Here is a 72,089-nt window from a genome sequence, read left to right on the forward strand (position 1 = left end):
TTTTGGTAGATAGGGATCCCGTAAAAACTTCTTTCGAGGAATAGGTCAGACCGGGTCATTTCCCAAGAACAATGGCTAAGGGACCTGATACTACCACTTGAATCTGGAACTTACACGCTGATGCCCACGATTTTGATAGCCATACCAGTGATTTGGAGGAGATCTCTCGCAAAGTATTTAGCACCCATTTCGGTTAACTCTTCATCATCTTTCTTTGGCTGAGTGGTATGTATTTCCATGGTGCTCGTTTTTCCAATTATGAAGCATGGCTAAGTGATCTTACTCACATTGGACCTAATGCCCAGGTGGTTTGGCCAATAGTGGGTCAAGAAATATTGAATGGTGATGTCGGTGGGGGTTTTTGAGGACTACAAATAACCTCTGGGTTTTTTCAGATTTGGCGAGCATATGGAATAACTAGTGAATTACAACTCTATTGTACTGCAATTGGTGGATTGGTCTTTGCTGCCTTAATGCTTTTTGCAGGTTGGTTCCATTATCACAAAGCTGCTCCGAATTTGGCTTGGTTCCAAGATGTAGAATTTATGTTGAATCACCATTTAGCAGGGCTACTAGGCCTTGGTTCTCTTTCTTGGGCAGGACATCAAGTACACACATCTTTACCAATTAATCAATTTCTAAACACTGGAGTAGATCCTAATGAATTTATCTTGAATCGGGATCTTTTGGCTCAACTTTATCCCAGTTTTGCTGAGGGAGCAACCCCATTTTTCACCTTGAATTGGTCAAAATATGCGGAATTTCTTACCTTTCGTGGAGGATTATATCCAGTAACTGGAGGTCTATGGCTGACCGATATTGCACACCATCATTTAGCTATTGCAATTCTATTCCTCGTAGCGGATCACATATATAGAACCAACTGGGGCATTGGTCATGGTATAAAAGATATTTTAGAGGCTCATAATAACACCAATCGACAGCATGCACCAAGATAATATCACGCAATTTACATAATAGGTCTCCAGCCTTACAATCAACCCTAATATAGGCAATCTCAGAGCAGTCTAAAGAATTTCAGTTTACAAACGAAAATAAAGTTCAACAGAAGATAAACGATTACAAGTTTATCCTACATAAGCTCAGGCTCGAAGTTCACAACTTGATACGGCCGTTTGAGTTCAAGACGCTCTACTACCTAGGGGGCGCAAAACAGAAAAGTGTGAGTGGACAAAAACAAAGTTTAATTCACATTTGAAAACAACATAATATAACCCCACCGTTTAGAAAACGATGCTAAAATGATATGCATTCAAACCGATGTAGCTATGCATATGTATATAGTTTAGACAAAACCATAGAGAAATCTGAAATCTCATAATAGTATACCATCACTAATCCCATCCCAAAACGTTTCCTAACTACTCTCACAAAACGCGTGCCCGTTGGCACAACAAGGACAAGAAGGAATATATAAATATATATATATATATATATTATGACACTACAAAGTTTGTACCAGGGAAACAATCCAACCGGGCGATTGTTTGACTAGTCCACATGAAAGAATCATCAATTGACCAAGTGGCTAGGAAATGAGCCATCCAACTGGGGACTGGGCTCACCAGCATGTACAACAAAATCATCAATACTCGTACGCCTATGACAAGTCCTACGAAACACCCCGTCAAGGGTGCCTAGGTTCCGACACATCCAAGTATCACCAAATTCTGAGTATCCAATTTTAGTATTCCAAATCCGGGGAGGTACATAGGGTAGTGCTAATAGCACTCAAAACTAACTTAAACCACAACCCAATCCACATTTCAAAAATCTTTCTAACAACCCCATATACCCAACACATATCCAAGAATAAATATTCGTTCTAAAAAATAGCCCATATCCATTCCAAAATAATTACAATCCGCAAGTATTCAAATATACTTCATTTACTTTCATAAAAATGTTGCATTCACCATTTAAATAAATAATAACTCAATAATCAAGAAATCATTATGCATATTTTTCCCATTCTTGAAAATAATGATTATAGTTTAAAAACAAAGTCCACTCACAAATAGTCTCATGATGCTTGACCCTGAGAGGATCCCGCCTCTGCGTATGCTGGGTCGGAGAACCTATTTCAGAATACGAGGGCTAGATTAAAATAAAGTGCTTCGAACGAGAACTTTAAAATAAATTCTTAATTTTTCGGGAGTTAAGTGTGTGTACGACATACGAGAAGTTTCTAAGGTCCAACTACATGTTCTGGATGATGAAATAGCCTTGGAAGACGCTCGGTCAACAGAGTGGTCAAACTTCCCAAATTTGGTCAATTGGGCCCACGGGACACACGACCTCCGATTTCCGATCCGAAAGTTCCTATGGGTTCAACAAGATTTATTATACATGTCCTGCAAGTGTGGTCCGAATCGAATGGTCAGATCCCTCGCGATTGCACGATCGGAAGGTTACTATTTAACCTAGTCTTTGAATCATTGAATCGAAGAATTCGGGACTCCAATTCAAGATTTTCGAATTCCTACACGATTCTAGAGGTATCTAGATCAACATATTTTGAAATGGAGTCGATCCAACAGTCTGAACATATCAATCCCGGATAACGCCTAATATGCGTAAATCCAATCGACAGTCAAACGGTAACCAAATTCAAATATAAGTATATTGTCGTGTTCGGGACCACATGGGGATCATTTTAAGACCAAATTGGTCATCCAAACAGTGCCCACGCGCCGCCACATACGTCGACGACGCATGGATGTCTTGAGAAATTCAGACAACCGAAAAATTCTTGAAACACCTATCAATACCTACACCTACGTTATCAGGACAACGAGTGGAGCAACTTTGTTCTTGGACCATGCCAAAAAGTGACCAGAACTTGCTGAAAACACGAGTCGAAAATCGGCCAAACTTTGAGTTACAAATCGAGTTTCAAAACTCAAAAATCGATTTTAATCAACCCAACCATCAGCTAGAACACGTTGAGAGGATGAGAAAGCATACCTAGATCGACGAAAATGGTGGCCGAAATCGTCGGAACGAGTGATGTAAATTTTTTGTCAAAACCAGTAGGTTTTTAGCAAATTTCGGCGGCTAGAGTGGCGGATCGCGGCGGGGGAGGGAGAGAGGAGGTGGAGATGGTTCTTTTGGTATTGGCCTTGTGGTCGGAGGTTGATGGTGGCAGCGGCAGTGGCCAAAAATCCGATCGGCTGAACATTTGGGGGGGAGGGGGGAGGGGGGAGGGGGGGTTGTCGCACGTAGAGGAAAATATCACTAAAAGGTCAATAGCCTATAATTCTATAACAAGGATTATACCCGCTAGGAATCTTCTATTGTAGTGGTATTGTCCTATACTTACATACATTTACAACTAATAATTCCTAAACTCATTCAAAAAAAAACTAACAATGATATAAGGGCACTTTTTCGATCAACCTTGGGCATTGAGTTCAATCTATCTAATCCACCATCATGTCTACCTATAGCCCAACTTTGTTCCTTTTCCAATCTTTGCTGGAGAAAATTATGACTTATGGAGCATTATGTCTCAAGATTTATGGAGCATAGTTGATAGTTGATTCTCTATCCCGAAAAATCTCATTGTGGAGCAAGTGATGCAATTAGATAAGGATGAACAAAAAGATGCAAAGGTTCTCTATGTTTTGCAACAAGCCTTGGATGCTACAATATTTCCATTGATCATGGAAGCTACAACAAGAAAGAAAGCATGGGATATTTTGATGGAGAAATTTGGAATTTGAAGGAAATTCAGAGGTATGTTCTGTCAAACTACAAACTTTGAGAAGAGATGTAGAAAATATCAAGATGAAAGACTTTGAAAGTTCAGAAATATATATATATATATATATGAAATATGCAACCTCATAACTTTAGAACCTTAGAAATTTTAAAGTTCCTATAAAATCAGAAATCTGGAAGAAGGAATTAAGACAATTTAAGAAGAGAAAAAAAAATAAAAGTGGGAGATCGTAGATCACCTACAAGATAAAGAAATCATAGGGGTTAAAAAGGTTTATATGATCAAATTTAAACATGATGGTTCAATACGAAAAAAAAAAAAACCCCATATGGCAAGGCTAGTAGCTAATAGGTAGTCACATCAGCAAGACATAGCCTTGATCACACTACATTCATGTTTGCATGACAGAATATATATAAGATTATGTACATATATGTAGTATGTGCTTGGTTCTTGATTGGGCTTGCTCGAAGCATGTTCTAGCTACTTATTGATTTAATTTAGGGATGGCAGAAATCTCTGCGGTGGCGGGTCTCTGTCTAGTCCTTGATCCTAACAGGGGGAGATTTAGGAGCAAAACAGGTATCAGGTATGGGGATTCTCGAACTTGAAATATTCCTGACGGGTATGGGAAAAGGATGGTATTGGCATCCCTGTCCCAAACCGGACCCGAAAATATATATGTTTATATTTAAATAATAAAAAAATTACAATGTTTATATTTAATTCTAAGTTAACCTCCCTCCCTTAATTCTTCCTAATCTTCTCTAGTCTCCAAGCGCACCTCTCTCTCTCTCTCTCTTCTCTCTCTCTCTCGACGACAGGACCAAATTGATGTGTGAGGTGTAACTCAGAGACTATTTGTGATAAAAACCCTATATAGAATGCATGCATGCCATTAGCCGAGGGTGGTTCAATTAGATGGAGATATATAGCATATATAGTTACTATTTTTTGAAAACTTGACCCAAAAAAAAGAAAGAAAGAAAGAAAACAGTAGTTCAAAATTGAACGAAAAAGAATTGCTCTCGTCAATTCTGGATTGCAGTGTTTGGCAGAGGATCAACATGAGCTCCTACTAATTTGAGACCAACAATGTAAATATAAATGGCAATGTCTTTCTCCATAATATCTCTCCCATACATTTCTTTATCTGACTCCTACGTACTCAAGTACTAGCTAGATCCATTTGTTTTGAAGAAAAAGAGACCATGTCCAAGGCATTTGCTTTCTGCATTGTTGCTCTCTTGGTGTTTTCGCTTTGCGTTGCAACAACGAATGCCAATCAAATCGGTTATGGCGTCATGCGGCGCGACCAACCAGTTCGTTGTTGGGGGTCACGTTGCATGCCTCCGCCAAGCAACTCTTATGACAGAGGTTGTAAGAAGGAGGCCAAGTGCAGGGATGGTCATCGAGGACAAAAGTAAGTCCCAATTTCCCAAAGAATGGACCTTTATTAAAAAAAGACGATGAATTCAAACCATTGCTAGGTTTCCACCGTGTAACTAAAGATCAGGGATGTCCATTCTTCTTATATCTATTCGTTCTGACCATATTTTGTACATGATTTTTTTAGTCAAAACTCTGTACATAATTATGCTTGAATTATACTTTGGGTATTTCAAAATGTATTAGTTTTTGGTGTCCTACGTTATCTTCATTTTTCTAGTGCCCTTTGTAATTCAAATTCATATAACATTCTTATTATCATCTTTATTGCATTTGTGTGACCCTAGAATTTTCTGGAATTTAATAAGAATTAAATGATTTTGATGGATTATTTGAGAAATTTTGTGAAAATTATTAGTTAGCTACCATTGGTGAATGTTAGAAATTTCTGGGGAATTATTTGGATTTTTCCCGATATTATTTATTATTTTATAACTAAATTACTTGGGAGAACTATTTAAATTTTTCTTGAGGTTATAGAATGATAGTACGTGGTACAAAGAGTTCGTAACATTTTTAGTATCCGGAGTTATTTTAGTGAGTTTTTAAAATTGGACAATTAAAAAAATGATACATGGCAATTGTTGGTCGAACACCTTGGGCTCACCCGAGGCCCTAGGATCACGAGACGGTAGGTGTGACAACTCAACGACACTTGTTAAGCATGTAAAATACGAGTCACCTTATTCCTCTGTTGTATTTAAATGATGCCAAATATATTAATGGATTGCACTTGAGAAAGGGCGTGTTTACTTTTCAATGGTTGTCTAACACAAACGAGCACTTATGAAATGGAAAATATTAGGGCCCGATTGATAACCATTTAAATTTTAGTTTTTATTTTATTTTATTTTATTTTTTTTGGTGCTAGAGTATACAGGAAAAATAGGGAGAATGAAAGTGAGAATGAGAGTGGAGATGAGAGGGGAGGATGATAGAGGAGTAACAAAAGTGAAAACAAAAACTAAAAACTGAAATCTATTTGAAATTGTTTTCACTTTCAAATTTTTGTTTTTACTTTTGTTACTCATCCCTCCCATCCTCCCCTCACCCTCTCTCTCAATCTCATCCTCACTCACATTTTCCTCTACACTCTAGCACAAAAATGAAAAACTAAAAATAAAGATTTAAATGGTTATCAAACGAACCCTTAATGTATAAATATCCTATCGTGACAATATCTTAGACGAATTACATGCAAATATATATGGAACAAATTTAAAATTTCCAAATTTGTTATCCACTTTAACCTAACAACGAAGACATTTTAGTAATTAGGACCACTCCTATACCAATTCCATATGATTATTATTTTTTTTTTCATAAAAAAACTCCTATTTTGGTGCCTAGAATGGATTGGATTGGATAAGTCATTAAATCTAAAGTATATTGAAGGAGGAAATAAAGGTAGAGGTATTGAAGGAGGAAATAAAGGTAGAGGTGAATGACTTTCAATGTTGGGGAATTAGGAGGGATTAGTAATAAGGTATTGTAATCCTACCATTTTGTGATGATTAGATGGGATAAGTTTTAAAAAAAATTCATTTCTTCCTTAAACATGTTTAAAATATAGGGAGTATCGTATACTAGTCACCAAACTTGGCCAAACTGTCTAGTCCTACAGATGGGCTATTGCAAGCATCTTCAGGGAATTTTCATTTCATTATCAAAGTTACTAATTTGGAGGTTTCGGTCAGATTATCTTATTGACCTAAACCACGTTAGCATGAGAAAGATGACATTATATCACAGTCCAATTCCTTTCATGTCTAACATCGGGAGGGAAATCATGAACTTGATTTTAATGACTGAAATCTTTATAATATAAAAGCAGAATCAATACATTTACAGAGATTGTCTTTCAACATTAGAAGCAATTCCTAATAGAAACACAGGTTTTTTGGTAAAACAAAATGAAACAGAAGGATAGGTACCAAAAAGATGGTTACAGAAGAAAAAGACCAAGCTTTTCTCAAATAAGACAGCCAAAGTAAATTGAATTGATTGCATTACCGCTTCTAGGTTGTGCCTTCTTCACTTATGGAATTGCATGAAAGAGAACCTTTGTATTGTCATGGTTCTTCCAAGACTTTTCAACCGTCCTATGGCAAAGAATCCTTGGATCAGCCATCCGTCCAAGAACTTTTAGTAGGTAGAATCATGACCAGGACTATCTGCATGCATGTCCATCGAGGTGTCATTGGAACTTGGAGGATTAGCATCCCGGTTCGGGTGGAGAAAGCTAGGTTCATTGTTTCGGGCTCCATTTCCAGATGGCAGACCTGCACCTGGGTAATATCCATCTTGAGAAATGTGATAGTGCTGAAGACTCTGGCGAACAGGGCTTGACAAAGCATTTGAGAAGACTGAATTTTTAGATTGGTGATCACATTGCTCAGAACGAATTCCCTGCCCAGTATTTGTTGGGCCAGATGAGCCAGAAGAAACTGGGAAACCTGAGTTTGTGAAATGCACAGTGGGCTGAAGATGCTGATGTTGAAGTGGCACCCTGGGGGACATTGACGGCTGCTCCTCTCCACAATAGTCCAACTCATTCTGCATGAAGGCAAGAAGAAATTTGTAAGCTGCAAAAATGAGTGAAGTCCTTACTGAATACATATACACATATGGATGAACTATTGTCATCCCTAGGCAAAGTAACTAAAATAAGTAACCAATCTTGAACAATTAGATTCAAGAGTTAAAACATTCCAATTTTTAAACATTTTAATCCTAATCCTCAATTGTCAATCTTTGATCTCATTCACAACTACTACTTTACTATTACTAAACCCTATTATTATCTTTTTTAATACCTGAAATCCCTCAAACCCACATCCTGGACTCAGCTCCAAAACTAGGGCCTCTGCCAATCCCTACAATCTTTTGAAGACAGGAAACTCTAGCAATAGCTAAATATGTACCTTTAGGAATGTAGCACTACACTAATAAGATTAACAATAATATTATTATTGTTGTTGTTGTTGTTGTTGTCAGAGTCATTGTTATTACTATTATTGTTGTTCTTAGGATTTTATTATTAGGGGTTACTCTAGCATATTCGTCTGACAATAAGGTATTTGAGTTTACAACACTCGCCTCACTTTTTCCCTTCAACCTCTATTCTCCCCTCCTATTATTGTACATCAATTGGTATCACAACAATCCTTGTTCTATAAATTCAAATCGAGAGATCAACTAGCTAAAACAGTGCCATAAAATCCAACTGAAAATATCTATTTCCAAAAGGCACATCTTTTCATCGGTAACCTGTTTTTGGCCACTAATAATGACTTGATAGCCCTAATGCAACAACTAAATCTCTCCATTTGAACTCAAAGGGAGAGGATCAAATCAATGTTGAAAATGTTTGCAAAAGCACTTCATCAGTGAACTAATTCATGACTCCTGAACATGCAGAATCTGTAAAATCATGTTAACGCAACATATTGTATTACATCAAGTGATGATACATTTCATCTGCATTGGTTAAGCTCATAAGACTATAATCTAAGTTTATTTAATCTTATAGAAATGTACATTCATTGCATACTTTTTTTTTTTGGTTCTATCTCATTCAGCACGTATCCATGTATAGTTCAACATCTTAATCATAACAGAGAAGAATCTCCGGAATGAAGCACAAGAAGTGAATTTAAATTAGTACAAATCGGAGGAAAGGAAACATTCCAGTGTAGGTGTGACAAGAACCTTAAGCACTGATTCTTATTTGCTGGATATTAAAGGGTAGAAAAGTATTCCCATGCAAACCTCATGAAAGAGCAAGTGAAAATTGAAAAGTGAGAAGCATATAGCTCTGCAATGACTAAAGTTTCAAATGGATTTAACAATTAAATTATGACTTCTGGACAAATTCCACAGCATCTACAAACCATGGATTTCATTCCCTTCTTTTGGGCGAAAAAAGACCCATGGAATTCTTCAACTGGGGAACAATGGAAGCAATCCCTCACAAAAGTTCAACATAACCACAACAGGGGTGAAATCTGAATGTGACAATAGGTCACACTCAAAACTAACCACATCCAAGTCTATGCTACCTAGAAGGCAATGGATACAGTAACCTTATATATTCTAGTATAAATTCTACACTAATCCAAAACATACATGCATGTGCATCCAGTCTTAACAAAGAGAAAATTTCAAAGTAATTAACATGAAATTTGAGTAATGTAACAGAAATATGAGGGATGGAATATACGGAAGACAGAAAGTGACATGATCCAAATAAGCTGCAATAATTAGTATATTTGATGGCTCATAGAAGTTCAGATGTTTGATGCAAAGGGTGTGTACTAAATAGATGCTACAAGAAAATTAACCCTGTCGTTGATAGTCTCTGGAACAAAGGCGCATTTAACTTTGGTATGACCCATTATTGTTTTACACAAATTTTTCATGTCAAACAAGTGGGGGTATGCGCGGACATGCATATTTTCTGTCCATTTGGGATAGTTTATCATATTATGAAACAAACAATCAAAGAAAGAATCATAAATCGCTATAAAACTCAAAAATAATAATAAACAACAAACCTGAAGATAACTGACTATATCCATTGTTGTAACTCTTGAGCCTCCTTCTTGTTGTCTACTGATCCACTGATAAATTTTATCCTGAAAAAACATATTTAACCAAGGTTCCATCAATAAAATGTAAAAATGTAGTCCAGTTTGAAAGAAATTTTACACATTAACAGGACAAGTATGTATGTACAAGATTTTAAACAAGGATATAAGGCATTTGCAGAAACTTTGTAGACCCATTGCCTAATTGGCTACAAGCTACAGAAAGTGAATGAAATTTTGAACAGGGAAGCATAAAGAAGCATGAGAAACCCCGCACCCTCAATGAACTAATGGAAAATAACATATTTAACAAAAATTTTAAATTCAGAAAAAGCCACACACAAGCCTGGGCTGGTTTCAGCCAGTTCACGAGAGACCTTTCCAGAAATATGCAAGGGGGAAGAAAATATTAAAGGCAAATCCATGTATCAAAAAGATAACTGTCAGAGAAAGGATGAAGGTTCAACATACACAAAAATAGTGGAGTCCAACTTACTAGAGAGTAGAGACATACCCCATCTTTTAAAAGAAAAAGGCCAAATCAATCAGTTGGAGAAAAGAATGGAACAAATCCTTGAGTAGTGAAGACCGAATACAAACCCGTAAAGATATCAAAGTTTAGAAATATTTCCCGCTTGAAGTTCTATGCCAAACAGCATCAGAATAGCAGCAAGAATGAAGAAAATTTAGTGACTTTAAATCCAACTAACTTTGTTCGGAGAGGAAGGAAATATCTTTTGTTTACATGGATAAGAATCAATCATGTTATCTAATATTTAGGGTTTTTAAAGATATAAACATCCAATTTCATCATAAACTAAAACAATGCATGAATAATTGGAACTCCCCAATAATTATCTAAGCACTTTGCACAAGTTGAATATTGATATTCATTACATAACCGACAGATACTAATGAAAAATTTGGGCATTTCTTATCCAACCAACTTCATATGACATGCTCACTCAAACTAATATTCACCCAATTCATAACCAAACAAAACACACACCAACTCATGAACCACAAAATATACGAATCCCCAAATTTCTAACAATTTGGAAAAAAAAAAAAAAAAAAAAGGACCAACTTTAATTTGATCTCGATTAAGAATCAAGAACTGAATGAGGGAATCTGCGATTAGATTAACAACTATCAATTAAGAAGATGATAAAGGAGAGAAAGAGAGACGTACGAGGGCGTGGCGTTCACCGGCTTGAAAGGAGAGCTTTTGGTGGTTCATGGCCTGAGTGTAGAGCTGAGAGAGAGAATTAGCGGCGCTGCAGAAGGAGGTGTACATGCTTCGATCCACCTCGTCGAGGCTGGTGGCTATGGACTTTCTCTTCTTCCCCATGGCTAAGGCTCTGAGAATCTTCTGATGATACCAGAAGAAGAAGAAACCAGCAAAAGGGTTTGTTGTCTCCCTCTTTGTGTGTGAGGGATTTCTGGTCTGATCGATTGATAAGAGGAAGAGAGTGAATTTATATCCCAAAAGGAGAAGAAGAGGGGTTATTGCGTTCGGAATTTGGGAATTTAGGAATTTGGGCTTTTTGTTTTGCTACATACACACGTATATAATTTATCAGAGGGCAGCACCAAGGTTTTCAGAAGAGGGAAGGACACATGGTTACTATCGTGGCAATTCGTCCCACGTGAACATTGCTTCCATATCCAAGACTGTTACACTCCTTTTTTTTTCTTTTTTTTTCCCAAAAGTAACAAAAAAAGATTACAAGAGGTTTCTTGAGGTTTAGTCGAATTAGAAGGTAATCCTTCTATTTTTGGAAATTACATTAAGAATTAGTACATTATATAAAAAATTTAAAAATCATCAAACAAGGACTTATTATCAATGCCGGTTCGGCCCAGAATACGTAGGGCATAAGAACAAAGCCCAACAATCTAAACGGCACAAAAAATTTTGAATCTGTCCATATATATAGGAAATTTTAAAATATATATATATATATATCTCCAAAGGTGTGATTAGGGCTGGGCATGGGTTGAGTTGGGTCGGTTTTGGTTACAACACATAACCTAATCCGTACATAGCAGTTTATGATTTTTTGGACTCAAGATAATTTGATTATTAAGCCAACCCAACACTCTAATGATCCAATTAGACGGTTTGATTGGCTTAACCTGAAATTGTGCACACCCCTAGATGTGATAGCATCAATCATTGTCAAGTTGACGACTGAGTTCTCTTTGGTTTTTATTTTGTAAACAAATGTAACTTAGTTAATTTAAATAACTACTATTTTACAATAATTATACGCTCTTTATCGCATCTCGACTCCATTTTGACGCGCATCTGCCTTTATTCTCTCAACTCCTCCTCCCTCATCACCGCCACTCCATTCCATCTTTTTCTGTCCCTTAATAGTTAAATTCATCTTCATATTTTTTTTCCCCCATTAAAATTAGGGAGAGTAGGTCACACCTTCTAATCTCCTCCACCTTCGTCTTCTTTTTTGTCGGTCATTATTTTTAATATGGGTTCTTCATATTTTGATGGTTAAAATGATGTGTATGAACAAAAATAGAGATATTGAGTATGAAATTTTGGGATTATTCAAAGTTTCTTTGGTTGAAAATTTTGATGATTGTAATTGATGTCTATTAAAATTAAAATAAATATTTTGAATCTGATTTTTTTGGGGTTGTCTATATTTTCTTTGATTGCAAATTTTGAAGGTTGTAATAAATGTGTATAAAAAGAGAAAAGAAAAAAAAAAGCAGATTTTGGATCTGATTTTTGCGAACATGTATAAACAAAAGTTTAACCTTTTCAATTTGAAAAAAAAAAAAAAGAATAAATATAACATATAGAAAAATATTAGTTGACGGGAAAAACCAACATATTTTATTTGAGTCTCTAGTTATTAAATATATAGAACTGAATGCGTTATAGTCTAGTTTTGAGGGATTAAGATAGGAAGCCAGAGGATTGTGGTTACTATTTAGACCTTCGTTCTGGGTTTTAGAACACACTTCTATAGTTCGACAACAACAATTAAGGTCATCACAAGAGGACTTCGTGTCCTTAGCATAACCTCTCCAATAACAAATCAAGCATCCAAAACGAGTCATAGACCCTCAAACCAAAATAAACATCAAATTTTAGTCACCCTGGGCATAACGGGCATATGAGAGCATAATCTAGTATACATCCAAACTAAAAAATTTTAATGAGGAAAATTTAAAGGCTCTAATCCTACAAATCAACTGATTATTGGTGGATAAGGAAGTCTCGACGTGTCATTTATGTGACCTTAGTCATCTATGGCTTGATGCGAAAAATAGAGAAACAAACTATGAAATAAATTTCATTAGTGAACTTAAATAAGGTCTAAAAATACTTATGTTGAACATACTAACTCCCAACTTTCACAAACTCTTGTAACAAAAACGCCCAAAAATATTTTTAAAACTAAAGTAATAGAATTATTTCAAAACTCAATAAATTGATAATAATTTCGAGGTGTAGTTTATATAGTTAAGAAACTACTATAAATTTTTAGACGAGCTTATAAAACTGAACGGCTACCACATCTAGCTAAAGCTATAAAATTTTAGAAGTGTAATCTAATGCAAATTCATACATGCACATACCATTATACTAAAAATACTTGCAAAAAAAAATATCACACTAGTACCTAGGGGAAAAGTTGGTCATAACCTTGTGTTGAGCTCATCGCACAGAGATGCAAGATATGATGGCCATACATACATGCAAAATATTCTTGATACATGTATGTTAGAGTAATCTCAATGCACGTGTAAACAAAAATAATACGGTCATATACGAGCATAGACTTCCCCCAAAGGACTAGGCATTTTGACAAGACCCAAAGCTCCTATGTCTGTCGTCCCATATGCCTAACTGATATTTACTAAGTCATTATTGGGGTGGGTATTCACTTGGTGGTATGAAAACACTTTCTTTTCGTATACATGTATAAATTATTTATCTTAATTTATCTCACAAAGCATTTCATAGAACTTATTCTTAAAATTACTTTGTCATTTCATTCACCATGATGCATAAAGACTATGTCAAAACGTTTGAAACAAACAAAATATGTCAAAACCTTGTAAACCCTTTCTCCCTTTGCATAACAAGATTAGAACATCAGCTTACAAATCAATCAAGTTTATGTATTTGCAAAATGGTAAATATGCATCAATCCTAAATCATGTAGATTTGTGAGGATTAAGCATTATGTCAACTAAATGAAAACACTTAGAGAATTGTTTTTTATTTTTTTTAAAGTCCAACTCACAATGCTATTATGCTAAAATGGATACTTAGTTGGATCTCTTTGGAATTGCTCAAAACCATATCACCCAAACGATAAGAAACATTTGATTAAACTAACCCCTAAAGCTGTAAAGGAATATATGGGTTAAAAACACTCAAACAAGTCCTTCGAAACTGAAACCTTCAAGAGATAAAGAGATTGAGCACTTACCTTACTCAGGGATGGTTGAAATTAGCCAAATGGACAAAAAGCTACAGGAATACGTCAAACATTAGGAACCTAAACTTTATGCACAATTAAATTCAGCATGTGAGCCTTGTACCAAAAGAAAAAGGATGTTAAGATGAGTTGGTAACCTCTGGCCTTATATGATTTATCCACAAAGTTATGGCCAATCAACATTCCAACCATTTGAGAGAGAGAGAGAGAGAAAGAGAGAGAAAGAGAGAAAGTAGACAAATGGGGTGGAGGAGAGAGAAAAAGACAGTTTTTAGGAGAGAGAAATGGCCTTTTTTTGTTTAAATTTCACCTATTTAAATTACTATAGTACCCCTCAACTTCAAAAGGTCATAACTTTCCTATTTTAACTTTTTTTACAAACAGTTTGCATTTGCGCGTCATAGGCTCGAGTGCTACCTAATCATGCTAATAAGAAATCTAAAAGGCTTATTTTATATTATTTTACTAGGATTTCCCCAAAATTTGAGAGCAAATTATTTGAAAGTTCAAACTTCAAGAATAATTTCATGTCGGGTGTTATAGTAAGCCTTTATTGCCAACAATTTTGATGAGAAAGTTGATGTGGCATTTAAAATTCCACATGACTTCCAAATTGGCAAGTTTGGGGATTATCGGGAATTCGAATATCATGTTCCTAGTGGGGAAGTAAATAGATTTAGAAAATGTTGAGAATTTAATCCCATCATCACGATAATGTTAACAATGATAAAAAAATAATAATAAATAACTCAAATTGAAAAACACAAGATAACTTGTACAAATAATGCTGAACAGTTTATCCAAAACTCACCATTGTATCTATATGATATACCCCTTTTACACCCTCTCTTAAACACTAGAAAAATACTCATCACCTTCTATATTCTCTCTCAACCAACTCCCTTTGATTTCTCCCTGAGAAATAACTTTTAGTTGATTCAAAATGAGGCATAAGCTTCATGTGTTCATAGTCACAAGGATGAATATTATTAGTTAACCTACAACTAATGCATCCATGCACATCGTCTATTGCAATGAATGTGATGCACACATTCATTGTCATTTAGATACCTCTACATAAGGAAGGACAACAGATCCAACCAAAAATTGGTAGGCGATACACAATAAGAATTGTATATTGGCTTTCTAAACTTTGCCAATTTGTAGTTTCTTGTGAAGTTACTTCACTTAAAGATGATTAATCAATGCACTAATAAATTAAGTACAACATTGCTACAATTTTTGAAAGAGTAGTAAGTTCTTGATGGTAACACGTTCCAAAATCTTTATTATGGCACCAAAAAGATTATTCGAGAGTTGGGTCATGGTTATGAGAAGATGCATGTGTTTAAAATGATTGTGTATTCTTAAATTAAGAGCTCTTGGGAATGATATTAATGTATTTCTACAACCTTTAATCACATAATTGATAGAATTATGGGAAGTTGGTTTGAATTTATACAAAACCTTTATTTATATGTAGCATTAATATGGACAACTAGTGATGATGCTATACATATTAAGGTATTATTGGACCTTAAACAAGTAAATTTGTTCTTTATTCTTGTATAACAAGGGTTTACAACATTAAGGTTTCATGTTATAATGTTTAGGACATGAGAGTTCCATAACATTATAAAGTTTATCCATAATCTTGTAAAAACAAGGTTTTACAACATTAAGGACTTATGTTATAGTGTTTGGGACACGAGAGTTTTATAACATTATCAAGTGTCCCTAATAAGTAAGTTCTAGCATTCCTTTGAACTCAATACTAACCTTGATCCAACATAGCTGCAATGGTGGAATAGAAGTATTCTTCACCTATGCAGTCCTTCACATAGCTTCTAGATGAGATAAGGTGTTGTATGAGTGATTCGACTGCCAGGGAAGGGACTCTATTTATATGCATTAACTAGAGTAATCGAAATTATATTAGAATAAACTGTTTTAATCCATATATAATTAAGAATCCTCAAGGCTCTTGTATTTCAATTTAAATATATTTCTAACGAGAGCTGTAGATGTGTTTAAGTTGTACTTCTTGATTAACACAACCTTCTTAAATCCTTATATGATTAGAAGACCATAAAATTATGGTTAAGACAAGATATGGTCTTCCAGTCTCCCACTTAGTCAATAATCACAAAAGATAGCTGCATTGTTCACTTTAAGGCCTTGTGAAGTATAACTGAACAAAATTTCTACTAAACAATTGTCAGTGAAGAAAAACAATAAGGAACTATCGAGGCTATTTGAATATGTAATCATCAAAGCCTTTATAACCACACTTAAAGTTTTCCAACACCACATGAAGCTTCGATCAAAACTAAAATCTCATAATATTATGACTACACTTGAAGTGCTTAAATAGATCAGGAATATTCCATTGTCCCTGCAAGTGACTACCAAGGTCTATCTTTGAATAAGCAAAAATACAAACTGTTATTAACACATCTCAAACACAACTACCTTTAATGCTAGCAATGTTGTTTATATACATGTGTTCAAGTCATAACCATTCATATAAGTTGTTTGACTCTTCTGTTTAGTTAATAGCATGGGTGGTACTCTTTCCTACCCCGAAATTTTATTTCTCTGGGAAGGTTTTAACTAGGCTGCCGTTAACATACTACTTCTTACCATCTAATGTTCCTTTCGGTTTAATGAAATACCATTTTTCTCAACCAAAAAAAAGAAGTTATAACCATTCATAACAATTAATAAAGTTAAACTGTATATAATGAGCTGTATTAATCCTCAAGATTGAAAACAAACACTACTACTTAAGCAAAATAAAAATCAAAAAACTAGTTAAAATATTGTACGTTAAAGAATACTAACTTAAAATATTTTAAGCATATTGATTCAGCTTATCCAAACTAACTGGCAGATCTAAGCCAATGACATGCCTACTAAAACATCACTTGGCAATCTCTTGGTTAATGAATTTGTAATCATAAGATTTGTCCCAATGTTCTCCAACATATGTATGTATCTTCCTAATCCTTTCTCTAATCAATGAATACTTCAATTCAAGTGATCTAGAATCAGTTGACCTTTTGTTACCTAATGCCAAATAAAGTACAATACTTTTATCATTCCACAACTACATAGGTTTTTGAATTAAGACTAATGTTCTCAAATTTGTTGTGAAATTCATATGTTACATAGTATATAAAGTATAGCCTCCCTAAACCTGTCAAGACTAAAGATTTAAACTCTTGTAATGTCCAATCGAAACAAACAAAAAAAAACTTCTCCCATGGATCCTAGGCATCAAAATATCTAGCAAATTCATGCTAGTGACATGTCTTTAAAATAATTACTTGGCAGCTTCTTTAGTCAATAGTTGTGTAGTCATAAAATTTATTCCAATCGTGTATGTCTCCATTCACTCTGTTCTTGGAACTCCATATTGTAGCCTAGAACCAGTCGACCCTTTTTACCTTGAAACAAATAAGTTATACCGATGTTCTCATTTCATAATCGCATAGATCTTTGAATTTAAGAAAAATTAGGTATTAGACATAATTAACTTTACTAATTAGCATTTGAGACATTGGGTATTTTGGTTTGAGTTTTAATACTTAGGAAAGAATTGTTATTTTAGATTAGGCCAAAGAGGAGGCCCAGATTCATTGGGCCTGTCCAAATTATAGAGATAAAATATAATTTTACCCTTTTTTCAAGAGCCTTGGCCAAAATCAGATCTATCTCAAGAGTACATGGGACTCCATTCTCTCTCTCTCTCTCTCTCTCTCTCTCTCTCTCTCTCTCTCTCTCTCTCTCTCTCTCTCTCTCTCTCTCTCTCTTGTCCAAGGGTTGTGGCAAAGTGGCTGTGACTTCGTACGGCGCATCGTTGGCAGTGGCAAGATCCAGAGAGGAGGGCTAAGACCGAAGAAGATCCAGCGGAGGAGGACTAAGATCGGAGAGCCGGAGCCTATCGCCCCTAATGTTCATGCCTCTGAGCTCTTCCAGGAGCTTTTCTCCGACCGGTATAGTGAGGAAATCCAGATCTTTATGCGCATCATTTATTTCATGACATTTTTGTTCCTGTCAAGATTATAACATACAAAATTTTTCTAGAAACTATAGTGTACTTGAAAGTCTTTTTTGCATCTGTATGCAGTACTTGTTTCCTTTGGCTATAATTTTGTTATGTTCATCTTTAGAGTGTTTTAATATTTTGATCAATTCCGAATTATATTTCCTTAGATGGTTTACATTTTACTAGTTTCATTTTCTAAGATTGCTATATAAAATAAAATAAAAACAATAGATTTTAGTTTCTTTGTCGAATGTGTTATGGTCTGATGGGTATTTTGGATATTGCAGGAGGTTATTGATTGGGCAGGGAGATGGAAAGGCCATTAGATGTGCTATTCAAACAGACGCTAGTAACATTTTCAATTTGCATAATCTTCTAGCCTTTTCAATTTTGCTCTTTCCTTGGCCTTCAACCTCATCAATTTAAATAGTAGAGGCTACCTAGATGAGGAATTGAGTGGGCAAGAGAAGAGTATAACTACCCAAGAGCACAAAGGTTTTTACAACTGACTGATGTCAACCTCTTTTGTCATGACTTTCATGCATATTACTAGAATAAGCATTAGAGTTTTCTAATCTCTATTGTGACTGACGTTAACATTTCTTTTCCTAATTACTTCTACTAAGACATTAACACTGATGAGTTCCTTAATATGAGGTTTTTCCTCTCTGTTATCATATCATATGTTCATACCATATTTGACCAAGCAACTAGAAGCAATTCTAAGCAAGGCCAAGAGTCCCACATTGGAATATTACAAGAAGTGAAGACTCCCCCTCACCTATAAAAGGAGACCACTCTCCACTTAGGAGGGGATCCTTGGGCTGGGCTTGATCTTTAGTCAAGGGCTTCTCCCTTCTTACCTTTATATCTGGGTCCAATCCCATGTACAAATGTAAATAGACATTGTTATAATAATGAGAATATACTTCTCCGTGGACGTAGCTCATTCATTAAGGGTGAACCACGTACATCTTGCCTTCTATTTAATTATTGCTTGCCCAAATTTTCACACACTTGGTGAAGGTCTTCACCTTCACCCATCATCCATCAAACCTCATCACTAAGTTGGTCTGTGGGAAATATACGCAAAAGGCTTCTGTCGTTCTCCCTTTCTTCAGTGCCTTTCGGCACCCTTACAATCAGCATCACCTAAGTTGCCGTTCGGCAATCCCATGCTGGAGCAACCATGAATGCTAAGGCAACAAATTGCAGAAGATGATATTTTAAGGAAAAGCCAATCAGAATGTGGCTATCATTTTGCATGGCTTGCATGACCAAACCACCATCTCAATTCAAAGTGTCGTTCAGCACCTCCTTTGAAGAGAAAGTTTGGGAGCCCTCATATATTCTACATGGCCCTGCCATTCGGCATTACTTGGCAGCATATTAGGTACCTAATGCATATGAAGATGGACATGCCAATCCAAGTGCAGGCTACATGGTTCACTTATATTCAATTGCTATTTGGCAATTCAACAAAATATCCATCTTGCATGGCAAAAAGAGGTAGATCACCACCCATTGTGCACCATTTCCAAATAGCCCACTCTCAGCTCCAAGTGCTGTAACCAACGGCACCAGCCTCCGTTTGACTTTGAAGCCAATTGCCATACTGCACTTTCAAGATTTTCAAACAAAAATCTGAGATGAAAAGTCAAAATACCGATCGGCAGACTCATCTGGGAGCCACCTTCTCAAACTGCACAAATCATCCTACCTTTCGATACGACATGATTGAGCCAAGTGATATGCTTAAACCTCCAATTGATTTGCAATTTATTAATCAGCAGCTCCACCGATCACCGATCAATGCCTCACATCGGATGAATGCCCATATTCATGGTCTCGAAATCTCCAAGCATGACTCAACTCGGAAGCTACACTCTCAACAGCACAGGACCAGCTTACCAAATAGTACCCCAAATGTTGAGGCCAACAAGAGCTTCACATAACATCTTACTGGTAAGTCTTGACCACCGCAAGACAAGAAGGAAGCAGCTACACTAGTCCTCCCTTCAGCTCACTCTGTCGGAGCCTCTCACCATTCGGTACCTCTAGCAGAGAATTTTATCAATACAGCCATGCCTTCTTGCAAGTGCTAAACAACAGGTTGACTGATCGGTGGTTCACGTGCTAGCTAGAGCTGACACATCTTCAGCCCATCACTAGCTTAAATTGCCATGTCTCTTTGCCCAGCATAAATTGCAGAACTGTAATCGAAATCCAAGCGGCTACAAGAATGCTAAATCGCAGATCATGAGTGTCGAGATCAAGCTTTCAATTTTAGAAATATTCTGAGGTTAGCAAATGGCATCCCATGTGGCTCCATGTACAAACCAACTCCCCATGGATCTCTAAAGTCAATTGCAAAACGGTAATTTTCAAAATTTCCAAACCCATAAACCAATTTTCATGGGCCCACCACAAGCTGAATTCTGAACTAGGTGGTGGCAACTAAATTTTGCAAGACATACCTCATTGTTTCCTTCTCTAAAGCACCAAGAGTACAACATGCCGTTCGGCACCATTTACCTTGTCTTTTGGCAGCTAGTACTAACATGCCTATTCGGCATTTCGCATCATTTGCCTTCAACACCCTACTGTTCAGTAGAATGTTTCAATCATTAACAAAGTGACCAAGTGGTAAACTCATACCACGTTGCCCTTTGGCACATATGATCATCAATATTTACATCAAAGAAAACCCAAGATGATCATCAATATTTACATCAAAGAAAACCCAAGACTATTAGCCATCGTCAATAGCCATTGGTAATGATCATCGGCATATACGCTAAAAGCAAAAACCCAAGACTATTAGCCATCGGCAATAGCCATTGGAAAGGATCATTGGCTTACACGCCAAATGGAAAAATTCAAACCTATTAGCCATCGGCAATAGCTATTGGTAATGATCTTCCACATTGAGCTCAAAGAAAAGCACAAGTCTATTAAAACGTTGGCATCATATGCAAGCTTTATGCCTTCGACAATCGCCACGGGATAATGTGTCATTCGGCACCCTTTGGTAGAATAAAGGTATAGGGACTCAAGCTTGTTATACAGGCCTTAGTTGTTCGGGCGCAAGAGATGCCTTCGGTACCCCACCACCATTTGGCGCCAACGATGCCTTCGGTACCCCACCACCGTTTTGACACAAGGGATGCCTTCGGCACCCCGTCATCATTCAACACGAGCGATGCCTTCGGCACCCCGCCACCATTTTGACATGAGGATGCCTTCGGCACCCCGTCATCATTCGGCGCGAGCGATGCCTTTGGCACCCCGCCACCATTTTGACATGAGGATGCCTTCGGCACCCCGTCGCCATTTTGACATGAGTGATGCCTTCGGCACCCCGTCATCATTTAGCGCGAGCGATGCCTTAGGCACCCTGCCACTGTTTTGACACAAGGGATGCCTTCGGCACCCCGTCATCATTCGACTCGAGCGATGCCTTCAGCACCCTGCCATTTAGCGCATTATCGTGGGAGAAGCCACAGTTCAACCCAAAAGGATATCCACTTGCGTCATTTCCAAAGATAAAGATTCTTTCTCTCGCATCATATTATTTCAAAGCATGCATGCAATCTTTATTACAAATTCTATTTAACATGGCTCAAACCCAAGCCATGTCAATGTGAATGAGGAAATGGACATGCATATAAATCCAATTGGGGCCCAGCATGCCAACATGGGCAAGCTATCATGTCAGCCCAGAAGGATACCTACGTGCTCATTTTCAAAAGCTCATATGAAGTTCAAATCAAGGGCACCTAACAGCTTGCAGACCACCAATAGGTAGCGTCCACCTTAGTGTCTTCATCAAACTTTGTTTAGCAAAAACGCTCAAGAGTGGCACATTACCATTTGGCACCCCATGCAAATAAGCATATAAGGACGCTCCTCCAGCACTGGACCAACAAGATCCTAACCAGAGAGACCACTCGCGTGCTTACCATTTAGCACCCTCCATTCTCTGCCAAAATTTCTCAATGGGGCAAATCAAGAGTGCTGAACTCAAGTTTTCAATAATCCAAGGCTACAGATCGGTATGCCGCTGGCTTTCTCAAGGCACCCATGCTTTAACTTGTCTCCAAACGGCAATTCGTTTCCAAATGACGATGCCATCAAATTCAAAACAACACCGAACTGGTCACTCTGTAACAGAGAAAAAGGAGAAACGACATCGATACACAGCTCATCGAGTGAAAGGCTGAAACCATAGCTCCACTACTTCCACACGAATGCCGTTCTGGAGCTAGTCGTCTTCCCCATCATGAGCTACGCTCTCGACACCTGTCATCCTACCATTCAAGAAGTCGACGACTGAGCTTGCAAGAGCCCCCAAATCACCTATATCAGATTTGCGATTCACTTACCATTCGGTAGGAAAGCAAAGTGAGACATGCCCAGCGGCAAGCCACGATCAAGCTGTTAGCCTCCCACCATGGCTTCCGATCAGCAACCTCGGATAGTCATAAACTAGAGGAGCTACTTCTCATCAGAATATTAACCTGCCATTCAGTAGGAAATGGCTTCCTCTTGTAGAAGCATCACAAAGCCTACTCATAGCCCCCAAGTGCTTTAACAAACGGTACCTCATACGGCTCCGAGTGCAGACCAACCTTTATTGGTCTCTGAAATCAATTTCCAAATGACAAATTCCGTCAAAATTCCAAATGGCACCCAACTAGTGAATTTATCAGGACACCCAAAGGGGATGGGTTCATCATCAGCAAGCCCAATTGCTGATTGACACCCCAGCTTGTACATCTCTCTATCTTCCAACAATTGCATAACCACCATCTTCAAACGACCACTAAGAGCTACCTCGTTCTCAAAGCAAACCAACTTACCAATAAGTACAGCAATCATGGAAAAATATTGTACGGTGCAACAAGGAAGACTTAAGCTCCTCGCGTTTCTTGAGTGAATTGCCGAATGGTAGTTCCCTACGTTGCTAAAATTTGCAAAACACATCAATAGCCCACACAAGGAGGTCAAGCCTCTCCCACATACCTACTTGGTGGGACCCTTTTTGTTTAAATCCAATTTTAGTTTTAGTACTTTGATCATGGCTTTGCCTTTTGATTTCTTTTCACATTTGAGCACTTTTTTTTTGTTAGTTGCTCAGTTCTTGTGATATTAATTTCATATCAGACTTCACATCAATATTTTGATCTATTGTTTAAATCTCCACCTTGCATCCTTACTATTTTAGTCATTGATATCTATTCTCAATCCCTACCAACAAGATAAAATAGGCTATGCATTTGTCTTGATTTGAAAATGGTTGATGCCATCACTGTCATATGATATTTTGCAATACCATTTAAGCTTTAGTTCAGTGAAATTTTATACAGGTTCTGCTTTATAGTTTTGCAATACCATTTAGAAATGGTTGATGCCATCACTGTCTATTTTAGAATAATTTTTGCAAGTCTATGGGAATATTATGACTATTCATCGACTTAAATGTACTTTGAACTTAGTTTTAGTACTTTAATCATGGCTTTGCCTTTTGGTTTCTATGCAAATATGAGTAAATGTTTTGTCATAAAATGTACTGCAATTTCCGTTTGTTGCAATTTTGATAAGAAACTACAGTGCAGTTTCCTATTCCATATTTCGATTTTAGAATAATTTTTCCAAGTCCATGGGAATGTTACAACTGCTAATCTACTTATATTTGTTTTGAACTTAGTTTTAGTACTTTGATCATGGCTTTGCCTTTTGGTTTCTTTTAACTTTTGGGCATATTTTTTTTCATAAACTGCACTGAAGTTTATGTTTGTTGCATTTTATAATCAGAAACTGCAATGCAGTTTCCTGTTCCATATTCAATTTTAGAATAATTTTTCCAAGTCTATTGGAATGCTAGAACTGCTCATCGACTTAAATGTGTTTTGAACTTAGTTTTAGTACTTTCATCATGGCTTTGCCTTTTAGTTTCTTTGCAAATTTGAGCAAATGTTGTCATAAACTGCGTCGCAGTTTCCATTTGTTGTAGTTTTTTATCAGAAACTACAGTGCAATTTCTTGTTCCATTTCCGTTTGTTGCATCTTGTTATAAGATTATATGACAGTAGAGATATATAACAAATCTTTTCTCAGATTGGGTTGACCATATCATTGTTATAATCAACAACCACATCTTCCTCTTCTTCTTCTCCATCTTCTTTTTTTGCTTTCCCTTTCTTTGTTTTCTTCTTTTGTTTTGTGTTGGCCTTTTCTTTCTTTGGTTTGTTTGCCACGATAATTTTCTTGTGTAATTCTTCTTCTACGAGGCCTTTTGATTGTTTTGTTTGTAGTTTTGGTTTTTGTTTTTGTTTTACTTTTTTATTTTTGTTTTTTTAATATAATTTTTGCATGAATCTGTGTTGAAATAATTTCTTTTTTTTTATTATTTTTTTAATCGATAATTGATTATATAAATATTGTGTAATTGAATAGATATCACAAAAACAAGTTTGGTGTAGTGGTTTGTGAGTGAGGCTTCCTCTTTTGAGGGTCAAGGTTCGAGTCCCTTTAGTGACACAAATTCTTCTATTTTTTTAGGGTGAATAAAGGGCAATGGAGTTAGTCACCGGTTGGTCGGAGATGGTCGGCGGCTGGTCAACGGTGGTGGCAGCTGGCTGGAAGGGGGTTGACCGGCGGTGGCTGGCCGGTGGTGGCGGTGGTGGTAGCTGACCGGAGAGGAGATTGCAGGAGGTGGACATGTGGCATAGTGTGCTTGCTTTTAAAGGAGTGGCATTGTGTGTAATTTTGATATTTTTTTAATTACATTATTGTAAAATTAGTACTACTTTTTGGTCTTTGGCCTTATGCTAATTAGGTGAAATTGTATTCCTATCTTCCAAATTAGTAAACTATATAGTATCTTAAAATGAAAGCTCCCTTGAATTTAGTCCACTGTTCTCAATTTAATTATGAAAATCTTGTGTCACATAGCATGTGTAGTTACCTTGTAGTATGCCATGAATTTAACTCGTTTATTGTAGTACATTCATGCCCAATACTTTCCCAGAATATTGCACTAATCATCAAGCAAAGCTTAAAACCAGATGTCGGCTTTTGAGAATCTTCATATCACTCTCATGTGTAGATAAAATTTGTACTTCTTAGTTTTGTGCAAACACCTCAACATGTTCTTTTCTGATGCCTAATAAGCTTTGGTTTGTACACATATTAGGCTGCTTATCATTTAGGTCTAATCCTTGTCTTGCAACTGCAATTTTTCTAGTGTAAGTCCTTCACTATATCTAACTTCATCTCCTATTTGCACATCACATTTAGAGCAAATTCTCTTGACATCATTGCAAGAGTAGTATTACTCAAAACTGTCATGGCAAAGTTTAGATGATGTCTCTTGACATCATTTAGAACTAAAATCCTTACATGCCAAAATATATCATGAGTCATGCATCCATTAACCAAAATGAACAAATGTGGGAAGAGGATGTCGATAGATTTCAGAAGTTGTTGACAGAATGACTCAGCAGCTATCCACAAAAAATCCTCACGGCAAACTACTTGTGATTTTATGAATAACTGCACTTTGAACAACTTCCAGTAGATTATAAAGATTCCATGTCTCCCACTGAGTACTTGCAGAGCTTATTAAAGTAAAACACAATTGTAACAAACCTATTCTAATGCAAAAAGAACACTCGAATGCTTCTTGATAAGCAAGGCTTTCGAAGTTATGCATCTATAAATAAAGGTCCCTTCCCTTGCAGTAAACATACTCTCAATTCAGATCTTACCCTATCTAAGAGACAAGAGAAATTAGAAGTGCTACATAGGAGAAGAAGACTCTCTATTTAATAACCAATCTCTCTACAATTACCATGGCTGAGCAAGATTAGTATTATTATATAAAAGCTTAGTACAGACTTACACTCTTCTCCCATTTGTTGAATGAAGCCATCCAGTTACATCACACAAAATTTCTTACTCATTTCTTCATTCAAGAAAGTAAAGCTTCAACTTTCATTTAGCATATATGTAGGTAAAGAAAAAAAAAATTACTACTAAGGTCATGACATAGTCTAGTAAGCTATCATTGTATGAAACTTTTGCAACCTTTACTTATAACCAAGGTCTAAAATATCGATGTTATCAGAAATATCGGTAGTCCAAAAATACGAAAATTTCAATGGAAAAATTGAATAAAAATCACGAAAATTGTAAGAAAAACTTGAAAATTTTTATTGAAACTTTGGAGGATGTTTATTTAGTCAATTATCTATTAGTTTATCACAAAAAATTGGAAAGAAATGCATTGCATGATGGGTTTAACTGATTTAAATTGATTATATAGCGAGGTGACAAACACTATAAGTGTAGAAAATATGTAGTAATTAATAAAAGAAGATTAAACCGACCATAATCATTTATATATAATGATTTACTATAATATTTTACAATTTATACATTGCATGGTAAGATACATGAGTGACTTAGTACCACATAGAGTTTCCGTTTGCTTATTATCACAAAAACATAAGCAACATGGTGGTTAAGGCATTGGAGGAGTGACATGGTTGGGGTTCGAATCCTCTTTGCGTGTGTGCTTTGTGTTTTTTTAATTTGTTTTTTCCATTACATCGATATTTTTAATATTTTCGATATTATAACGATATTTTGACAAAATATTGCTGAAGTGTGAGTAAAATTATCAACATTGATATTTTTCGATATTATCATTGATATTACCAATATTTATACGATATGTGCATGGATACATTTCGAAATACCCATGACCCGAAAAAACGATAATATCCTCGATATTTTGTCAATTTCGATATTTTAGACTATGCTTATAACCTAGAAGTAATTGGTCTAAACTTCCTAACTCTAAATTTTTTCCATGGAGTCTGGATTTGATCTCTATGGCATTTATTTACTTTCTCTGGTCATCCCTTTTGTGGAATCTTTATCCTCAACTTCCTGGAAATGTACAGTAATCACTTAGCATAGCTTGATTTTCTTGATTATTACATAGACAAAAACAACTTAACTATTTCACGGTAGGCATGTCGGTGGAGAGAGAGGGTGCTTTAGAGTCCCAGTTTTGATTTGGAAGAATTTGTCTTGATTAATTTAACTCGGCAACTCCCTTCTCTCTTATAAATTAAAGTCTAGGTTCTCTTTTTTTTCTAAATAATTCAACTTCCCATTTATAATTTACCACCATTTCTTTTCTGAGAGATTTTTGGGTCCTGTTTGCATTGTTTTTCTTAAATGCTATTCTGAAAGGAATAGTGGGTTGGTGAGGTTTGTACTTTTCAGTTTGTGGGTGATGTGGTTTGTGTTTCAAAAGAAAGATGGGTGCTTTCTGTGACCCAATAAGAATATGATACTTCTTGGGTTTTTGAGAGAAAAAGGAAATTAATGATTTTCAATTTTCGTTGATCTGATCTATTATTCATCTTTATTCAACATACATATATTGCTTCTTGTATCTTCAACTCCTTCTTCGTCACTTCTTTTACACCACTATCGTATATTACTTCGTGTATCTTCAACTCCTTCTTCATCACTTCTTTTACACCACTTTTGTGTCAAAACAAGGAAAGCACCCACCCATATCAAAGTCGAAGCAAATCAAAGCCACCCATAAAACTCAAAACTTTTAACAATTAGTCATCAATCATTACCTACCTTGTACACTAAATTGTGATTTTGTGTGCACGCAATAATGAACACACCTTGTTAAATTTATAACCCAAGATGATGAAAAATAATATAGGAGTGTCATTGGCTCGCTCACATCACTCATCACTAGAGTTTGGGGTTAATAAATTTATATTTCACTAGCTTTCACTAGTGTGTGTTGTAATATTTGAGGTGGTTTTTTTTTATTTTTTAACTCTGATGACATTTGGGTCTATTTAAGTGGGTTTTTGGCTATATATGAAAGTTTTTATAAAAATTGACATTTATGAATTTGTGGGTTAAATTTTGACTATTATTGATAATAAAAAAACTCTACCACATTAAGGTTTACCTTAACCATAATATTGTAATAGCCTAATTTACAATGGAAATTATCACAATTATAATATTAAGTTATTGTTGGACCTTCAACAAGTAAAATTGCTCCTTATTCTTTTAAAAACAAGGGTTTACAACATTAAGGACTATGTTACAGTGTTTGGAACATAAGCGTTCCATAACCTTGTAATCTTGTATATTACAAGATTAGTGTTCAAATTTACGAAAGTTGTCATGGTGATTATAACATTGAAGTTCACTTAATTCATAATATTGTAATAGCCTAATTTACAGTGAAAATGGTCACAACTACATTATTAAGGTCTTGTTGGACCTTGAACAAGTAAAATTGTTCCTTTTTCTTATAAAAACAAAGGTTTACAACTTTAAGGACTCATATTACAGTGTTCGGGAATTCACGTAAAATAAATCCTTGTGTGTTCGTCTAGAGCACCTTGAACTAGCAAACCAAAAATCAACAATCATCATAAACACCCCCAAATTCCAACAAGAGAACAACTCCAACTAAGCTAGATACCACAAGCTCATATTGCTCATAAGTATGTTCATGGGAAAGAGCATGAAGTGAAAGAAAGAGAAAGCATCCCAATGAACATTTAAATAGGACAAAACAAAGTATTTTATTTGTATTGTCTTATTAGAGAACATTGAGATATCTCGATATAATGAATGTAAAACAATATGTGTGATAATATTTTAGGAACATTCGTGGACACTGAGGGTAAGAAAAAAAAGGTATATAACTCATCTTAATATGTAGGCTATGAGAGTTAGGCACTAGTAAAACATGATGGTTAAAAACGGTTCTGTCTCACACGTTGCATGTGATAGAGAAAATGAGACTGAATTCTTAATTCGATGAAATTTTTTAGATTGTATGACACTATAAATCTCACATTGTGTAAATATTAGGGTTCTCGGATTTCAAGGATGAAGAGTCTCTCCATTTCATTTTATAACAAGTACTATGTATCGTACCATGTGGATACTTGTCTAGTGATGTCTGTGAAACCATTATTGAGTTATGATTATTCTTCAAGGAGTTGGATGCCAAATGAACAAAATCGTCATCAATACACTACACTTCAAGGAGGATCCAGAACACCAATCTTGGGCATACAAGGGATCTACACTATTGGTTTGTATTGATCAAGACCAACGAAAGATAGTCATCACAACCCATCGACGAACATGCTCTCAATCTGGTTAGGATCTAACTTAAGACCAACTAGATTCAACTAAAATGAAGCTTGGACATCAACCCATGAATGGGTCTAGACACTTGCTCGGGATCAAAGTTGATGCTAACCAATTAATTACGAGCACAATGACAAGCCTTGCTCGTAGCCATCACACATCGTAGGAGTGGTATAAGCTTTTCATACCAAATGTATGTGCAACAAACATATTTCACTCATCTAGGCCATGTCCATTTATCCCACATTGAAATATTACACAATTATTGCACCTTCTGACCTCTATAAAAGAGAATGATGCCCCCGTTAATGTTGTATTGACACTTGTCCCTTATAATTACTTTTTCAAATTTGATACTCACCATGACTAAGGCCACATAGGGTCTTTGTTACACAACACACATGTGTCAGTAGACCTCTAAGTCATTCTTTTGTGCAAGTGATTGGTTTTCTTGCCAAATCCTTGGAGTCATTTAGTCTTAATTGGTAGCTAACCAAAGACCATCATCAATAGTGATAATTATATTTCTACGTAATTCTCTATAATTCCTAATAATTCACATTCATCTTGTTTTTGTTACAATAGTAACATTTTAAGAAACTTTATCATAATTTGATTAGGTTTTCAAGTCAAAAAGTATCAATTCACATCCAGTAGTTGAGTTGCTATAAATTTTCTCTTTAATAAGTTGGTTAATACTTTGGTTTTAAAATCATTTAGTGACTCATAAAGTTGCAAAGGGTTTATCAAAAGAGTAATGCTAGGCCTACCACATTTTTGTACCACATTGTGTACCACCTCTCTAATAGATGTGGAGCCCACCAATACAACAGGGCCCACCTCTATTAGAGAGATGGTACACAATGTGGTACGAAAAATGCGGTAAACCTAGCATTTTCCTTATCAAAAACCACAACTGCAGGTTTAGTACACATTAAGTTTCTATGGTTTGTTGGGGTTATATATATATATGGAGAGCTTAAGTTGGGATCCCTCAAATAGGCTTAGGGTACCCTTGTAGGGCATACTCCGCATTGTATTTCACTAATTCAAATTGTCTATTTCGTAGATATTCATTCAAATATAATCTCTACAAAAAATACTTGAATCCGATGTCATTTGAATACTCAATTAAATTATTGAAATTCTAGTACTTTCTTAAAGCAGTGTTTTGATTTTGTAAAACACAATTAAATGTGAAAATGGTTTCGATTTGTATAATTTAATTGAATTAGAATTTTGTAAGCCAAGGGTAAGCAAGTGATGCACAATTGTAATTTGTATAAGCAAGCATAACATGACATTGGTGTTCCAGTTGGCTGGCGGCAACATTACCCCCTCCACGAGCTCTTCATTGCCCAACAGACTCACACTCCTTCCTTCTCTCCAAATCTGAGGGACTCAATTGGTTACCAAAAACGAACGAAGCCCATAACCGTATATCAAACTTCAAACTCCCCAATTGCACCAATCACAAACACACATCAAAACGCATCGAGCTCTCCAATCAAACCCCAACATTTGCAATTCCAGAGGTCCCAGCCTAGAATCTCTCTCTCTCTCTCTCTCTCTCTCTCTTGTTCCCTCTCACTCTCTCTGTTCGTTTCTTCGGTACGTTTCTGTTTCAGAACCATTGCTCACTTGCTTTTCGATGTGTGATTCTGGTTCAGTTGTTACTGTGATCCGTATAAGTGGATGACTTTTGTAACCAGATCTGCTTAATTGGGCTCATTTTGTTGGTGGGTTTTTGGGATCTGATTGTGGGTTAGATCCGGCTTTGAATTTGATTGATTTTTTTGTTTGTGGTTGATCTGTAATGCTAGCAGGTCTGTCTGTCATTGATTAACAGTTTCTTTTTCTGTATTGATCTTGGTGAAAAAATAGATTGCTCCTTTGAAATGGGCAGCTGGGTTTTGGTAGTTCCATAATTCAGTGAATTGTGGTTCAAATCTGTTTAGAATCTCTCTCTCTCTCTCTCTCTCTCTCTCTCTCTCTCTCTCTCTCTCTCTCGCTAGCAGTTTGCACAAAGTGAGAAGGAAATGGCAAAATGTTGATGCACTAGAGAATTTGCTTTCATTATATAATCCGGGCACCAATGCAGGAAGACCCATCTCTGTTTTTCATTCATTGGCTTAACTGCTCGGTAACGTTGAGCTCAAGGAGGGAGCAGTATGTGATTTGAATTGCTGACTCCTAATCTTTATGTGTACGTGTCTTCAGTTTTAATTATTTTTATAAAGATGGGAAACAATATTAGCTACTTCAGATCGACTCTTTATAATTTGGTAGTTTTGTCTGAAGCTCTTTTTATCAGTTTTGGAGTTTCTGTACAAGCAAGATGTTGACTTTTATTTTAGTTGTTTATGAAAAATATGTCTAATTTTTTTTATAAGAAAATATGTCCATAATTGAACTATGGTTTTTATTTTTATTTTTGTTATTATTATTTTTACTGGCACGAATGTTTTGAATTATACTTGGAATTCCAACAGTCGTAAGTTATTGCGGAATTTCAGATTTCTTATTTGTTTCAGTTGTGTCTTTTTAGAGTATTTTGTTCCTAAAGCGGAAACTTCCGGCTTCATCTGAATGTAAATGGAAGCCTTTTTGGAGGCTGAGGGGTAAAGGCTCTCTACAGTGGCCAGTTGAAAGAAGTATATAACAAATGGCTCCCACAAGCAAAGCTGATAAGAAGGCGGCAGATGCAGCCGCATGGATGTTCAATGTTGTAACATCTGTTGGGATCATAATTGTCAATAAAGCTCTAATGGCAACGTATGGCTTCAGTTTTGGTAAATCCTGCTTCTTCTTTTTTATGTTCTGGCTTCAGTTCAGTTAGGATCATCAATCTATGCTGCATTTCCCCACCTCCCTGTGTGGTTGTATACTTTTCTGTTGATTTATTAAACAGAATCTTTTCTTCAGCCAAAAAGTGTTTTTTTTAATAAATAATTCCTGTTGAATCTTTCATTAGGTGTGCCATTTTGCTTTCATTGATTCAGATTTGAGTTAGGGTGTTTCTGATATGAGTTTAGATAAAACATAACCCCATGGGATTAAAGACCTTTCTTGCATCTCTTTTGCAAACTTTTTAAAAATTAGTAAGAAAATGCATAGGGCATTGCTCCATATGGACTTCAAATTATGATGGTTCTAGATTAAAGGACAAAGATGTTATTATGGCTTTTTTTTCGTCACGTTAGTAGGTGACAGGAATAAAATACAATGAATCCTGCACCTCACATGCATATGGTCTACAATCCCCAATTTTTAATAGAAGTCACTAAGATGAAAGGTATATCCTAATTTGAGGGGGAAGTGACAAAATATACAAAAAAGTCTTGTTACTTCCGGTTTTGCTTTCGTTGATTAAGATTTGAGTTAGGGTGTTTCTGATATGTGTTCAGATAAAATATAACCCCATTGGATTAAAGACCTTTCTTGTATCCCTATTGGAGTTCAAATTATGATGCTTTTAGATTAGAAGAGAGAGATGATATCATGGCTTCTTTTTTTTCGGTCATTAGAAGGTGGCAGGAATAGAATACAGTGAATCCTGCACCTCACATACATTTGGTATACAATCCCCAATTTTTAACTAGAACTCACTAAGATGAAACTTTTGTATATCCTAATTCCAGGGGAAAACTGACAAAGTATACAAAAAAGTCTTGTTACTTCTGGTTTTGTTGAAAAAGATGGATGTTTTCTGAGTACCATGTCATCAATGCATTCATTTTAAATTAATGAGTTAATCTTTTGAGAACAAAGTGATCAGTCAACAGTCATCACTCATGATAACAGAGCGTTGCTTATGACCAAGAGGTAGATAGAATACTGGGGAGCAATACGGGTTGAATGGTAAGACTAGAAAAGGAAAACATAGCAAACATTTAAGTGCAAGAGAGATAAAGACTGCACTATTTGATTTTCTTTTGTAAGAGGTAACAGTATAGTTCTGTTATGAGTTGTGATAGATTTGGGGTTGCTAGACAAAATAGAAATGACATCTAAATATAACTTCCAATATGTAGCAAGATTTAACTTTCAGTGCTAACCTTGAGATCGTGATGGTTGAAGGGAAAGCTTCTATAGCCTTGACCTTGCTGCTTATCAATTGGTTGTTTTTGTGTTTACTTGTTTGTAGGAAAATATGCATCCAGAATATTTATATAGCCATAACGCATGCTATTTATCATTTGGTTTTTTTAAGTTCTAAATAATTGCAATAATTTTTGCAGCTACAACATTAACTGGTTTGCACTTTGCTACAACAACTTTGATGACGGTTGTTCTAAGGTGGCTGGGATACATTCAACCTTCTCATCTACCAGTCTCTGAGCTTCTGAAATTTATGATCTTTGCTAACTTCTCTATTGTTGGAATGAACGTTAGTCTAATGTGGAACTCAGTGGGATTCTATCAGGTATAGCTAGGGTTTTGATGTATTTGGATTTAGCTACTGAACACTGCAATTTTTTTTGGGGTTACATTTTCTCTTATGTAATTGGCAGATTGCAAAGCTGAGTATGATCCCTGTATCATGTTTACTGGAAGTTGTTCTCGACAAGATTCGTTACTCAAGAGACACAAAGTTGAGCATAGGAGTTGTTCTCTTGGGAGTTGGTGTTTGCACTGTCACTGATGTGAGTGTCAATGCCAAAGGCTTCATTGCTGCCTTTATTGCTGTATGGAGCACTTCGCTACAACAGTATGTAAGTTCTCCATTCCCAAACACATCATGCATTCATGTCTAGAGAGACAGACAGACAGACAGACAGATAGAGATCTGTTGTGATATAAATGTTTCATTTTTCAGCTGAAATGGCTTGGTATTGAATGAAACTTCTGAAAAGGGCAGAGTCATTGTCAATATTTTATGTTATCATGGTTGGCAATTGTTGCTCTGGACCAATCCATGTCAAATACAAATAAAATAAAAAAGTAAAACTCGTCAATGGATTGCCTCATGTCTGCAATTTTGTCAAACTCTTCTGAAATTGTTGATAATGTCTTATCTAAAAGTCATGTCAAATCTTTAATTGCAGTATGTGCACTTTCTTCAACGGAAATATTCACTTGGTTCTTTCAGTCTGTTGGGACATACTGCTCCAGCCCAGGCTGGATCTCTTCTGTTACTAGGCCCCTTCCTTGACTATTGGTTGACAAGTAAGAGAGTTGATGCCTATGACTATAACTTTACATCTCTGGTAAGTATAACCCTATTTATTTATGTGTTGTGATTACCATAATCATCTTAAGCTGATTGTGTCAAGACTCGACCTAAGGATTGCAAACATCATTACGAATATACATTTAGACTTTTACATAGTAATGTTGTTAATGATGTGATTATCTAGTCACGCTAGCGACATATACATCAGTATGAACACCAAAAAATTAAGTCCTTATCATACAAGATGAACTGCTGCTGCAACTTAATTTTGTTTGTCTCCATTGGAGTAACTCATTTGTAATAAAGTTTTGCTACTTTCATCTTAACATATTATTCAACAGGATATTATTTTAATGTGACATCTATCCAATTCCAAACTGATTAACTTCTTCCTTTCACTTCTAGTTTTATGATCTTTTGATTTAACAGAAAGGTCATTCACAATTCTCGCTGCACTTTTGTGTCTGCAGATGTTTATATTTCTTTCATGCACAATCGCAGTAGGCACCAATCTCAGCCAGTTCATCTGTATTGGAAGATTTACTGCTGTCTCCTTCCAAGTACTTGGACATATGAAGACAATTCTTGTTTTGATCATGGGGTTCTTTTTCTTTGGAAAGGAGGGTCTGAATCTGCATGTTGTTTTGGGAATGATCATAGCTGTTGTTGGGATGATATGGTATGGAAATGCCTCATCCAAGCCCGGTGGAAAGGAGCGCTGGAGCCACGCTCTCCCTACAAGCAGGCAGCAAAAACACAGTGGTTTTCCTGAATCTACCGAACATGATGGAAAAGTTTAAATTCATTCAGATTAAGTAAAAATGGCTGATTTCAGGAAATTCTTAAATCATTTGAGGCTAGAAAAACCGACATTTCTTCTAATTATTTATCCTCGTTGTAATTTCTATTTGTTGTCAGGTATTCAGTCCCTTTGGGGGATTGGATGCATCAAAGATAGGGGAAAATTCCACAAAAGTTCCATTTTTTGTTTACATCATCATAATAGTGATTTTTTTTTTTTTTTCAGCTTTTGCATTTGCCAAAATTTATCTGCCTACAATGTCTCTGGGCCTTGGGAAAATAACATTTATTTTCCTGGTGTTGGCTGCACAACAAATTGATTCCTAGATTATTCTTTTTCTTCCAATGCCTCATTTGGAGTACATGGGCGGATAAGCAGGTGACCCAACGCAGCTTTATTTTATTTAAAACATGCAACTGTAACCAATTGCAAATTTGACCAAAAGATGTTTCTAAACCTTGTAACAGCAAAACAAAAAGTAACTATAGAACTCAAAACTCGACTCCTCTATGAGTGGAGAAGCACTTGGAGATGCGTGCAACGGGAATAGCACTTGACATAGCGTGATTGGTCGGTTATAGCAAAATAGTATTATCCCGTTTTATGCAAATTTTTCTGCTATGACAGACCTTTCTTTTCGCCACTCGAGTGCAGTCATTATCATTGTGATCAAGCAAATACTCAGGTCTCACAACACAATAATAATAAGAAAGAGTCGAAAGGGTAAAAAAGTCATCTTCATTTGCCTAAGAAGTGCAATAAAAAGAGCCATTGGAATTGACAGGTTCGACAAGCAACTCCAAAATCGTTATCCAAAGTCCTCATAATTTGTGTACACAGTACCTGTAAGATCTATACGTAGGAGTGAGCATCAATTACGTTTATCTTCCCCTAATAAGGAGACATCCAAACCAAGTTTGAAAATAACTAGTAAGTATAATAGTGTGTACACAAAGTTCATCTTAAAACAAACAAAAACCTTTTACTCAGTTTACAATAAAACAGGAGACTGAAGAGGGGGGTTGGTATTGATACAATCGCATTCCACCTCGAGCCTTATTCCAAGCAATAAGAAAGTCCATTCATCATTTAAGTTTTTTTTTTTTGGAAGACCTTTCCTATTGAAAGAGGCAATAGCATACTGAACTCACACATACTATACGGATGCAAGGACTCGAACCCAAGACTTTACCTGAGAGAGTAAATACTCCAAACCACTACACTAGTAGATCCTTTGCTACATCATTTATGTTTAAAAAAGAGAATTACTGTGAGAATCAACTAAACCTTTCTTTCCTTAGAAATTAGAACCAGCACCATGGCTCCCTTCCCCTTCTCCCTCCAGTCCATTATCATCACCAGTATTCCTTGTGAAGAAAAAGGACAGTACATGCGAATATGCATTGACAATAGGGCTCTCAATGCTAGCACGGTGAAAGTTGGTAGATGAATTACATGGTGCATCATTTTTTTTCTTTGAAATTAGATCTTAGGTCTTGATGTTGAGGCATTCGTATGCTTCTTGATGATATACGTAAAAGGGACTCGTAATGGCCATTTTGAGTTCTTGGTGATGCCCTCTACCCTCGTTAATGCACCATCTACATTTCAAAGTCTCATGAATGATGTACTTCGAGCTTATTTGCGAAAATATATTATAGTTTTTTTCAATGAAGGGCTGCTTTCCATCCTAGGGTATTAGGTAAGGTGGAATAAGAACTATGAAATATGAGATCTAATGTGTTGTCAGGCAAAATATTAAGAAAACAGATGGGGGACAAAGAAGAGACAGTTAAAATGAACATAACGCATTTCAACTGGTTTGCTGTCCACGCCATTGGATTTTTGAATAGGTACTCCAAGTCTCAAGTGCATAATTTATTAGTGAATTAAAGGAAACAAAATCAATGCATGAGAAGACTGGTTTAAGATCCAAATTAGGATGACTAGGGTGACAATTAAACCACAATTCTCATTTACACAAATCTCCTTCCATGAGGGACTGCCGTGTCTCGTCAGAAAAGAAAATCTTGACAGTATGATTTAACACCTTGGACCCAGAAGAACAAATGAATATCTACTAACCTGCAAACTCATCTTTCAAGGCAATAAAGATGCAAGTATCTATTGTGTAAGACAAGTCTCACATGAAAAAGAAAAAAAATTATACACCTGAATCTAATCAATTTTATATGGAAATACTACAACCCAATTCTTTGGCGGCAGTATCAAGAAATTTTATAGGCATTCCAGTTGCAAGTCGGCTATGAGCTTCCCATGTCAAGCACTTTTCCACATCAGCTTGCCAGTCAATCACATCTAAGTTAAAATACTTGTAGGAAGGACCATGAATACCATTTATTTCCACCGGATTAGGGTTAGGTCTAATTGAACTGGTTTGCAAAATATCACGAAGAACTGATGTGCTCAGAGCACGAACATGTGCACTCGGATGAGAAAGGCATCGGATAGTAGCTGGCAGACGACACTGCATGGATTGGAGCAAATAGATCACATAACTAATGGTTTTGCATAATCAAATGTGTCAACATTTGTTCTTTCTTTCTTTCTTTTTTGCAACACTGCGTTTATTTGTTCTCAAATTTCCTAGGATCATACCAAGTGATTATATGAATCAGCTGGCTATTTTACCTTTAACAGGTTCGAAAGGCCGTCTGCGACTGCCAACCCAGATTCTCCCCACTCGAGCACAGGCTGAATTGCTCTAGCTGTTGCTTCCAGTAGCTGCTCATTTATATAGAGGTAGATGCTTTAATACATTGAAGGTTAAATTGATAACTGATAAGTACTCACTCTATGCTACACGAAAAAAGTGTATGACAAAAAAGAAAGAAAGTACGCAAAAAGCATTAGACAAATATAGTGCAAATGAGGATCTAAAATGGATGACTAACTATATTATGGAAGACAGGATAAGGAATGAAGATACTGGAAAAAAACAAATGTGGAAGCAAATTAGCACCAAGTGACGCTAAACTGTGAAAGAGTAGCAAGATGATCCAGTTATGCATCATTTGACGATAAACTGTGAGAGTTGCAAGATGATCCAGTTGTGTCATATTTGCATGGTATGAAAAAGTGATTCCATTCTAGTTCATGAAGCCTAAAGAGTTGAGGACTGCCCAAAATTGATATAGATAGAATTGGGCAAAGACATGGTCATCAAAGAAGAAAAAGAGATTAGATGGGATTAAATAGTGGAAGCAATTCACTTGCCAACCCCAATTTCTTGGGATTTAGCTTCGCCAAGTTTAGATTATCAAGCTTTTTTCCCTCATTATAGTCGTGAGCCTTCAGCAATCTTATGTCTAGGAAGGTTATTTGAAATGAAAGTATGGAAGATCTCAATGTGAACTGCCTGGTGATCAAATCAACCTTCAGTTCGGATATGGACGGTGTTCCTTAAGTGGCCCAAAAGAAAAAAAAAAAACCATAAAATTTTAAGCTAATATTCAAGTCTTGGCTTAGTGAACAGAAGTCATACGCCACAAACATAAATGCAGTCACATCATACCTCTAGTTGGGGTAAGGTGCAAGCTTCTCCATCAACAAGCATCCCATCAGTGGCACGCAAAAGTAGATCTGAGGCACTTGACAAAATTACCAACGACTCTGGGCTATCATGAATTCTCATCAACTCCACAATCAATTTTACAATCCTCTGGTTGATTCTCCACATCTTCTGACCTTGATCATCATCTTTGGCAATCCAAGGCTGCAATTCCCTCTCCGCCTGACAAGAGTACAAAGTCATGAAACTGACTAAAAAAAATGAAGTAATTTAAATTACAATAAATCAGAAAGCCATTGATGTGGACAACGGCTAGGAAACAAGCCTTCGAAAATCAAGTGACGAAAAGAATTAACAAATCCATGTTTTTCTACTTGTTACGATTAAACAGGAAATGGTCTCAACCGAAACAAAATCATGTGGTGTTCAAGTCAGTAGCCAAAGCAAAAGTTATGTGGCAATGTAAAAAGTGAGACAAAATTTAGACCTGAAGAACCACTGCAGTGGCTGCTTTTGCTGGTGTTGCTGACACAACATTGCATAATGCATCAACGACCTAACATAGCAAATAATAGGGTTAAAAATTACACGTCAAACATTATACATTTTCAATGGAAAATTGGCAAACAATAACTCAAATGAAATATAGCACAAATGTATCTGATGAATTACTGATTCAGAACAGCATATAGAAACACAAAACCTACTAATAATATTGGAGATGATGATGATGATGACGGTCATGCAAAGAGACGCAAGAAATATAAAATTACCTGCCGCCATCCTTGTTGAGCAGAAGTGCTTTCTGCAGAAGGCTGGGTTTCAGGAGCTGCAATTAACTTGTGCCACAATAGTGAGACAACTGAGAAACATAGCTCTTGTTTTTCTGTGAGTACTGATCTTAGAAGAACCTGTGCACTGCAATTAAATCCTATATGCCTGTCCATAATAAGAAAGTTGGCCAAATCTGAAGCATCTAATGGGAAACTTGCAACACCTTTACCAAAGGTATTTCCGGACCCCTCAAATGAATGTGATGCACTCTCAGATTTTTGTTTAGTTTCTGAATGTGCTGAATCCTCACACTGCGAGGCAGATGGCTGCCCTACATTTAAGCATCTACTGTTTCCACCACGACTTAGTTTTCTGCCTTCAAAACAAACAAAGGAATCCCTCCAAATTGGAACTTGCCTCAAGTGTGCTTCCAATGGTTCAGCCTTGTTAACGATAGATGCAACAGCCTTACTGTGGAAATCAATGAGGTTGTATAATGATGAGGCTCTGGAGCAAATTTCACTGTCCCACTTACATCGCATCAAGACAGAGAGTGCATGCATGCAAGCTTTTGACCATCTAAATAATTCAGAAACATGAGCTGCAACCATGGCTGCTGCAATTATCTCATTTGAACTGTAACTCCACGAAGTGCCAACAGAAGATGGCTTCAGCAAGAAAAGTGCCTCCAAAATGGCTAGTATTCTGCGTGTGTGACAAACTGCTGAGTCAACACTACTCCGAAACTCATTAGTACATACATTTTCTTTGGCAGGCTTTGCCACATTTTTTGCATCTTTAGAGTGAGCATGATTAATCCCCTTTGAAATCAAAGGGAACAACTGAAGCTCACATGCAAGAGCACAAACAGCAGCCAGAACATAAGAATCAAATGCTGCTACCGGCCCCTGTTTTTTTGTCTTTTTAGTTCTGTTTCTCTGCTTATCTGACATCTTTTGTGATTCTTCAACGCTCTCATCAGCTGGGTAGCTTTCTTCAACTCTTGCTTTCTTGCTCCCATTGGACTGAGCTTCATGACTGACGCAAACAGTTAGCACAACAAACAGCAGGCGTGAAGCAAGCTCTACCGAGGCACATGATTCCAAGAATAGTGAATGAACCATTGTACGAAGCTCTGCCACAGCCAGGTTTTTTGAGGTCGAACCTATACCAAAAAGATACCTCGTTTTCCTGTTTTGCTCTCTTGAGGACTCAGGCGGAAATGTTCTCTGAAGAATCGCTTCAACAGTGGCAACAAATATCTTCATAAGGCATGCCTCAGAGGGACTTCCGCGAGGAAGATATTCCAAGACCTTAAGGAGGGGTATATACAGATTCCATGATAATATTGGAGGTTGTAATGGAGTGGCAACAATGATCTCAGGAAGGTCAACTGCAGAGGAACTTAAAGGAATGAGGCCATAAGCAGCTTCCCATATGGTACAAATTCGCCATTCAACCTCAGGCCCATGGGCACAGAGCATAGAAGCAATCCCTTGGGCAGTAGCTTCAATTGTTGCTTCAGCCTCAGGAACTTCAATCTGGTTAATAGTGAATTTGAGGTAGTATTTAGGTTCAATTAATACTTAATTCTTTTCAGAGCAAAACAAAACTTCAGATCAAAACAAGAGCGGCCAAAACAAACTAGATCAAAGTGCGTTTTAGCATTGGAAAGCATAAAACCCTGAAAATTAAAAGTTATTAAAAGGTACCTGCTTCTTGTAGCTTGAGATGTAACCACCCAAAGGCTCATGCTGAACTTCAACTCCATCAACTTGTCTTAGTGGAGGGAAAAGCAATGCAGGCTGGGAGAGTATTCGGAAAAGTAAAGCTGCCGCAGCATCAGCTGCTATACCCGCTCTCATGGACATTGCAGTTCCAATTGCACGCAAGAAATGCAAATGCATCCAGTTCCTAGGAAGCTACATGAGTAACAGAGAAAATGTAATTAACAAAATTTCTGTATTCATCAGTTTCAAGAGCTACTACAAATTAATATATATTTCCACCAAAAGAGGAAGAGAGAGGGGAGAAGATCATCAGAGTAACAAATAAGCTGTCCTTCCATGTCACCTTACCCGATGATGGAAACTTACAGTTATTAGTGTACTGTTGTTCTAGAGCTTGGATATAATTCCATTGATTGTCCATGCACCATGACATGAATTAAAAGATTAAAAGTTGATTACTCTATGGCATTTAACTGCACTTTTTACATAACTACACCAACCTGTCCTTTGAAGTATTTGAAAATACAAGATGTTGGAAAATGACACGTCAAAAAAGCTTAAGCTATTAACAAGTGGGTAACAATCTGCAAAGGTGCAATTTTTCATGTCATGAACCTATTATCACCAAACTGAGGGAACTGGGCATATGATATATCTGCTTCTGCAGCATGTACCAGTTAACAGGAAGGATGCCTTTCACAGCATTACTTTGCAGAAAGTTGAGCAATTCTGGGTATATTATGATGTCAAGAAGCTTGAAAATGGCTGTTTCTTTATCAGAGCTTAAAAAATTACAAATCAGTCGATTTTAGAAGTTGCAACCAAACCATGATGAAGTATGGTCTAAAATGCAAATGGGCTGGGCTATGATCATCAATGTTCAGAATATTGTTGTAAGAAATATAAGACTATGTTATATGTAAATCAGAATGGAGATAGCTTGATGGAATTACTCTAAGAAGAGACCACTGAAAAATCTTTTTCGATAAGAAAAAGAAAATAGTACCAGTTATTCTATCTAATGCTAGTGGAGGTTAGATATAACTGAGGAGAAAAGCATTTTGAAAGATATTCCTATAGATCAATGACAGTTTCACGTTTACCAATCTATTTTAAGCAGGCCATACATGAGATGCCAAAAAGATGAAGACATCGGTCAAGTTTGATATATATCACCAGGATAGCATCAGAAGATAATTAAATACGTCCAGCTTACCCTTATGCCAGATGCATAATCTTCAGCAGCACGAAGGAGTTCCACAAGCTGTACAGCTGCATCAAGTGCATCAGGAGCCCATGATGGTGGTGCTTCTAGAAGACCAAGAAGAAGTCTTTGGGTGGCACTTGGAGTAGCAATAGCATAATACCTATTGCATGACATAACATATTAACAAATATTAGCAAAACTCAGGCTGGTACACAGAATGATTCAGATTCTTCCCTTTTTTGGTGGCTCAAGAGATGGACATTCAAGATTTACCTATGAAATAAGCGTGCATATGGCTCAAGAGCAGGTAACCCCGCCACTAGGTGCTCATCCAAAGCTGTTGTTGGAGGAGGAAGTAGAAGTGCAGGGACAGCGACTGCCGTCAAAGTAGCAGTCTCATAGCGAGCAACTTCCTCATCACAAACACTTAATATAACTCCAGCACCGTTAGCAACTGCCCACCTTGGAGTCGATGGCATGAGCTGGGGATGTTTTCCAGATCCACGAGAAGAAGCTAAGAGAGGAGAAAATGGAAAAAGAAAAAGAAAGTCATTCATAGGGGAATTTTTCATGTTAAATAGAATTTGTAAGGAAATTCTAACGCTATTTTCCTTTATATTTGAACTTAAAACACAAAAAAACAAAATAGGTTTCCTTAGCGTGTCAGAACATCTCTAACAAACAATGAGATAAGTTGATGGTCATAGTGATGGAGGCGGGGACGAGGAAGGGCAGAAAACATCAAAGAAAACAACAATGACAGAAACAAAAACAGCAAAAATTACTAACATTTACAAAAGTATACCCAAGCTGGTAAGGTTCTCACATCAGGTGTACAATTGAACCCACAAATTTGCTAGAAGGTAATAATTTCAAAGCAATTGAATATGTTTGTTGAGTCATGTCATGTAGCACAAGATTATATCTAAGTCACATGAATGTTATACATAAACTGCATGCAGTCCGATTCCATACCACATGTTAATGTTTCCAGACGAAATTTCATATTATGAAAGGCACAAATTGAAATCAATTAAAAAATTACAGCAGCAAGATTACATCCTATACTGGTGAAGGAAGATTTAACTAACCAGTTGATGGTGGCTTGAGTTCTCCAGCAGCATATTTTCCCATAACCCCGCTACACCTGTTAGAACATACAAAGGTTTTTTATATCACATGAGAATGAATAAGAAAAGCAAAAACAAGATGAAATGATTTCCTACATCAATTTTGTGACAAGTTTCAAACTACCATTTGATTGCATTTAAATGTTCTTTTTAAAATTATGAACAATCGGTAACATGAAAATGTTGTTGAACTAATGTAAAACCTATCTAACATAAAAACGTAAAAAGTGGACCACAAGAAAACACCAACCTCCTTCAGAGTTTAATCTTCTCTAAGGTATACCCTTATACTATTCTTTAAAACAGACTTCCCTTCCGTTTTCTCCCATTTTCCCTTTCATTTAAAAAATCAATTTGGATACATTCATCATTTGAGATATTATTGTATAACAAAAATTTCACTATGATGGAGGGATGAGAACATCCCGTCACCATGAAAATTGTTTCAAAAGTTGAATTGCAAAAGAACTAGTGTTTTCAACAAAAAGCAGGCCGATTGGACGCAAAGAAAAACAACCACCAAACCTGATCCATTTAAACCTTTCCTTGCCGAATTATTGGGAAATAAGACTTTTTAACAGTTGACATGTTTGAACTTCATTGGTCAATACAGTCATTTGAAAATATAAAATTTATAAAAAAAAAAACTTTCTGATGGAGTGCTGCCTCTTAATAGGCAAGAAATAAGAACAAACCTCTTGTTTACTCTTTTTATTTGTGATTAGAGTATGTGCTGCTTTGCACATATACACGACTTGAAATCAACAACATAATACTTACGACTTTCAACAAAAATAACGACACAACCTCAAAAAAACGTGCACTCACCAGCGGAAGTAATCACTTCTGATACCTAGAGGTGCAGCAAGCAATATATCAGTAATCCAAGGAGACAAAGGCCTTATAGGTTTCCTCTCTTGTTGTACCAAAGGTATATGGCTGGATTCACCATCAACGGAGTCACTTGTTGTAGCATGGCTACCACTACTGCTTCTTTCTGTTTCACTATTCTGTTGCTCCACCTTGTATATGGGGCGATTGTAATGAGTTAAGATTCGTAAAATCTCCCCACATGCCAGAGCCCACTGCTCAGAATACTCATTCTGTGAGAAGTCGAAAGATACAAATAAGTAAATAAATAAAAATACTTCTGAAATACATACAAAGAACATTAAATTTTATAAATAAAAGAACATGCATAGTTTTTAAAGAAAAAGAAGACATGTACTTCTGGAGAAATGAAAGTGAGGTGTAAACAAAACAAAAAATTAAACAGATTTTAAATGGCCAGATTAATCTGCTATGGCATCACCTCACTGCTTGGGCAGACCAACGATATGAAAGAAGCAAACGGTGGACTGGTCCTTTCATATGCCAGCGTACCATCAATGATACATGAAATAATTGGAAGGATAACAGCATGCCCATGCTCAGGGTGATGAAGGACAAACATAGCTGGAACAAGTCCAAGTAGAAAAAGCAGTCATTATGCAGCAATGAGAAAACATCATATGAAACTATCAGATCTAATCAATCATCTCATGTTCACCAAAAAAAAAAAAAAAAATCAATCATCTCATAACTAACAAGGGTAAAGTATGAATACCCAGGACATCATCAAAGAGACGCTTCAACTCCGATGGATAACGGTTACGGATCAGCTGTCATCAGGCAATATGTTAGTACAAACATCTGTCATAGACAATTGAAAAAAACAAGCAAGAAGAATTTGACAAACTTTTCACAAGTATGCAGGATATGACAAAGCTCATGATATAAACACAGCATACCTCGGCAATGTCCTCAGGAAACTGTTCTGATGTAAACTGACCAAAGTAGTCCACATAGGCAGTAACTTGAGCCTACAGGAGGGGAAAATTAGAAAACGGAAGCATGTCTTTCAGTTCTTGTAGGAAATTGATAGAGGCAGAATAGCAACCAAAATTAAACCTCTGGACATAGAAAGAAATTGATCCTTTTCAATCACTAACAACTATCAGAAAAGGAACACCTTGAAAATCCAGATGAACTTTTATCCCAACACCAAAGTTCTTTTAAATAGAAAGTACTTAATGTTGACATGTATAAGTTAGAGCTCATCTATTGTAATTAGCTTATACCTAGGGTTGACTTTATTACTTTCCTACTGTGTAATAGTTGTAGACTAAATATGTTATCATTGTAAGTGAGAAGTATGAATCATGCATTATTAATACCTTTGCCTCCAGAGAAATCTTCACCTAAAGGATGTTGAAAAACAATGGCAGTACGGAAGTTTTATTATATTCGCAGTTTCTACTAATTGTGCTATATCCTGTTTTCACTGTTTTTACCCTCTTTCTATTAACTTGTAGATTACAATGTTCTGATAGTAAGAAATGTTAGGTTTAGAAAACTATTCCTGGAATCTCAGGAGGAGGAGCTGTTTCTTCTAAGTTATTAAAATGAACTCATTGACAGAGAAAAGAATCAATTGCTTCAAATACTACTACACAGTGCTACAATCAGCAGCACTGCAATTTCAACCTGAGCACAATGTTGCTAATTAAAGGGTGAACTTTGGTCATCAGCCTTATGAGATTTCTTGGAGGTTTACTTAAAGCTCTGGGACTAATTTTTTGTTTAAGCCCTTCTAACATTAGTGAGAATCCTTAAAACTGATCGCTATTTTCTTGGTCAAATAAAACTGATCTCTTAAGACCATAAAGTTGAGAGCAGAGCCAAGAAGGTTATTGAAGTGATGCTAAAAGACATGATAAAGTTTGACTACTTCAGAAAGGTTTCAAAGTATTGTAAACATGAAAAAATTTCACATTTATTATTCTAAAAGACATAAATGTATTGCAGCACTCATGATAATGTTGAAATATTTCCGGGAAAAGGAAAAGGAGAACAATCTCCTATCTAAACAAAAATTGAAGACGAGAAATCAACAGAAAAAGGAGGTTCCATGGCAACTTTGGGCTGGATCCTCAATTATTTGAATCCATTACTAGAGAATATTTTTTTTTTTAAAAGGATGGGGTTGCATGGCCAGTTAGCTTAGGCCCTCCTGATATCACATCATGAACAAAGGGTTATAAAGGATACTTACTCTACTCTTAATGGTACTATTTCTGGGCAAGGGCACTGATAGATTATCCCTTTAGGTGCATTAAAATGAATAGATAAATAGGTCACAAGAGAGTAGAGAGTGGAGGGCCTTTCATTGCTCTCCGATTTAGGTCACCTATCTAAACAAACTGGAAATATGAGCCCTTGCAAACTACTTTTCCTGACTCTGACCTCAAATTGAAATACATGAGACTTTATCCAAATTATCAACTACTGGCACACTTGATAGTGGAAGCTTGATAATTACTATGGCATTTCATATGATTTGCTTTAAAGAGTGAGGTAAATTTTGCATTGTAAAACTCTAATTCATTTAAAAGATTCATCCCTGCAAATACCATGTATACGGAATCAGTCTGTTTAAATCTTATATGAAAACAAAAATAGATCCTTAATATACACCAGATAGAAAAATCTGTTTACTCAAAGTCACCCATCTCACTAAATCAAACTAAACCAAACTGGACAAGTATTTTCTTGGGTAAATAAAACTGGACTGGATAAGTATTATGAAGAAAATGCAGAGTAGCATTCAATATGGACATGTGTATGTGTTATATTACCCCAAATCTTAATATCCTACAGGGAATAAACAAATAACCGATAACAAAGGATCAGAGGTTTCAAATCCAAGACCTCTAGGAACCAGTGCTTTAGTAGATGACCATTATATTTCAAAAGCTTAAGCTGGTAGGTGATGAATATAGATACATGTCAAGTTAAAATATAATTAAGCACAACGTTAGGAATCAAAAACGGATTTACCTTCCGTCGCAGGGCATCTTGTGGGGGCGGCCCAAACAATGAGGAGAATTGCAGACGATCAATCCATCTTTCAGATGTAGCAGCCATGGAAAATTTATCTCCCAGCTAACCTTCAACCGAGCACCAATCCACAAACTTTGCAACCACAACAAAAATATCACACAAGATAGTCCACAAGCTTTCCCTTGTACCCGCTACCAATCAAGAATCAAAATTTTGTAGTTTAACATCCCAGCATAAAATTACTGCATCAATCTCCCACAATTAAACAATAAAGCTGGAGCGACCCAGAAAATAATGAAAAAGTTGTAGCCCAACCCTCTGTTAGTCACAACTCCAAGTCTCTGCCTCTGAAGAGTACTTCACAACTTCAAATTTTTTACTGCAATCTGATTGCTGTAAAGTAGGTAGAATATATGAAATCAGAAATATGCAGGAGAAATGAAAGAACAGAGAATTAAACACAGAAATTAGAGAACTTTAACAGCCATTATTCACTTGAACATGAAAATAAAAATTAGGAAAAACAAGTTGAAAGAAACAAAGAAGACCCATGTGGGTAGTTATAAAATTGAACTGAACTGATTTCTTCCTTGAAGCTGGTCCATGAATGATAAAAATCAAATCAAAGAAAATGGGTGGCTTCAAAATCACATCTTATTTATAAATATAAAAATAAATAAAAAGAACGCAAAATCACATCACAAAAATGAGAAAACCAGACTTGTTATTAATAAGAACCCAAAAAACCTTTCCCATAAAAATAAAAAATAAAACTGAAACAAAAATACCTGGTACTTCTCTGAAAGCTTTTTCCTTGAGATGTTTGTGATCCTTCTATGATAAGAAAATGGCACTGTAAAACCAGTTTTTATTTTGTTTTCCCTTTTATCTTTCTAGTTGGAATATTTTTAAGAGGCTGTAGTTTTGGTACAGAACTAGAGAAGAGAGAGAGAGAGACAGGGAGAGACAGAGAGAGGAGATCTTTAGAAGGCCTTAGGCTTGCTCTCATAGATTTGAGCATACGTGGCAATGATATTTTCCTCTCACCCAAGAGGCCCAATGTCACGTCATGTCCTCATGCATGTATGCCCATCATACACACATGACATGCATACATACGTACATGGATGTCTTTTCAAGGAATTTAAATATGTCAAAGCTTGTCAATGACGAGGAAAGAGAACTCGTAGGGGAAACTAGGACAAGCACTGAGGCTGCCAACTTTACATTATTGTCCTCAGCAGCTAGAAATATAATTAAAATGGTTAATTTCAGTTCAGTTTGACACCTTGCAGTGGTACTCATGAAGCATATTTGTTCATGCATTTTCAATGTTGTCCGAAATATTTAATTGTTAAAATAAAAAGTGTAGGGAGAAATATATTTGTAGGGTAGTAAACTGAATTTAACCCTATAAAAATGATAATTTATACTTGCCAAAATTAATAATATAGTAATATTTCCACATGTTCAACAAAAGTAAACCCAAAAAACATTTGTTTTGTTTGACTCGAAGGGAAAAAAAAACTTACTTATAACTAGGATAGTACTATTTTGTTATTTTCAACTAATAATATTATGATACGTGAAAAAGTTATCCTACGTGTCATTGTGTTATTGACCGAGGATAGTAAAAGTGTTATCTCTGTAGTATGAGAGTTTCTCTCAGTTCGAAAGAGAAAGAGAAAATGAAGGATAAAAAATTGGTAAATGCTAGAAGATATTTTTGTGGGCCCTTTGTTTAATTGGTTGTGGGGCTTGATAAATTGGCATAATCTTCAATGTCGGTGTTTTTGCACAAGCCATCTGGATTATTACCTAATTTTGGCTTTGAATTTGATGGGCAACGATGGAGGTGCACGCAATACACTAAGAAAAATGAAAGTTAATAATACCTTATCTTATCTAGAAAAGAAAAAAAAAAGTAGACATTGCAAATGTAAAATGAAAAATATATAACCTTTGAAATTATTTTCATCCATTTTTAATTGGCTTTTTCATCTTTTAAATTATTTTTCCAAACGAAGAAAACTTTGGAGTTTTATAGTTCAATTTCTCTCATCATATTAGAACTATAAAGTGAGATTTGTAGTAGGTCTTTGACAATGAGTGTAGTTTTATTCATGAAATATTCACAAGTAATGACACATGTGTTAGTTATCATGTTATTAATTGCATATACTAACTATTTTCAATAGTGACTAATTGCAATCAGTAATGAAAAAATACTCATGACAAAGAAAATACTTTTCTCATAACTATACAATCACTTATGACGCCATCTAATTGCCCTAGGCGATATAAACACATTACCAAGAGGGTATATTTTATCTCGAAAATAGTCAATTATTACGGCATGTACAATCCTCGTAAATAGTTATTTTATTTCCAATGACCATGCCTTTTGTCGTTAATATAATCAGTGACGGATCCAAAAACTCTAACCTCTAGAGAAGTTTGTGAACACTGCACCAAAAGTGTATAACAATGCTCCTTGTGATATAATGGCATAAGTAATATATATAACACTTACAATACTAGCTAAAATATATATAAAACTGAACCCTAACACATGTGCACGAATTCATCTCTATCAATCCACCCTAAATATATCTTTTTCTTTTGCATCGCATTCATCTCTCTATTCTTCTGTGTTCTTCCCTGGCTCTCTCTCTATCTCTCATCCCTATGTCATCCTTCTTCTTCTTCTTTGCCTTGGCCCGCCTTCTTCTTTATGAGGAATTTTGTCAAACACATTGCCCCCATTACAACAAGATCAAGCACATCTTCAATGGAATTATGGGGACTTCATGGGTAAGGAAGTAGGGTGCGTAGGGACAATAGTCTTCATTCGTCCTTAGGTGGATTCGCGACTGAATATAGTTGGCACCAAGTCTTCCAACTAAATAAATGTATATTTATGACATCCATTGAGACTTTTTTTTTCGAGGGTTTGTGTGTTGGAAACAAACTGCGTCTTGGTGACATATTTTTTACTAACGTTTTTTTGTTGAAAAATGCACATTTTCGGAGGGCATGGGGGGTCCTCAAAAACAATTTGTCGCTAATGACTATTTTCTTGTAGTATAATCATGTTTATACCATCCAAATACGTAGAAGTCTGGACTTCATAAATTGTAGATTTTATTTATTTATCAAGCGTTATGTGTACTTACGACCAATATCGGTTCAAGGGGAAGTCAAGGTTGATTCTTTGATGCTTGTCATGTGAATTTGTTCTTACTTTTATTCTATCTCTCATATCTTAAGTACTTTCTTTGTATTCTAAATCCATCACATTACCATGTGCATAATCCTCCTAGTTTTTTAAAAAAGAAAACACATTTGAATTTGTTATATTTAAGTGGAAAAAATACAACGTTAATTAAATGCTCCAACCTCTGTATTGACAGTGCTCCCTTCATTGTTTCACTGGTTTCATTTTAACTATTGATTCTATATTTTTGTTGGGAGAAAATTTAAAAAATAAATAAAAACACTTGAAAGAGATGTTTGGTTGACTAATATTTGAAGTTTACTCTTCAAAACTCTACCCAATGAACAAGGGTTGAAGTTTTCAATGCATAAAGTTTGGTAGTGGTGAGAGGGAAAAGATAAGATTACTCTGATTGACTTCTCAAAGTCAAATTGCAAACCACTTGCCCAAATTGGAATATGAGTGCGCCACTTGGACATTATTTTTTGGTTCCAATAGGACCCACTGCCTCACCAAATGGTGCATGTTGTCCATCCTCTCTGGTCTCTGCTAATTAAAGCCACTTTGCATCTTAATTAAGTGAAGAAAACACGCAATTTGTACTCAATGCTACTTTATTTTTTAATAAATAAAAATCTCAGTGCTACTTTTTTTTTTTAATTAGAGAAATTATTAAAGAAAAACTAAAGAGAAACATGGTTATCTTATCTAGGATGCAATCTCTTGAACATCAGTCTTAAGAATAAATAGAATGGAAACCTAAGTCAGACTAGCTAACTGAAGCCTCATCCCTCTCGTTAGAAGCTTTGTCTCATGAGGTGAATATAAACCCTATATTTGCTTCAACATCATAGCCATGAAAACGCCTCTTCATTTTAAATAAACGCCATATATATGTTCAAGGACGGAACTACAAATTTTTCAGTTAGTGAATTAGTTAAAAATTTTAGTTTAAAATCTAATGGTTTGTTTTTTTAATTATAAATGAATCTTACCTTTGCAATTTGAATCCCTTAAAGTTTCTTGGCATCAACAAAATAAGCTTCACAAATGCAAAATGAAAAAAATATAACTAATTAAGTTTCATTTATATATTAGTTATAAACACAAGAACAATAGAATTAGGTTAACATATTGTTTTTTTCTTGGAAGAGAATACAAATAAACTTGAAGGGATATAAATAAATAAATAAACCTTTTACCAAAGACAATAAATACTTGCACACAAAAAAAGGTAGCATATAATTTCACAAAAACAAAAAGGCCGTAGATAAAGAAAAAAAGACAGCAGACTTTGCGGGAAAAAGAGGTAGTTTGCGAACAAAAAAACCAAAACGCGGCAGAATTCTTATAGTGGACCACATAGATATAGGTTTATTACTGTTTTTTTCTTCAAAGCTTACTAGAGCTTTGGTTCCGCCCTTGTATGTGTTGTAATATGAATGGATTAATAGTAAAAGATAATGTCACAAACGCACCAATAATTTTGAGATACTTTTTAAAATAAGAGTGTAGTTAGAAATATGATACTTAAGAGCTCATAAAAGAAAATATTATTAGACAAAAAAAACTAATAATTGATTCCATAAAAATTTCAAAAGGAAACGCTTGCATTTGAATTGGAAAAACATTAATTTTTTATGTTGGGTTTTATGTAGTTTTATTAACAATTGAACTATAAAATATTAATTTCTGATGTTAAAAATCACATACAAATTTAATTATCTAAGAAAAGAATAGATTTTTAAGACTCAAGGAGAACCCGGCAGCTGTGACCGAAAAAGCATTTTAAAATAGGAAGCGACGCGTGGCGAGATGAGTGGGCAGAAAGAGAGCGGGCAGGGGTTTGACGGTGAGCACGTAAATATCTCGTGGGAGACGCGGTAGTGGCTGAGCATCGCCCTAAGATATTTTGTCCAGCCAATCAGCGCCCAGCTCTAGATATACACAAACACAACCGAGTCATCAGATCTTTAAAATAAAAAATAAAAAAATAAAAAATAAAAACTTGAGTTAAATCAGGCCCAAGCGACGTGGCGCAATGCTGTGCCAGCAATATATCTTCTTGCCTTCTCTCCTCTTGCCCAACTTGGCTCGTGATCCGTGTGGGTCCCGCCTGACACGTATGGCCTTTTGCTATTGGGCTTGGGCCCCATCTGGCCTTTCGAGGTTTTGAAGGATGATGGTGGATGATGGTGTCACGGACTCGCGGGCATGGATGAGATGCCATGTGAGCCTTACCATCATACGTGCTGGGTTTCTATTGGTTGGCGTAAAGTGATTGGGCAGACGTCTCCGTTGACTATAACTTCCTGTATGGGCACCGGGCGCTTCGCTTTGCGTTTTCTTGGAGTGACAGAAATGCCCTCGGATAATTGGATATTCTGTTATTCTATACCTGTATTTTTCTCTCCGTATACCAGTTTCCAATGAAAATTTTAGTAAACGTTGAATATTTGACAACTAACAATAACCCTCAATATTTGACCAGTTCATAGTATTTTGGGGAGGATGATTTGTTCTATTTTTCAATTTTTTTTTCACCAAGAGGAGAGCAAATTTTAATGTGGAGTTTTTATATTAATTGGAAGAAATGTGTTAAGATTTTCGAGTGCGAATTAGTGGCTTAGTACTATCAATATTGATATTGTCTCTAATATATACATTGCCTAACATATATGAGATTTTATCACAAAAGACATTAATATTATTAATAGTGGACTGCTCATTATATGTTATCTTTATTTTGTGAAGATGTTCTATAGTTCGGCCACAATATAATCTTTTTTTTGGATATATATAATTGGAATGTTTTGAAGTCTTGAAATTATATTATGGTAAAGTATTATAAAGATATGAAAAAGCCTAACTCCTTTCACAAAATTGATACGAAAAAAGAGAGAAATAGTTAATGACTTGTTTAGAATCACTGTATATTTTTTATTATAGAAAAAGTCTTAATCAAATTAGATAGGAACAATATGTCGAGGTGAATCATTCATTTTCACATACCATGCATGCATCTTAACGATGGAACCAAAACTATAATTGAGGAACTTATTATATTTATAATGTCATTAAAAATACAATATACATATAAACATAAAATTGAATATTGTTTAACAACGTTTCATTCAAGGTTATATGAAATATTATTATAAGTAATTATGGTAATATCAATGCCAATGTCACAAGAAAATATACTAAGAATTATTTTTTTAAACAGAAAAAAATTAGAAAAAAATCCACGAGACACATAATAAACACCAATACCTTTAATTATGATAATTTTACGAAGTTAATTATTATATTTTTGAGAAATATATAGAGGGTAATGAGGTAAATCTACTCTTGGAATTGATCCTTCCTTAAGAACACTCTAGAAAGATGAAAACACAGAGACAAAAGAGGCTCCATGATGAAGGAATATATATGTCGTCTAAGCACTCATATCAAAATTATAAAATTAATAAAAAACGGTGGGTCGTCTGCTTCTCAATACCACCAATGGCTGAATTAATTTATTATTTAATTAAACACAAGATTAACAACGCAATCAAGCATCACAGGTACATAATTTAAAAAAACAATTAGGTGTTGCTATAGGAACTGTACACGTGTCCCATGCTTTTACATTTCTTGGTCGGCCATGTGGGGGTCCCATGGAGACCATGGTGACCTATATCAAAGCCAAAGAGGGGTGATTATAAAAAGAGTTGGACGGTTGGAGATAAGTTAACTAGGTGGATGATGTAGTGGCTGACTAATTAACCTCCATTACCCGCAAAAGCGGTCGCCTTCTTGCCTGTTGAAATACTAAGAATTGATGCCTACGTGAACTGGGGGGAAGAATTCGTGTCAAGCTTTGTTTATATATGTGATTTAATCATACAATAACGAATTTTCTATGACTAAAAAAAAAAAAAAATTCAATCATTTAACAACGTAGACCAATCAATTCATAATGGCTTGTTCTCATCCAAATTGTAGGAACCAACTCAACTTCTAGTTCATTAGAAAATATATATATATACACACATGAAAAAAAAACCCCTAGCAGTGAGAGAGAGAGAGAGGGTTTTCCTCCAAATTGGGGGTGTTTGTTCTTCTTTTTGTTGCTGATGTTTTAGATTTTTAGTCTTGATCATTTTTTGTCAATAAAGTCCAGAAATTCTATTAGTTTTTTGTGTTTTGTTATCTCATAATTCTAGGAACTTAGTTGAGTTTGTTGGGTGTTTTTAGCCTCTTTAAGAGAGTTATGCTGGTTAGCCACCAATTTTGTCCTTGATGTTATTAGACTATATCAGGGGAAAGGTAGATAGGAGTTATAGAAAATTATTTTCGAAAATGATTCTCTCTATATTGTTTCAGGCTTCGATTAGCTAAGGTCACTCGGAAAGTTTTTACTTATGTCTGCCACATTGCTTTTGGGATGGGTGGCTCCCTTTACAGTATGTGTTCCTTATACTCTTTTTTCCTATTGATCTAATAAAATTATATCCCCTTAAAAACAAAAGAATTTACCATGAGATCAACTTGAGGGAAGAAATTGTAGTTTTTTTATAATGATTATATATATAGATTTTCTTCTATGCGGACATCCAAACGTTATTTCTCTGTGAACACTATTTAAATTCTGTTTCAAGATTATCAATACTTTGGTTTATTTTTTAATTCAATAAAGATGGCTTCGCATTATCTCAAAATTCTGTGTTCTTGCTACTGGTTTTTCTCTCAAATTAATTATATTATTTCAAAAACAATAAATCTGGTGAAGTTTTAATGGCTGAATCGAGTGAGAAAAGGATTAGAAGCAAGAGAACACCCACTAGGTTATGACATAGACGTTTTAGGGCACATTTCAAAAGAATGAATGAAAATTCTTGTTAAAGAACAAGTCTTGCCGCCACTGACTTTCAGTGATGATAAGATTTGTATTGAATGTGTTAAAGAAAAACTCACATAGATTAAAAAGAAAGGTGCAACTCGCAGTAGTGATCTTTTAGAGATCATCCACACAAATATTTGTGGACCATTCCGTCATCAAACAATTGATGAAAATGGGTATTTCATCACTTTTATAGATGATCATTCTCGTTTTGTTTATCTATACCTCATAGCAGAAAATTTTCAAGTTTATGAGATGTTCAAAATCTTTCAAACTGAAGTTGAAAGGCAACTTGAGAAAAAGATCAAAATTATGAGGTCAGACAGATGAGGTGAATATTATGGACATTTTGATGAAGAAGGACGACGTGTTGGACCTTTTGCTAGGTATCTACAAGATAATGGAATAGTTGCTCAATACATAACGCCAGGAACTCTGCAACAAAATGGCTTGGTTGAGAGAAGAAATCGAACTATGCATCTATGCGAAGAGATGATCAAAACAGCAAACTACATGTTTAATAGAGTGCCCAACTAGTCTGTACCTAAGACACCTTTCGAAATTTGGACCACTAGAAAGCCTAGCTTGCGACATTTTCATGTATGGGGTTGCAAGGCTGAAGCCAGAATATATAACTCTTAAGAGAAGAAGCTTGATCCAAAACCGATTAGCTGCTATTTTATTGGTTATCCTGCAAGATAAAAGGGTTTCAGATTTTACTGTCCAAATTATGGTACCTGAATTGTTGAGACTAGCTATGAAAAGTTTATAGAGCATGAGGAGAATGCCACTTGGAATGAAAATTTTATTTTCCAAGAAGAAGGTGATGTATCTGTGATCGAGAATGATGAACAAGATGTTACACCCTAGATTCCTTTAAGTGAAACTGTATCGAAACCTTCTCAGTTTGAAGAACTAGTTGACCAACAACAAGAAGGACAAGCTGCGAAAAATCCTCAAATACAAAATTCACCAGAACCAATGCAGTTGAGGAAATCTGACAAACCAAGAAGATCCACAACAAATTCAGATTATTCGTACTTACAGAAAGCAGATTTTGACACTGGAGATAAGGTTGATCCAACAAGTTTTCAAAAAGCTATAGAGAATCAAAATGTAGAAAAATGAAGGAAAGCAATGTTAAATGAACTAGAAAGCATGAAGTATAATCAAGTATGAGAATTAGTTGAACTTCACAAGAATGTATGTATATATAGCTTTTTCGTGAATTTAGGTTCCTTATCTGTCTTTTTTTAAATTTAGAAATTCTATGCTTGCATCCATAATTTAGCCAAAAAAGCCACTAGCCACAAATGACCAATACAAACTAGCCACAAAAAGGCCATTACAATAACAAAGCGATCTAACATCAAAATTAAGACAATTTGGTGTGCCTCTACTAACGATCACGCAAGATCGAAAAAACTCTAGCATAGGCATCCTAACTAAGATTGGAAACTTAGAATAATGAAGAAGATATAAAACTTGAAAAAATCAAGTCATAACGATACAAATAAAACTCTTATAAAGGAGAGATGAAAAGCTCTAAAAGAGAGGTCAAAAGTTCTCATAAAAGGAGAGGTGAAAACTACACAGAGAACCCAAAGAGCCTCTGCAACTTATTTCAAACATAAAGAAACTGCAAAAAGGATGGTGGTAGAGATCCGACGCCAAAACGTAGGTGGAAATCCAACACTGAGACGCAGCTACCTGTGATGGTTGGACATCATAAGAAAACGAAGACAAATAAGGAAAACCATTTGTCTCTGAAAATGGGGGAAGAAGTGAATGGAGGAAGAGAAGAGAGGAGAGGGGAGGAAGAACAATGGCTTCCTCCCCCTCAAAGTGAAAACGACTCTAGGAGTGTTTTTTGGAAGAAAGGGGCTAGGGTTTTTTCTTTTAAAGAAAAGTCATGCCTGTATTACTTCCATTCAATGGTTAGAAATCTATAAAGCATGAATACGATGGTTGAGGTGCGTACCCCATGTCCGATAGGCTGGGGGATATGATACGTGCCTGACACATGCATGTACGCGATGGATACATATCCAAGTCAACGGATACGGTCAATGACGAAAGGATACACATATCTAACATTACAGGTACGGGTATTCGATTTTTAGGATACGTTTTAGGTCTAATTTTGGCTTTAAGAGGAAAAATTAAAATTCGGCACAAATTTGAAGTCTTGAAGAACACGAAAGGTTGTCCTTACCTGTTTTGAAACCAAGAAAATGTCTCATGCAAATCTTCTTATTTTTTGATCTTCTTCTTCTATATATATAAAAATGCCCAATGCCACTCACTCATCAATTCTTCTTCTTTATCCAGACCTTAAATCAAATATCTCTCATATATTTTGGTTCTTGAATTAATCTGGTGAGCCTATGGTGAATTGTTCGTGAATTTTCTGGTTTTTCTTCTTCATTGTCGGGTATGTTCTCTATTTTGTTTTCTCACGCTTCTCTCTCTCTCTCTCTCTCTGTTTATGTTGTGATCTTATCCTTTTGTTTAGAATACTCTCACACTAGTAATAATAATATTATAATCAAAAGTAATAATATTATAACCAAATATAATGAAAGAAATCTCCCACCCCACGTGAAGAGGACTTTTGTTTATAAAAAAAAAGTTGTGTTTAGGTAATTTAATAATATTATATTCAATATGTTGACTTTTCTTTATGTTTAGGAACATGAGTCATCCGAATAATAATGCAAGTGCTAATGTTAATCCTACTGAGAATACTGAAATCGAGGTAGATGATCATGCTCCATTGTGAAAGTATATTAAAAGGCTTGACAAGTTAGGAAAATGAGGAGGAAATACTATGTTTGAATGCAATTATTGTCATAATACTTACAAAGGCTACTACTCTAGAGTCAAGTTTCATTTGTTGAAAATGTCGGGAAATGGGATTGCACCTTGCAAAAAGGTTACTGATAAAGTTTTTGCAAAAATGGAAAGACTTGTGAGAGAATGTGAATACCGATTGAAAAGTGCAGCTCGAAGACAAATGCCTTTTCCTAATACTGGTTCTTTACTTTGTTCTTCTATGTCTAATGTTGAGCAAAAGAAAAGAAAGAGAATGAATGGGCCCCTTGATATAGCTTTTCAAAAAGAGGCTAGAGAACAATGTGATGCTGAAGTTGCAAGGATGTTTTATACAGATGGATTGTCCTTCCACCTTGCAAGGAATCTACATTATCGAAACTCCTATTTTCGTGCTTTTGCGCTTCTAGAATATGTTCCACCAGGTTACAATGCACTAAGAACTACTCTTTTGCAACAAGAGAAAAGTCACATTGAGCGATGTATACAACCAATTAAGGGTATATAGAGCACTAAAGGTGTAAGTGTGTGTAATGATGGTGGACAGATTCGCAAGGAAGACCACTTATTAACATTATGGCAACTTCTGAGAGCGAGCGTATGTTATTGAAGGGAATTAATTGTGACGGAGAGTACAAGGACAAACATTATATTGCCAACTTTCTTATCGACTCCATTAAGAAAACTGGTTATCAAAATGTGGTTCAACTAATCACTGACAATGCGCCAATTTGTAGAGCTGCTGGATAACTTGTTAAGGCTAGATATCCCAATATCTTTTGGACACCATGTGCGGTTCACACTCTCAATCTTTCTTTGAAGAGCATATGTTCACTGAAACAAAATGATGATTGGTATGATAAATGTAGTTGGATTTCAGACATTGTTGATGATGTTTTGGTTCATAATTTTTTTTTATTGTGAACCATAATATGAGATTGGCTATGTATAAGGACCATTACAAATTGAAGATGCTCTCTATTGCCGAAACAAGGTTTGGCTCTACACTTGTGATGATTAGAAGATTTAAGGAAGTAAAGGAAGGTCTAGAACAAATGGTGATTAGTCCAAACTGGTCTTTATATAAAGAGGATGATGTTGGCAATGCAAGAGCAATGAATGAAAAGATATTGGATGAATACTTTTGGGATGAGATTGATTATATATTTTCCTTTATAGCTTCTATATATGAGATGATTAGGATGACTGACATAGATAAACCTTTTCTTCACTTGGTTTATGAGTAGTGGGATACCATGATAAAGAAGGTGAAGGCAACTATCTATAGGAAAGAGCACAAGCAAATACATGAACAAAGCAACTTCTTTGATGTGGTGTGTCACATTTTAGTGGAGCAATGGACTAAGAGTAGCACACCAATCCATTGTTGGCGCATTCTTTAAATCTTGGGTAAGTATTATGTGCTTCTTTCCTTTTAAAGTATTTAAAATTTACTTTTCATATTGTGATAATTTTATGAAATAATATCACACTTTACTTTTAGGTTTTATAGTCCAGAATGGCTGTAAGAGGATCTTAGCCGTGTTGCTCCACACCAAGACGCCGAGATTACAAGAGAAAGAAAAAAGTGTCTTGAGAAATTCTTTTCGGATAACCGGGCTAGAAGAGATATCATTATGGAGTATGCCTCTTTTTCATTATGCTTAGATGACTTTGGAGCTATTGATGCTATGAATGATAGGTTTCACATGAAACCAATAATGTGATGAATTGTTCATGGACCTTCAACACCAACTCTCCAATCCGTAGCTTTAAAGCTACTTGGATAACCTTGTTCCTCCTCGTGTTGCGAAAGAAATTGGAATACAAATAGTTTCATTCACTCTTTCTTTAAGAACCAAGTTAACATCCCAAATAGCTGAAGACTTGGTATTTGTGCATAATAATATTTATCTTTTATCAAGGAAGAGCTCAAGCTATAAAGAATGTGTTACTCAAATGTGGGATATTGGAGGACATGGATTTGATAACTTGGATGAAGAAGGTGTTGGGATGCTTGAAATTGCTAACTTTTCTCTTATTACTAAACCATCATTGGAGGTTGCTTTATTTATCGAGGAATACATTACAAATATTGTAGTTGATTGAGACTTCTGTTTTTTATTTTTCTAGAGTTTAAATTTGAATTTGGTTGATGAATTTTGAATTTTAAAATTATATAATGTTATTATTATATTTTAATATAAAATTTTAATTATCGTATTTAAATTTATCATATTCCTATATTATATCATATTATATAACTGTATTCTTGTTCGTGTCCGTGCTTCATAGCTAGAAATACAGGTACGTCATCTGTCTCAAGTACCCTACGATTATGGTAATTTTGTTGTGTTAAAGTCAATGAGTAATATGAAAGTCATTACCTATAGACATGATTAATATGAAACTTACATTTACATTATTGCCCTTTTCTGTTTATCTTTTTCACCACTAGCTGCGCATCGTCCTACTTTCGTTTCTACTGCTATTCACAGTCATGCTACACGTGGTGTAGTGTTTCAAGACAGCTAAAATAGGCCGCCACGTTTGCTCTAATTTCGAGCATCATTTTGACTCTTTATCAGCCCAAGAAGACTATTAAAGTTAAAAATAGACGCTTTGCAGTACAATATGACATCATTTTTTCTCGGAATCTGCTCATTTTCCTTTCTTCTTATCCCTAAAACTCATTTGCATTTGGATCATTTGGCGTTGAGACAAACATTACAAGCTGTAGATTGACAAAGGATTGAAAAGATTATGGGCAATAACTTTCAATAGGAGTCCATTTTGGCGTCTCTTTTTTTGTTTGTTTATATGTTTGAAGTTGCAGGTACAATAAGCATGTAACTTAAGGCTTTTTATTATCTTCCTATTCTGGATGAAACAAAGAAAATTTAATTTTCCTATTATATATGAGTAAATATTATATTCTATAATTCTAAAAATACTAATATAAGAGTAATATAAAAATAGACAATGCGTTGTAGTTTCTATTTTTTAAACCTAAAAAATATCAATGCAAGAGTAACGTAAAAATAAAAACTGAGTTGCAATTTATATTTTATAAACCTAAAAAATACCAATATAAGAGTAACATAAAAATACAAATTGCGTTGCAGTTTTTGTTATATAAGCCTAAAAATACAAATATCATAATAACATAAAAATACAAACTATGTTGCAGTTTTTATTTTATAAATCTGAAAATTACTAATATTAGAGTAGCACATTCATTGTATACTTTGTATTGCACATCATTAGTTCTGTATATATACATACATATATATATGTAAGAAAAGACTACAAACAAAAACATTTTAAATGACATTTGAGCAAAGGAGTAGACTAGGAGAAGAAGAAGAGAAAAAAAACCAGAGAAGGGAAGCGTGAGCCTACAAAGGGATAAAGTTGCAAAGGAACCATTGACAGAGAAAAAACCTAAAATAAAAGGAACAAAATGAAAACCTGATCTAACCAACAAACCTAAATAATGAAAAATAAAATATTTAGAAAACGGAAGGAAGAGAATGGGAGCACAAGGCCTAATATTTTTTTACGCATGGGGAAGATGAAATGGTTCGCCATGTTAGGAATTAAAATTCTCATCAAGAATTGAATTACATCTATGAAGGATTTATGTGTTTACTTCACATCGAGAAATTAAAAAGTAAGTAGAGTCCATACAAAATTAGGAATTGAATTCCTGATTTTGGAGGAATTCAATTCTTGGGTGGAGGTGATATTCTAATTCCTGAAAAACTACCCATTACGAATTCATATTTTTTTACCCATTATATCCTCACACAATTTTTAAAATTTCAAATTTACCATCTGTTTTAATCAAACAACAAATACGTTTTAGTAATTTGTATTACTCATATCCCAATTCCATATGATTTAATAAACAATTTCAATAGGAATATGAAATTTAACTCCCCTTAATTCATATGATTTAGTAAACAACTTCAATAGAAATCTGAAATCTAATTCTTCTCATCCAACTCATCCTCAATTAAATTCATCTTCAATTCAATTACGAATTAATAAACATGCCATTAGAGTCACTTTAAATAAATTTATAAAATATGAAAATAATGATATTATGTGTAATTTTGAGATTTTTATATTATATTATTATAAAATTAGATGCTATATTTAAATACTAAATTTAGGTTTTACCTTAAATTAGGTGAAATTGAGTTACCATCTACCACAATGATAAACTTTGTGTTGAGTGTAAACCAAAGCTCCCTTGTCTGGCTTATTTAGGCAACAGAGGGAAAGAAATAACAGAAATGGGCCGAACGACCTCTATGTCTTCCATTTGTAGCCCATATCCCCAAGAGTCTTGTAACCTTTGCTTTCATTGGAAGTGGCAGCGCACTTTCCCACAAATCCGCAATCCCCGATCTTCTTCGTCACGTTTTCACTTCTTCTGTATAGCCTTGTTCCAACAATGCCTTCCTGAATCTGATGCTGAAGCTCTGTGATTGCCATCATCATACAAAATCAGAGAATGAAGCTTGTCTTTTCCATCCTATTCCTCTCTGTCAGTTTTTCTACTTTTCTTCCTCTTGCCATTGCTAGAGGCGGCCTTCATAACTCTAATCCTCCAGGTTGCTCATCTCTTCGTCTGTCTAAGTGTCTTACATATACATACACACACATGTATATATATATATATATATATATACATATATATATATATATACATGTTCATGTATGTATGTCTGTACGAGCATGTGCGTGCTTTTTTCTTTCTGGGTTTTTCTTTGGAAATTGAGAAACTAAAGTCTGAACTCAAACTAAGGCTACAGCTTAGATTCTGTGTTTTGAATTTTTTTGATTTGATTTCCCAGGAACCAAACGGTAGTTAATCTACATATTATGATCAGATTAGATTATCATGCCAATTGTTTTCATAAATTGTACACTTTTTGGTGAATTAGAGCTACGAATAAGTAAATAACCTTTAGCTATACGCTTTTAAGTTTAGCTAATTGTAAGTTATATGTTGATAGGCCTCGAATATGGTCCTCGCACTGGTTCCAGAAGGCACTTGTTTGAGGATGACGAGTCCGAGACACGGTATATTTTATACTAAAGTTGAATTTTAGTAGCTACAAATGAATTATGTGATTTGTTATCTGAAAATGTAATTTTTTTTTGTCAGTGTGGATGTAGCTCAAGGGTACATGACCAACACTGAGCTGGAACGGGCCATTAAGGCATTCGGCCAAAAATGTAGTAACATTTCTAGGGTATACAGGTGATTACTTGGACTTGTGCTCCTTTCTTGAACATGTACCGGATGAAAGTTTTACCTCGTGACGGTATATACAAATTAAGAATTTATATTTCTAAGTAGTAGTTTAGTTGGATAATGCATGATTTGAATTTAGTATTTGTGTTGCTGTTTAGGCATCTTATGATGATTATGCTGACTTATTCTTTTTATTCTCTCATTGAGGGATTTTTTGAATGGATTATCAGTATCGGCGAGAGTGTGAATGGGGTTCCTCTGGTAATTATTTTATTGGAGTTCCATTTTTGTTTTTGGTTGTCTTCTTTTCATTTGTTAAAATAACCTCTTGACTCACATCTTATAAAGTGGGTGTTGTTTGCTTTGTTATTGCTTGCAGTGGGTAATAGAAATTTCTGATAAGCCTGGGGAGGAAGAGCCTGAACCTGCATTTAAGGTGAATGATCTGTTATTTACAAAAACTTAAACAAAATATTTGTTTTTTAATATTAATTTTATTGAGATTATGTCTAAGCTGTTATTTGGTGAAAAATTCTAAACCTCCTATCCTAAATTTCTAATGTGTCCTATATACAATCAATCTTTTGAACATGGCAGGATTTCTGATTGAAAATGCATTGGTCTCACCACCCTTCCCCTCCAAAAATGATAATGTAGAAATTGTATTTGGTAGGAAAAATAAAAATTTCACAAAGCAGGAAACTGCTTTGGTTCTGTCAGGATTCGCAAAAATTAGTTCTTGCAGCTGGTTGGAACCATATTTAACCATAGAGCTGTGTAATGAGATGTAGACACCAGTATATGGAATCTTTCGACAACTATAACTGTCAATAGTGGTCAGCAACTTAAGTAATAGGAAGTTTGCCATTGGTAGCATATCACTGGAAGTTAAAAATGAGTTAGCATATCATGTCTCTAGCTTATTGCACCTTTAGATGTAAAAAGGTTAGATACCTATTCACCACCAAATTTAGTTGATTCTAGTATTAGAGAATGTCCATCTATCTCTTTTTAAAATTTTTTACTCATTTCACTAGTTCAAGTTATATTAGCTGCCCCCGAGCAGAGACTTCCTGCGTTTTATAGCTGTTTGGAAGGCAGTTCCAGTCACAATCCATTTCTTACCCTTTTCTTTTCTGCTAAAGGAATAAAGGAAATAGCGATGAGCCATTTATAGCCGCAAGAAACTTATGATGAATATGAGATGCTGTAATATGACAATGATCAAGCCAAAAATTCACAACTTTATATTCCGTTGCTGTTCAACTGGAGACATTTTTTTGCCCTCTTCTTCTTCCTTACGGTTCATTGTTTCTGGAATCCATGCGATACTAATTAATTATTAGTATATTGGACTCTTGATTAGCCCATTCTCCATCGACCGTATTTGTGCAGTTATTTCTTTCAACTCTTGCATCCTGACCTTTATTAGTATGCTGTTAATTGTTTTGGATGATTTTCCACAATTATGTGATCACTTTTTATTTTTCCCAAAATAATTTGTGATGTTCAAATATGAAGTTGGTTTTAGCTATTATCCAATAATCTTTTTTCCTCACCAAGAGTGTGGAGCATTTGCAAACTGAAATCATGAATCTCACTTTTTTGTATACAAATTTATGGTCCAACTGGTTTTCAGTTTTTGAGTGTTTGCATACAGTGACCTTGTTGTATCTTTGTATTTGGTGCGCTACTTGAAAGCCCTTTCCTATTACCTCGTCACTCCCCAGAATGAAACTCACTTGTTCTGTTTTCCTGAATCCATTAATACTACTTTGAGCATTTGTTGATGAATATGCTGGGTGATGCAGTACATTGGAAATGTGCATGGAGATGAACCTGTAGGTCGTGAGCTTCTAATGCTACTAGCAAATTGGATATGTGACAACTATTTGAAAGATCCCTTGGTATTTTTCTTTCCTTTTAAGTTGACTTGATCCTTAAATTTTTTCCTTTTCCCCCCTTTAAATGTTTTCCCATATTGCTCATAGATTTTGGTCTATTTTGTAGAACTTGGTCATGTCTTGAGATATCTGAACTGTATATCAAAATATTTCTAAACTACTCTTGGAAGTTTCTATGTTCTTCTTTTCATAGTCGTTTGTGCTCATGAATTTTTGACACTTCAATTGTGATCAGGAATTTTAGTGGACTGTAGGAAATGAGAACAGGAGTGATCCCCAGAAATGTGTTTTGGAACTCATAACATTGGAGTTTTATTTGTTAACCCCTAGACCCATCATTTATTTATTGGGTAATTGAAGTTCTAAAATCCTTTTTCGTTTTCTTTTCTGTTTACTTTATTTAAAGACACTCCTCAAAGTTCTCACTTTAGTGTGCTCAAGAACTTCCAACCTTTGTTTTCTCAAAGTTGTCACAATAAATAGTTGTTTTTTTTCCCTATATATATATATATTAATGAATGCATGTTTTCCGTAATACAAAATAAAAATAATAGTCCAGCCAGATAAGATTACATCGTAATAGGGTAGAAGAAAGAAATCCTTTTCTCGATATGACATATGCATCCATCTCTTCCTCTGACCATCTGTATTAACTTTGTATATTTTATCCTGCCTAACATAAACTTGTGCTTTGGTTTGATAAAACTAATGTAATTTCTGATAACTTGTGCTTTGTATCTTTTAAAGTTAGCACTTCTCTATTCATATGACAAGTTATATTAGTTCTGCATGGTTGTTTTATTTACCACATTTAACCTTCTTACAAATGTCTATTGGTCATTACAGGCAACATCGATTGTTGACGGTGTGCATCTTCATATACTGCCGTCTATGAATCCCGATGGGTTTTTATTAAGGAGGCGTGGTAATGCAAATAATATTGATCTTAATCGAGATTTTCCAGACCAGGTATATTTTTGGTGACATGATCTAATTGAGCTATCATTGATAGGAAGAGTCAATGACTTGTGGCCCAAAAGAAAATCAATGGCAAATAAAATATAGTTAGACCCAGTAACCATGTGCTAAAGGCCTTTTGTTTTCCCAGCCCATGTGACTTTTCTTTTTAATTCGTTAGCTTAGTCAACTAATTAGCCTAATTAGCCTTGACTTCAAAGAACAGTAGACTGAGCAGACTAATAGACTTCGAATTCTGATGAAAGCTTCGGGCTAGGCTTTGTAACTTACAACTAACTAAATGCAGCACATGAACAATATATATAATCCTTACTAACCAAGAGGGGTTACTGGAATTGGTCAGGCCCATGGTTTGCTCCCGTTTGGTCTGGGGTTCGAAACCCCCAAAGATACCTGCCTAGCTATTTGCTATTGCTTCCTGCCTCCGAAAGATTGAAGGGTTCGGCGAGGGGCCCCAATTTCAAATCTGATCTGCAAAGTGGATTGCGGGGGATTTCTAGTTAGAAAAACAAAATAAATTATAAAATTTATTTAAAGCTGTTCCTTGCAAAAGAAATAGGATTGATATAGATCAAATATAGAATATGCATTTTTATTATGAAAGTATGGGTCAGTTGCGTAAATTGTTTTGACTATATACTTAGCATGCATACAATATTTTATGCAATTTAGACGCCTAATTTATGCATTATGGGTTTTTATAACATTTCTTAAAGCTCATTCAAAATCTTCATGTTTAAAAAGCAAAGTTTTTCAATTTTTATTTTTCACCGATATTTCTGTAAATTTGAACTACTGACATATCTACTGATATCAATATTGTAACCAAGATTGAAATCTTAAATGTTAAGAGAAATACTCAAATTCGGTAATAAATATACACCATATGAAGTTGATGAGTATCTCTGTCAAATAAATGCTTGGAAAATTGGTTGTAATTTTATTAAATTCTACTTAATTTAGTTGAAAAGGATTCAAACCTCGTGATCAAAATCCAGTGTAGATCCCAATTGGGACTTTCGGTTTAGGAGAAATCTGAATGAGAGGGAGACTGTCGAGGTGATTAAGTTGCTGGAAATTCTGGAAGGAGTCAGATTGTGTGCTTCTAAAAGGGATAGGAGAAGGTGGGATCTTGAGGAGTCGGGATCTTTCACTTGCAAGTCCTTTCAGACCTTTTTGCACAACAAGGGGAGGGTTGTGACCTTTCATCCCTTCTCTCTTGTGTGGAAGGCTAAGTCTCCCCCTAAGGTCAAAGTCTTTGTTTGGTTGGTGGCGCTTGGGAAAGTTAACACTTCGGATCTAGTCCAAAGGAAGAGACCTTTTATGTATCTGTCTCCTCAATGGTGTGTTTTGTGCAAGCATTGTGAGGAGAATGTGGACCACCTTTTCTTACATTTCCCTTTTTCCTTAAGTCTTTTGGGGCTCTTGTGGAGGGTGGTTGGGACTGTTTGGGTGATTCCGAAAGGGTGCTCTGATTTCCTTTCTTCTCACTTTGTGGTTTGGGGAAAGGGGAAGCGCGCTTCAACTTTATGGGCTGTTTGGTCCACTCTGTTTTCTGGAACATTTGGATGGAGCGTAATAGGAGAATTTTTGAAGACTATAAGGGAGTGGGAGTGAGTGAGCTTTGGGATAGAGTTAAGTACTGGGCAGCGTTGTGGTCTTCGGTTACAAAAGAGTTTAAAGACTACTCTTATTCCACTATTATGAGGGATATGGCAGCTACGGTTAACTGAGGGGTGGGGGGTGTGTTGTTCTGTGGTTTTTCGGTTGTGTTCCTCCCTGTTAGCTTGGGAGGGTTTGGTGCTGTTTGTTTCTCTCTGTTTGTTTTTGTTTCTTCGGTGGTGGTTGCCTTTTCCACCTCCGTGTTCTTTTGCTTAATAAATTTCGTTTCTTCTCAAAAAAAAAGAAAAAGAAAAAAAAGTGTAGATCCCAAAATTCAACACGCTATGTAATGGGATGTTTGAAGCATCATTCGTTTGGTATTGGTTTAAATTATAGTTTTACCTATCATTAATAAAGTACATTGGTCATTTTTTAAAAAGAGACATTGACATGAATGACAGTTCTTTCCGGTGAATGATTATGTGAATGAGCGACAACCTGAAACAAGAGCAATAATGAAGTGGTTGAGAGAGATACAATTTACTGCATCTGCCAGCTTGCATGGGGTAATACATCTTCTCGTATTTCCTGCTATGATCGTTACTTTCAGTGCAGTGCATAAACATACCCATGCCACTTGATATCATACCTTTACTTAGGTTGTTTTAGCAATCAATGTGAACATGCAGAAAGAATCATTTAGAATTCTAACATGCAGAAAGAATCATTTAGAATTCTTTGCCATAATGGAGACCTGCATGTTGGAAAGATACTTTTTTGTTTTTGTCAAACTTACGGATCAGTCTCTTCTGAGATAAGGAAATACATTTGCATATACGATACAAGCTACAACATATAGTTTTTACCACGCTAAAAGTAACTGCATTAGTGCATGCTACCCATGAAGTCTTTGCTTCAAATTTGGTTACTAGAAAGACTTATAGGAAAGAAGGATGTTCAATCGTTCTGTAAGATTACATTATATAATGTAGCTCCTTAGCTTTCATCCACATCCAATTTATTTAATTTATTTTCTTCACTCATCCAAACAGATCCATCCATAGGGTTTAATTCCAACATTCTGTTCTCTGTCTTTGGTAATGAATTCTTTGATCAATATGTCAATAAATTAGTCATTACTAATTATATTGTTACTCACAGGGTGCACTTGTTGCAAATTATCCATGGGATGGCACTCAGGATAAAAGGTAAATTTACATTCATAACAATTCTCCGTTGCACCCTGCTGATTGATGGCTTGATAGTGCACCCTTACTTTCTTGATTTCCTCTTGTATATTTCCCGTTCTTTCTTGTTCTTTTGTCTTTTATAAGCTGGAAATCCTGTCTTCTCCGTGGAAAATAACCTGCCAACCTTTAGCTCCCTTGGAACATCTTTGACAGGAAAAGAGAAGGGGGAAAAAAAAAGAAGAGGATTTGTTTGTTGAACATCTGTGTATTGACTAGTTATTAGTGCTAAACTTGTGATGTGGGTTTCTCATTGTAACGAGTGTTTGAAGTATTCCTTTCTATTTTGCTTGTTCTAGTTATTTTGGCCTCAGTGTTGGTTTTGATCATAATTCAATTTGCATATGATGCCAAAGATACTCACCACACTCGAGCCCTTGAAACTGAATGGTTTTGTGTTTTTAGGGGCCCTTTCGTTAATATTTTGGAGCCCTGTTTCTGTTTTTCTAGATAAAAAACAACCACAAAATGTGTTCAGCCAGTAGCTTCTGAAAACATGGAGAATGGAATTGTGGAAACGTTTTTAAATTTGTGCTTTGAGTTAGAGAACAACAAAATTTTCTTTTCATCAATTTAAAGGTAACATTGAAAACACGCAAAACGGGGAAAATCAAATGCTTTCAAGAAGAAAAACATGGGACCCCTGGTGCCTTATTTCTATGTGGGTATTCAGTTTCTTCTTTTGAATTTCCACTATTTGTCTCTCTAAATGATTTTCTTTACATTTCACTCTAAAAATCTATCTTCATTTTTTTGGTGGGATAAAAATCTCTCTTCATTGTTAATTATCGGGTCAACCCAACCCGAATGAGAAGTAGAGGAACAGCCAAAAGCAGGCTGCTCCACTTTGTCCATTTGCTGAGGCAGGGGCTGGTCCAACCAAGAAAAACATGGGACTTTTGGGCATTGTTTGTGCTAAGTAAAGCTTGATTAAATATTGTTGGGCTTAAAAAAATTTAATTATGATAGTTTATTTGCACCATGTTAATCATAATTTATGCCATTGAAATTATAATGTTACTGATGATGCTGGATCTGAGTAATTATTTTTGTGGAAGATTATGTCTGACAAGTTTAACAAGCCTAATGGAAATATGTTATTATTTGACTTATGATAATATTTAAACAAAATAGTTTAAACACATATTCACTGTTTTGTCATTTTTCACACCTTAGCACCAGACACATTTTCACTGTTTTTGTTCTCAGAAACTGTTTTCAAATTCAGCCAGATGCATTCTTGGATCTTGAAACTACAAATTTGTTTTCTCATTTTCATTTTGTGAAAATGTCTCACAGAAATGGATGTCAATAGTAGGTCTTAGAGCTTCACTATTTGAAGATTGCCGATTACATCTAATATAATTTATGAATTTTCAAATGATGCCTAACAATATTTGTGTGTTATAATAGCACTATCCCAGAATACATGCTGAAGCTTCTTTTCATTTCATAGTTTTTCTTCCGCACATGCTCGTCTTTTGATCCAAATTAATTTGCAGGAAAAATTACTTTGCATGTCCCGATGACGAAACATTTCGGTTCTTGGCAAGTGTCTATAGTGGCTCTCACCATAACATGTCCTTGAGCAAGGAATTTGAAGGAGGGATTACAAATGGAGCTTCCTGGTATGACAGCTTGAAACATTACGACTTACCATAGATATATTTTCTTTTCTTTTGATATTCATCTATTGTTTCTTAAGACACCTGTTGCAGGTATCCTATATATGGAGGCATGCAAGACTGGAACTACATACATGCAGGCTGTTTCGAATTGACATTAGAGATTAGTGACAACAAATGGCCTATTGCTAATGAGGTCAGGCATCAGCGTGTGTGATTTTTTGCAACCTTGATATATAATACAATCTTCTTTAGGCATTTTAGCATGATTTAAGAGACTGTTACACCCTTGTGTAGCCCATAGGTCTAATGGGTCTTAGCGGGGCGGGGGCAGAATTTTTAATGGTACTGTCGGTTCCTTTTTAAATACTGTAACAATAGGTTTCCTTTGTGGTAGAAGTGGAAATTAAGTATGAACAGAATCTTTTGACCTTGTTCATGCTACATTTACAATGGAACATTTAGCCAGAAAGGCTCTTCCTTCAAACTTTATCTCAGATAACTTGAATGGGAACCCTTTCTTTTTATGTATTGGCCTTTTATCCTTCAGGTTCAAAATTGTGGGCACAAAATGTCATGACTTAGTCACTTTAAACTGATAACATTGTGTCCTACATTATGAATGGAGATCCAACAATCTTATCAGTGTGGCTTTACATTGTCAAAGAGTTAATGGCCTTACATCACTCCCTTCAAAACAGGAGGGGTTCTAATTTCAAGGTCCAAATTCTCACCACATTGAAGGTTTTTAGTTAG

General features: G+C 35.5%; 4 protein-coding genes across 8 annotated transcripts in view; 2 read left to right on the forward strand and 2 right to left on the reverse strand.

Annotated features, from left to right (window-relative positions):
- LOC18766150 lies at positions 6,990-11,370 on the reverse strand. The gene is made up of 3 exons (XM_007200516.2): positions 10,976-11,370; positions 9,751-9,831; positions 6,990-7,750 (listed from the first exon to the last, which is right to left on the reverse strand). Exons 1-3 carry the CDS (start codon positions 11,132-11,134, stop codon positions 7,340-7,342), a joined length of 651 nt encoding a protein of 216 aa, XP_007200578.2. The 5' UTR covers positions 11,135-11,370; the 3' UTR covers positions 6,990-7,339.
- LOC18766364 (UDP-galactose transporter 2) lies at positions 30,801-35,738 on the forward strand. 4 transcript variants are annotated; one of them, XM_020570592.1, is made up of 7 exons: positions 30,833-31,149; positions 31,640-31,744; positions 32,087-32,330; positions 33,780-33,964; positions 34,053-34,253; positions 34,587-34,748; positions 35,185-35,738. In XM_020570592.1, exons 3-7 carry the CDS (start codon positions 32,204-32,206, stop codon positions 35,512-35,514), a joined length of 1,005 nt encoding a protein of 334 aa, XP_020426181.1. In that variant the 5' UTR covers positions 30,833-31,149; positions 31,640-31,744; positions 32,087-32,203; the 3' UTR covers positions 35,515-35,738. The 4 variants fall into 4 exon arrangements, with proteins under 4 accessions (XP_020426183.1, XP_020426181.1, XP_007201810.1 ...); XM_020570594.1 differs by lacking the exon at positions 31,640-31,744 and having other exon boundaries at positions 30,801-31,149; XM_007201748.2 differs by having other exon boundaries at positions 30,833-31,744.
- Positions 37,438-48,748, reverse strand: LOC18768028 (protein GIGANTEA). Of its 2 annotated transcripts, XM_007199626.2 has the most exons (16): positions 48,560-48,748; positions 48,087-48,164; positions 47,769-47,962; positions 45,680-45,751; positions 45,496-45,550; positions 45,202-45,344; positions 44,718-44,992; positions 43,851-43,906; positions 43,033-43,273; positions 42,769-42,919; positions 41,535-41,744; positions 39,822-41,363; positions 39,536-39,604; positions 39,052-39,270; positions 38,169-38,261; positions 37,438-38,004 (listed from the first exon to the last, which is right to left on the reverse strand). In XM_007199626.2, exons 3-16 carry the CDS (start codon positions 47,853-47,855, stop codon positions 37,705-37,707), a joined length of 3,513 nt encoding a protein of 1,170 aa, XP_007199688.2. In that variant the 5' UTR covers positions 47,856-47,962; positions 48,087-48,164; positions 48,560-48,748; the 3' UTR covers positions 37,438-37,704. The 2 variants fall into 2 exon arrangements, with proteins under 2 accessions (XP_007199688.2, XP_020426395.1); XM_020570806.1 differs by having other exon boundaries at positions 44,718-44,974; positions 47,769-48,164.
- Positions 62,980-72,089, forward strand: part of LOC18767851 (carboxypeptidase SOL1) — a 13,694-nt gene continuing 4,584 nt past the window's right edge. The window contains exons 1-11 of the mRNA XM_007200965.2: positions 62,980-63,330; positions 63,736-63,802; positions 63,888-63,983; positions 64,208-64,238; positions 64,357-64,413; positions 65,789-65,884; positions 66,728-66,850; positions 68,923-69,027; positions 69,623-69,669; positions 71,211-71,336; positions 71,427-71,529. Of these exons, the coding sequence (XP_007201027.2) occupies positions 63,231-63,330; positions 63,736-63,802; positions 63,888-63,983; positions 64,208-64,238; positions 64,357-64,413; positions 65,789-65,884; positions 66,728-66,850; positions 68,923-69,027; positions 69,623-69,669; positions 71,211-71,336; positions 71,427-71,529 (951 nt within the window). The 5' untranslated portion in view covers positions 62,980-63,230. The remainder of the gene's footprint in view (positions 63,331-63,735; positions 63,803-63,887; positions 63,984-64,207; positions 64,239-64,356; positions 64,414-65,788; positions 65,885-66,727; positions 66,851-68,922; positions 69,028-69,622; positions 69,670-71,210; positions 71,337-71,426; positions 71,530-72,089) is intronic.

This window comes from Prunus persica, chromosome G8, assembly GCF_000346465.2.
Source record: "Prunus persica cultivar Lovell chromosome G8, Prunus_persica_NCBIv2, whole genome shotgun sequence".
NCBI lineage: Eukaryota > Viridiplantae > Streptophyta > Magnoliopsida > Rosales > Rosaceae > Prunus > Prunus persica.

Coding starts and splice junctions, on each gene's coding strand:
- LOC18766364 (XM_020570594.1), top strand. CDS start 32,204: ATGGCTCCCACAAGCAAAGCTGATAAGAAGGCGGCAGATGCAGCCGCA. Junction 32,331..33,779: donor AACGTATGGCTTCAGTTTTG/GTAAATCCTGCT, acceptor TAATTTTTGCAG/CTACAACATTAACTGGTTTG. Junction 33,965..34,052: donor ACTCAGTGGGATTCTATCAG/GTATAGCTAGGG, acceptor TGTAATTGGCAG/ATTGCAAAGCTGAGTATGAT.
- LOC18768028 (XM_007199626.2), bottom strand. CDS start 47,855: ATGGCTGCTACATCTGAAAGATGGATTGATCGTCTGCAATTCTCCTCA. Junction 38,262..39,051: donor GCACCTTACCCCAACTAGAG/GTATGATGTGAC, acceptor ATAAATGAGCAG/CTACTGGAAGCAACAGCTAG. Junction 38,005..38,168: donor GCCTTTCGAACCTGTTAAAG/GTAAAATAGCCA, acceptor CAATCCATGCAG/TGTCGTCTGCCAGCTACTAT.
- LOC18766150 (XM_007200516.2), bottom strand. CDS start 11,134: ATGGGGAAGAAGAGAAAGTCCATAGCCACCAGCCTCGACGAGGTGGAT. Junction 9,832..10,975: donor CCGGTGAACGCCACGCCCTC/GTACGTCTCTCT, acceptor ATGTTTTTTCAG/GATAAAATTTATCAGTGGAT. Junction 7,751..9,750: donor ATATAGTCAGTTATCTTCAG/GTTTGTTGTTTA, acceptor GCCTTCATGCAG/AATGAGTTGGACTATTGTGG.